This window comes from Panthera uncia (assembly GCF_023721935.1).
Source record: "Panthera uncia isolate 11264 chromosome B3 unlocalized genomic scaffold, Puncia_PCG_1.0 HiC_scaffold_1, whole genome shotgun sequence".
Classification (NCBI taxonomy): domain Eukaryota; kingdom Metazoa; phylum Chordata; class Mammalia; order Carnivora; family Felidae; genus Panthera; species Panthera uncia.
The window spans coordinates 113160088-113230621 of NW_026057582.1; the positions used below are offsets into that span (position 1 = coordinate 113160088).

Sequence of the window (70534 nt, forward strand, 5' to 3'; positions counted from 1 at the left end):
TATTCTCTTTGGCAGAAACTCAGGGAGTGGCCAAGGGTTTCCAGGAGAACAAGGGAAAAATACCGGTGGCATATAGTCATGTCTCCAGCACTTCACCTCTAAGGCAGAAAGCTGCACATGTGTGTCTGGGGCTGTCACTCATGAAACATGTCCAAAAGGCCAGCCCAGTAGTATCTTAGTCTGAGTTCCCATAGATGGAACAACTGAAGGAACAGAAGTTGTTTGGCCTGGAAGAAAGTAACCTTGGTGGAGGATGGCCAAGGGAGGGACAGGAATGCTGATCTCAGATAAAAGGCAATCAAAGGAAGGGAAACCAGAATTACTGGGTGACACTGGAAGGCAGGCCTAGGACCACTGAGTCCAGCGTGCAGGAGACATTTCAAGTTAATAATATTGCTTTATCTAAGAGCTACCTGAAAAAGGAACATGTGTGTATGTGTCTGTTTTAGAGGGAGGGCAGGCGGGAAAGCTTCCTGGAGATAGTGAGTACCCAGGCACAAGCAAGCAGAGGCTGGCGAACACTTAGGCAGGGTTTGTCAAGAGGATTCCTTTTCTCTCTTTTTTATTCTCCCCTACCTCCCAAAAGGATTTTTCTAAGTGGTGACCAGCACTAGAAGATTTGTGAGGTCCTTTTCAGCCCTATGACCTCCTGAATTTTCAACAGCCCTCCTTAGACACCTATACCTCTGCTGAGGGACTAAGACAGAGTAGAAGATTGGAGAACAGACCGTAAGTCTGGCACAGTGCCGTGCATACAGCAGGCACAAGACAAGCATTTGGCAGTGGTGGTGACGCTGCCTGCAGCCTGGCCCCGTGCAGAAAGGCGCTCTGGACTTGCCTCTGCAGAGGAATACCCGGAGGAGTATCTGGATTCCAGCTCCCCATCACTAGAAGAGGAAAACAGTCAGTTCAGGGGGATGCCTGCGGAGAGCATGCAAGGGGGTCTGGAGGACTTGTGAAACGAAGACCACACATCAGAGAACTGAAACCCAGAATCTGTCATGAGTACCAGTGGCTCTTTCCATGGGCTCAAGCAGGGATGGGGTCACTGTCACTAACACTGAAGACATAACAGGGGAGGATGATTCCCCCACACAAGGTTGGTACTCCAAATCCAAGAACAGCACGATCGCCTGAGTGCTCTAACCAAACTATCCTGGGAAGGGACAATGCTCTGAAGACAGCCCTGGAACATGCATGAAGGTTCTGGGAAGAGATCTGCTGTTTTACCCATATCACTCCCCCAAGGGATAGTTCCAAAGACAGCACTCACCTGTCAGAGTCGAGGGACACCAGGTTTTCATCTGGACTCTGACTAAGGGCAGTGTAGCCCTTGTTAAACTTCACTGACCTGAGGGGAGATGGGGAAGAGACCAGGCATAGATGAAGCACCAACATTTCCCAGGGAAAGTCAAGAGTCTTTGCCCTTATGGAAAAAAGAACTGGCTGTAGTCCGGTCTTGCCTTCTACCTGGTCACACAGCCACCACTGCCTGCTACAGCTCCTCAGAATATGCAGTTCCCCACACCACTCCCCCTACTGCTCCTGAGGAAAACCACAGCTACTCTTTCCAGAACTGGGAAAGCTCCCCCTCCTCACCAACCAACTGCAAGTCCTTGGGCAAATCTCTCTTCCCCTCTCTTGAGTTTTAGCTCTTAACTGTAAGAGGCACTGGATAAGGTCCCATCCAGCCCTCAGAGTTTACCGTTCTGTTCAAAAGAAATACAGGACTGACTATTCCCACACTGCTATCCTCACTCCTGGAGACCCCAGCCACTGTGTTCCTGCCTAGCTTGACACTCACAGTGAACAAGCCTAAGCACGGACAAAACTGTTATTCCAAAGCCATTTCCCTGACATCATCACATCCTTAAAGGAAAAGAAAAGGTCATTCCTCTTCCCATTTTAAAATAGTAAACTAAATGGGTTGGCGCCAGGTGAATCACTAGCTCGGTCTTAAAGCGTGAGAACTGTCTCCCAGCGTGAGGAGTAAGGCCTTCTCTGGAAACTGCTGGCACAGAGGAGATGGCGCCTGCTGAGACCTTTTCCCTGAAGAATCGGGGCGGTTCGGCGAGGCCCCCAGCATGCCTTTTCTCCGCAGAACGGCCTTGGCCAGGTCCCGGTGCTTCTCTGGAAGTCAAAGGGCCCGGGTCAGCGGGGTTTTCCCCACTCCGCCGTGTCTCCCAAACGCCAGGAGCCCGCTCTCTCCGAACACATTCTCGAGACGGGAGCTGGCTGCAGCTGCCCCTCCAGGGTATCCCCAGCAGGGCTCCGGAGCCCGCCCAGGGGACCAGGTAGCCCGCCCAGGCAGAACGCCCCCGCCCCAATCGGGCCGCACTCACGCAGCTTGGCCTGAATGGAAGGCGCGCGCGTCACCATGTACGGTCCCCTCTTCTCCACAACCGCCCGGGGCCGCTCCCCGAGTCGGGGGACTCCGCTGCCGCTTCGCCCGAAGGGCAGCCTCGTGGCGCCCGGTGCGCAGTCCGGGGTCCCGCCGGGCCGGGGTCCCGGGGTAGAAGCCCGCATCCCGGGCGTGCTGGGCTCCGCGCTCGCCATGGCCCGGCCACGGCCCGCCGCGACGCACAGCCCCGCCTCCTGGCTTTCGAGTCCTGGGCGGGCAGGGAGGCGGTCTCTTCCGAACAAGATGGCGGCGCGCAGGCGCAAGCCGCAGCCGCCCGAGACTTCCGGCCCCGCCTGCTGTGGGCTGGCACAATTGCACCGCACCCTGGGGACCTGGTTAGGGTCAGTTCCGGGTTTTGGGACACATTGCGGTACTTGTCGGCCACCTGAACCTGGGCATGTCGAGGCCAATTCTGTCTTCAGTGGAAGCAAAGTATTATATTTATGGAAAGCCCCGGCTGTACGGTCGCTGGGCGGGGCTCTTCACCCCTTAGCGCACCAGCACTTACCTCAGTGCCTCCTCGTGGGGTTCTCTCTGCGTCTCACCCGGTCATGGAGAGTCTGGGTTGAACTGAAAAGAGCTGTATGAGAAAGGGAGATATTAACGCCCTTCTCCAGAAGGTCGAGAGAGAGGTTCAAGGACCTTGAGGAGGTCACACACTAAGGGCAGTGCCTGGACTGATCCATCTAACTTCGAACCCATGTTATTTCTAATACTACTTGGTACTAAACCCTCTCTAGGCATCGCTTTCTGATGCGGTTTTGGAGTGGGGCGGGGAGGGAGGGGAGTGCGTAGCTGAAGGCCAAAAAAGAATTCTTAAGACCGATTTGGAGCAAAAAGGTGACTTTATTAAAGCACGAGGACAGGACTCGTGGGCAGAAAGAGCTGCACTGCAGTTCTGAGGAGTGACTGATGTTATACTATGGAGTTGGGGGAGATAAAGGCAAAAGGAAGGTTTCTAGGGGCGCCTGGGTGACTTAGTTGGTTGAGCCTCCAACTCTTAATCTTGGCTCAGGTCATGATCTCACTTTGTGAGTGCAAGGCTGTTTCTGAGTTCAAGACCCGTGTGGAACTCTGAGCTGACAGCACAGAGCCTCAAAAAACAAATAGACTGAAAAAAAATTTTTTTTTCAAAAAAAGGGAGGTTTTCAAAAGGATTTTCATATGCTAAAGAGAACTCAGATACTGGAGGCCTGGCTGTCTTCAATCTAAGGTTGTTTTTCCCACTAGCAAAGCATTAATATTAAAGCAGTAGGGAGTTCAGGGAGAAATAAATGTTACTCTGCTTACCTCAAGTATTTGCCAATGGGCTACTGGTTAACCATTTCCTTCTTGCCTTTGTTCCCCACATCACTGTGGAGGAAAGGGTGATGTTAGGGCTCCAGGAAACTGAGACTATGGGTTTCTGGAGGTTTGGCTATTGATAAGATTGTGTTTTTCTTGTAGTTTACTAAGACATTTGTAAACAGATGGAGACTTGTGTCCTGGCTGTGATCTCTATCAGTTAACCTTTTGTTTTCCCCCTTCCTTAGTTCTTGGGCAGCCAGGAGTGCCTGAGGAATATCACTCATATCTCACCTGCGGGGAGAGGAGGTTGTTAACTTGTGCTTTGCCCTCAGCTTGCCTGTGGCTCCCTTGTCAGTTTCCACATTTTACTTTATCATTTAAAAAAAATTTTTAATGTTTTTATTTTGAGAGAGAGAGAGAGAGAGAGAGAAAGCAGGGGAGAGGCAGACGGAGAGGGAGACAGAATCCCAAGCAGGCTCCTCACCCATCAATGCAGAGTCCAATGTGGGGTTTGAACCCATGAACTGTGAGATCATGACCTGAGCTGAAATCAAGAGTCAGACACTTAACTAACTGAGCCGCCCAGGCGCCCCAGTTTCCATATTTTAAAATGGAACCAAACGTCACTACCCGTCATACAGCAACAAATAATGCAAAATAGGCTGTGGAAAGAGGGGTGAAAGTGCACTGACTCTCTGTGTAGCAGGGCACGGAGCTGTCATCGCTCTTGGCTTCTCTGGCCCCCAAGGGATGTGCTTATGCCTTGCTGGAAATAAGCTCCAGATCCATGTAGGAATTGCCAGATCTCATGAGGCTGCCATGAGGCTAATTGATTGGCCTCCACAGGGTAGATCAACAATACGCAATTTTGAATCCCCAGGGCCACCCTAACAGTTGAGAGGAACTGTGCTTTAGGACAGGAATAAAGGAATTTAGGACTGGAGTTTTTGAAAAATCTGAAGCACGGAGGAATGTTAACTATTTTGGTAGGTTCCACCCGTTTTTGATGTCTAGAAACAACTTCATATGGCTCAACTTTGTATTTAATTCTCATGATGATGAAATGATGAAATTGGGTTCATGAGCAAATGACTAAGAAAGAATCCTTGAGATGTTTTCAGTGCAAAAAGGTGATTTTAGGGGTGCCTGGGTGGCTCGGTCAGTTGAGCATCCGACTTCAGCTCAGGTCATGATCTCGCGGTCCGCGAGTTCGAGCCCGCGTCGGGCTCTGTGCTGACAGCTCAGAGCCTGGAGCCTGCTTCAGATTCTGTACCTCCCTCTCTCTGCCCTTCCCCCACTCATGCTCTGTCTCTCTCTCTCTCTCTGTGTCAAAAATAAATAAACTTAAAAAAAAAAAGGTGATTTTATTATAGCATGAGGACAGGACCCATGGGCAGCAAGAGCTGCACTGGGATTATGAGGAGCAATTGATTATATACTTCCAAGTTGGAAAGGGGTTAGGAATAGCATAAGTTTCTAAGGAATTTGGAGGCAAGGTTTCCAGGACCTTGAGGGGACTAGCTTTGTTAGGAAAAGTTCATTTATTACTGTCTAATAAAACCTTAGGAGACCCTTCAGATGTATGTCAGAGGGCCATATGCTTGGAGGATGATTGCTAACATGTATCTTGGGATATAAAGTAAGTTTCCAAAGAAATTTTTATATGTTAAAGGAGACTTACAGGATCCTGGAGGTCGGATAATGTTAAGCTAAGATTGCCTTTTGCCCTTAGCAAAGTATTATTGATGGGTTTTTGGAGTGGTGGTGGGGGTTCAGAGGCAATGGCCAAGAAAGAATTCTCAAAGACATCTTTGGTGCAAAAAGGCGATTTTATTAGAGCACAGGGTAGGCAGAAAGAGCTGCACTTGGGTTGTTCAGAGTGACTGGAGTTGGGCAGGTAAAGTCAAGAGGAAGTTTCTATTTTTAAAAAAAATTTTTAACGTTTATTTATTTTTGAGAGAGAGAGAGAGAGAAAGAGTGCGAGTGGGGGAGGTGCAGACACAGAATCAGAAGCAGGATCCAGACTCTGAGTTTTCGGCACAGAGCCTGACACGGGGCTTGAACTCACGAACTGTGAGATCATGATCTGAGCTGAAGTCAGATGCTTAACCGACTGAGCCATGCAGGCACCCCAAGAGGAAGTTTCTTAAAAGGATTTCCATATGCTAAAGAAGAAACAGATTACTGGAGGCCTAGCTATTGTCAAAATTGTTTTGCCCTCTAGCAAAACATTATCATTAAGACAGTAGGGAGTTCCTAGAGATTAGGCTATTGATAAGATTGCCCTTTTCTTGTAATATTACTAAGATATTTGTAAACAGATGGAGACTCTAGCAGTTTAACCATTTGTTTCCTGTTCTTTCTCTTGTTCTTGGGCAGCCAGGAGTGCCTGAGGAATATCACACATATCCCACCTGGGTGGTGGGGGGTTGTGCTAGCTTGTGCTTGGCCCTCAGCTTGCCTTATGGTCCCTCATCATTAACATTGAGGCAGCTGAGTTCCTAGAGGAAGGTCACTCTGCCTGTCTCATGGGCTGTAAAGTGTAAGAAAATTTAAATTTTCTTTTGCCTTTGTTTCCCACATCAGCTGTGCTGCCTGTTAAACTGATGGGGACTTCACTAAGGGCCAAAGAAAATGTCAGAACCCACATGACGTCACAAAGTCTCCAGGGACTTGTAGCAAGAGTGGGAGTGCCCTCCCCCATACCCCTCCTGGATCTTCCATCATTAGTGCTCAGTTAACTGCTAAGTGATTGAACATGGACCTTGAATCTTGATTCTGTGTTCTACCACTTACTGGCAGGGTATTTAACTTCTTTACGTCTCAGTTTCTTTAGCAGAGAAATGGGGATAATACGAGTACGTATCTAAAAGAATTGTGAGGTTAAATTGTAAAGTGCTTGGAATGGCACCTCATAAGACTCAATTCATATTTGTTGAATATCATATCTTTCTCTTAAATTTTAGTTAGTTTAGAATCATAGAACTTTGGGGCTGGGAGGGATCTTAGAAATTATACAGTCCAAACTCATTTTATTAATGAAGAAGCTGTGATTGCCCAACTGTCCTTGCCTGGGTGTGAGCAATTCTCCTTTCCGCTTAAGATATCATGTTCACTAGGAACCTAAGAAAAAAATAAATGACTCCCCATTCCCCAAAAGAAACAACAAATAATAAAACCTAGGTTGTCAGAGGATGAGTCCTCAGGGCGAGAACTTCCACAGTGCACAGGACGCAAAGCCCCAGAGTGACTGTGCTGGCTCCCCTGCTGGGCCTGGGGATCCTTAGCTCCTGCAGTCAGCAAAGCTTCATTCATCTAATGTGGGGCAGTGCTATCCCAGGCCTTGCAGATCTAATGATGAACAGGGCAGGTAAGGTACCTCCTTGTCTCTGATTCTCAGACTTACTTTATTCTTCATTGTGGTCGGTGGTGGGTAAATTCTTGGCTGTTAGGAGCAAGGAGTTCCGCCCTGGCTTTCAGGCTCTCTTGACCTCACTGTGTAGTCACTTTATCCCTGACTCCAGGTAATGGGAATCTCACCCATTCCCTAACTTTTCATGGTCCTGGGACAGATGAATCTTCATCATCTGTTGAAAATTCTGGTTCTGCTCTCCACTGGAGCTGAATTCCTTTATCTAGGCAAGTATTTGGGATTAGACATAGGAAGGGAAAGGGGACAGTTGTGAAGGTTTTTTTTTTTTTTAATTGAGAGGTATAATTGACCTATAATACTATATTCATTTCAGGTTGTATACACTGCAAAATAATCACCACAGTTAAGTCTAGTTAATATCCATCACCATACATAGTTACAAGTAAATTTTTCTTTTTTTTAAATTATTTATTAAAATTTTTTTTAATGTTTATTTTTTAGAGAGAAAGAGAAACACAGAGGGGGTGGGGCATGAGAGGTGGAGGGGCAGAGAGAGGAGACACAGAATCCAAAGCAGGCTCCAGGCTCTGAGCTGTCAGCAGGGAGCTTGATGTGGGGCTCAAACTCACAGAGTGCAAGATCATGATCTGAGCCGAAGTCAGAGGCCCAACAGACTGAGCCACCCAGGTGCCCCGAAAATTTCTTTTCTTGTGATGAGGACTTTAAAGGTCTATTCTCTTAGTAACTTTCAACTATGCAATACAGTATAAACTACAGTCACCATGTAGTACATTACATCCCATGACTTAATTTTTCTTTTTTTAAAATTAATTAATTTACCTTTAATTTACATCCAAGTTAGTTAGCATACAGTGCAATAATGATTTCAGGAGTAGATTCCTTAATGCCCCTTGCCCATTTATCCCATCCCCCCTCCCACAACTCCTCTAGCAACCCTCTGTTTTCTATATTTAAGAATCTCTTATGTTTTATCCCTCTCTCCCTGTTTTTATATTATTTTTGCTTCCCTTTCCTTATGTTCATCTGTTTTGTATCTTAAATTTCTCATTTGAGTGTGCCCATGACTTACTTTATAGCTGAAAGTTTGTACCTTTTGATCCCTTTCACTCATTTGCCACCATCCACCACCCACCACCAGCAACCACCAATCTGTTGTCTCTATCTACAAGCTTGGAGCTTGGTGTTTTGTTTTTTATTTTTGTTTAATTTTAAAAATTTATTTGAGAGAGAGAGAGCACACGCACACAAGTGGAGGAGGGGCAGAGAGATTCCCAAGCAGGTTCTGTGCTGGGTTGGATCCCACGAACAGTGAGATCATGACCTGAGCCGAAATCAAGAACTGGATGCTTAATGAACTGAGCCACCCAGGCGTCCCATTTTTTGTTTTTATTTTTTAAGATTTTTTTTTAATATAATCTCTATATGCAATGTGGGGCTCAAACTTAGAACCCTGAGATCAAGAGTTGCATGCTCTACTGACTGAGCCAGACAGGTGCCCCTGTTTTGTTTTGTTTTTTTAATTTTTTTAATGTTTTATTTATTTATTTATTTATTTATTTATTTTTAATGTTTATTTATTTTTGAGAGAGAGACAGAATGTGAGTGGGTTAGGGGCAGAGAGAGAGGGAGACACAGAAGCAGAAGCAGGCTTCAGGCTCTGAGCTGTCAGCACAGAGCCCGATGCGGGGCTCGAACTCACGAGCTGTGAGATCATGACCTGAGCCAAAGTTGGACGCTCAACTGACTGAGCCACCCAGGCACCCCATGTTTTATTTAGTTTTGAGACAGAGAGAGACAGAGCATGAGCAGGGGAGGGGCAGAGAGAGAAGGAGACACAGAATCCGAAGCAGGCTCCAGGCTCCGAGCTGTCGCACAGAGCCCGATGCAGGGCTCAAACTCACGGACTGTGAGATCATGACCTGAGCTGAAGTCGGATGCTTAACCGACTGAGCCACCCAGGCGCCCCTGCCCCTGTTTGTTTTTTATAGATTCCACATATATGTGAGATCATATGGCATTTGTCTTTCTCTGTCTGACTTATTTCACTTAGCATAATGCCTTCAGGGTCTATCCCTGTTGTTGCATATGGCAAAATTTTGTTCTTTTTCTGGCTAATAGTATTTCATTGTATATGGATTCCATATTTTATTTATCCATTCATCGATGGACATTCAGGTTGTTTACATATCTTGGCTGTTGTAAATAATGCTGCAGTGAACATGGGAGGTGCACATATCTTTTCAGATTAGTGTTTCCATTGTCTTTGGATAAATACCCAAAAGTGGAATTCCTGGATCATAAAGTAATTCTATTTTTAATTTTTTGAGGAAAACTCCATACTGTTTTTCATAGTGGCTGCACCAGTTTGTATTCCCATCAGTAGTATCTGAGGGTTCCCTTTTCTCCACATCCTTGCCAACACTTGTTGTTTCTTGTCTCTTTGATAATAATCATTCTAATAGGTATGAGGTGGTATCTCATTATGGTTTTGATTTTCATTTACCTTATGAGTGACTTTGAACACTTTTTCATATGCCTATTGGCCATCTGTGTGTATTCTTTGGAAAAATGTATATTCGGGTCCTCTGCCCATTAAAAAAATATTTTTTAATGTTTTTATTTTATTTTATTTTTTGAGAGAGAGGCAGAGTGTGAGCACGGAAGGGGCAGAGAGAGAGGGAGACAGATTTGGAAGCAGGCTCCAGGCTCTGAGCTGTCAGCAAAGACCCCGATACGGGGCTTGAACTCATGAACCATGAGACCATGACTTGAGCTGAAGTTAAGAATTGGACACTTAACCAACTGAGTGACCGAGGCTCCTTTTTTTTTTTCCCCCTTCTTTTTTTGCTATTAAATTGTAGGAGTTCTTTATATATTTTGGATATTCACCCCTTGTCAGATAAATGATTTGCAAAGGTTTTTTCCCATTCCATAGTTTGCCTTCCATTTTGTTTTCTCAACACCATGTATTGAAGAGACTGTCCTTTCCCCACTGTATATTCTTGCCTCCTTTGTTGTAAATTCATTGACCATATATGTGTGGGTTTATTTCTGGACTCTCTGTTTTGTCCTATTGATCTGTATGTTTTTATGCCAATACCATACTGTTTTGATTCTACAGCACTGAAATATAGTTTAAAATCAGGAAGCATGATGCCTCCAATTTTGTTCTTTCTCAAAGATTGCTTTACCTATTCAGGGTCTTTTGTGGTTTCATACACATTTTTGGATTCTTGTTTCCATTTCTGTGAAAAATGCCACTGGAATTTTGGTAGGGATTGCACTGAATCTATAGATTGCTTTGGGTAGTATGGACATTTTAACAATATTAATTTTCCAATCCATGAGCATGGTATATCTTCCCCTTCCTATCTTATTCAATTTCTTTAATCAATGTCTTAGAGTTTTCAGAGGGCTTTCACCTCCTTGGTTAAATTTATTCCCAGGTATTTTGTTTTTGAAGTAATAGTAAATGGGATTGTTTTCTTAATTTCTTTCTGATAGTTCATTGTTAGTATATAGAAACAACAGATTTTTATATATTGGCTTTGTATCCTGCAGCTTTACCAAATTAGTTCTAACCGTTTTTGTTGGAGTTTTTAGGGTTTTCTTTATCTAACATGTCATCTGCAAATAGTTTTACTTCTTCCTTTTCTTTTTTTTTAATTTTTTTTAACGTTTTATTTATTTTTGAGACAGAGAGAGAGACAGAGCATGAACGGGGGAGGGGCAGAGAGAGAGGGAGACACAGAATCGGAAGCAGGCTCCAGGCTCTGAGCCATCAGCCCAGAGCCCGACGCGGGTCTCAAACTCACGGACCGCGAGATCGTGACCTGAGCTGAAGTCGGCCGCTTAACCAACTGAGCCACCCAGGCGCCCCTACTTCTTCCTTTTCAATATGGATGCCTTTTATTGTTACTCTAAGACTTCCGATACTATGTTAAATAAAAGTGGTGAGAGTGGGCATGCTTGTCTTGCTCCTAATCTTACTTTCAGCTTTTCACTTTTGAGTATGATGTTAGCTGTGGGCTTGTCATACATGGCCTCTATTATGTTGAGGTATGTTCACTCTATACTCCCTTTGTTGAGGTTTTATCATAAATGGATCTTAAATTTTGTCAGATGCTTTTACTGCATCTAGTGAGATGATCACATAGTTTTTATCCTTAATTTTGTTAATGTTGTGTACAACACATTGATTGATTTGCAGACGTTGAACCTCTTTGCATCCCTAGAATAAATCTCACTTGATTATGGAGTATGATCCTTTTAATGTATTGTTGAATTCAGTTTGCTAATATTTTGTTGAGTATTTTTGCATCATGTTCATCAAGAGTGAATTTGTTATTCTATTTCCCTCTGAAATTCTTTTCCCATCTCACAGGTTTCAGACTCTAGCCTTTGACTTCCATTATTGGTAGAGCAGATAATTGACAGATGGATACCATGAATCTACAGGTCTTTCGGGGGTCCCAGGTCACCAGCTCTACTTTCATCCCCACATTAACTCATTGGGAAGATATATTTCCCAATCCTCACATCCTTATGTGTCACTGTCATACCCACTTCACATATGTATAAGGAAAGTGAAGTGATAGTCACAGGGATTAACTGATCTGCGAAAGACCACGAAGTTGTAGAGGTGAGGACTGAATCCTTATCTGCTTCAAAAGCCTCTCCTCTTTTGTACCAGTCAGGTAGAACTAGACTCCTTTTTCTTTTTCTTTTTTTTTTTTTTTTTTTTTAAGATTTTTATTTTAGGGGCACCTGGGTGGCTCAGTTGATTGAGCATCTGACTTTAGCTCAGGTCATGATCTCACAGCTCGTGAGTTCGAGCCCTGCGTCGGGCTCTGTGCGACAGCTCAGAGCCTGGAGCCTGCTTCGGATTCTGTATCCCTCTCTCTCTGCCCCTAACCCACTTGCATTCTGTCTCTGTCTCTTTCAAAAAAAAAAAAAAAAAGTTAAAAAAAATTTTTAAAAAAAGATTTTATTTTTTTAAATGTTTATTTTTGAGAGTGCGAGACAGAAACAGAGAGAAAGCAAGAGCACGCATGCACATGTACCTATATTCTCAAGCACAGCGAAGGAGTCAAATTTGACTTATAGACAATGTGGAGATTGACATGACAAAACAGGCATTTGATGGGAATAAGAAATTTATCAGTAAATTTATCTAGTCACTTTTGCCTTTTAGTAATAGGCCTATGACTTAAAAGCTTGCTTGCTTTGAAAATAATTTCTATTATTTTAGACTAGGGGTTGGCAAATTTTTCCCATAAATGGTCAGAAAGAAAATATTTTTGACTTTGGGGACCATGTAATATCCATCCCAACTACTCAGCTCTGCCACAGTATTGCAAAAGCAGCCATAGATACTTCACAACAATGTCAATGTACTTAATGCCTCGGAACTGTACATTCCGTGGGGCACCCTGGTGGCTCAGTCGATTAAGCATCTGACTCTTGATTTTGGCTCAGGTCACGATCTCAGGATTCGTGAGATGGAGCCCTGCATTGGGCTCTACATGGATACCTCAGAGCCTGCTTGGGATTCTCTCTCTGCCCCTCTTGTAAGGGCTCTTTCTCTCTCAGAGTAAATAAAATGTGTGGCAGTGTTCCAATAAAATCTTGTTTATGGACAATGAATTTTGAATTTCATATACTTTTCTCATATCACAAAAATCTTATTTTTATTGATTTTCAACCATTTAAGAATGTAAAAAACAATTCTTATCTTATAGGCAGTAGAAAGACAGTTGATGGCCTGGATTTGGTCCAGGGCCATAGTTTGCCACCCTCATCTTGGAGATAAAGGTGATACAAAATGAGAGCGATTTAAAAGGCAGTGCTTATTTCTGCAAAGGTACTATTGTAGCAAACTTCAAAGGCCTTAAAAGTTAGCATTTACAATAAAGTTATCAGAATACCCATCTGTTTCTAATAGCACAAATGACTTACTTAGGCAAAAACTAAATTTTGCAATAGCAACAGAACTTAAGATGCAAAGGAAACAGTAACTTCCAGTCAATTCTTTCCAGCTCCATACGAAATCTCTAGAATGTCAGAGAAGTCCTAACACTTTAACTATCACCATCTTTCCAATCACCTTCTTGGGACTTAATCATTCTTCAGGACTCCTCCCTACTACCTCATTGCCTAGAATCACTTCTTCTTCACCTATAATTCAGCCTCAAGGTCATTAGAAAAGTCATCTCTCAAGGTCAAACACCTAAACCATGGAATATTAGGTCCCACTAAAAAGCAGAAGACAGAGGTACATTAATCAATATAGAAAATGGTCTACAATAGTCTTGACCTAGCAAGGAGGAGATAAACAGGTTTGTATTACAGCATGCCAAAGCATATACACATGCACATCTGGAAAGATGGTCACCAAAATACCAGTCATGGTTGTAACTGGATAGGGGAATTTCAGGTGTGTTTTATTCTTGTACTTTCCTGTATTGTTTCATGAACATGTATCGTGCTTAAAATGAGAAAATCCAGTAAAGATCTATTTTTTTCTTAATGTTCATTTATTTGAGAGAGAGTGCATGTGTTCTCAAGGGAGGAGCAGAGAGAGAGGGAGAGAGAGAATCCCAAGCGGGCTCTGTGCTGTCAGCACACAGCCCAACGAGGCAGGGCTCAAACCCATGAACCATGGGATCATGACCCGAGCTGTAATCTAGAGTTGGATGCTCAACTGACTAAGCCACTCAGGTGCCCCCAGTAATAGATATTTTTATTTGAAATAAAAAAGATCACCAAAAATTCCTTTTTATAAAGGGGGGCTGGCACCTGGTGGCTCAGTCAGTTGAGCATTTGACTTGGGCTCAGGTCATCTCATGGTTCGGGAGTTCAAGCTCTACATACTGCTGTCAGCAAAGAGCCTGCTTCAGATCTGTCTGCCGCTCTCTCCCCCTCCCCCACTTGCAGTCTCTCAAAAATAAACATTAAAAAAAAGTTTAAGTCTTTATTGTAGTTGTGGTTAAATACACACACACACACACACACACACACAATGGAGATATTCCAAAATACTTATTTACAGATGAAATGATAGGATATTTGAGATTTGACTGAAAATATTTGGAGTGGGGGTAAATGAGAGGATATAAAGTGTGGCCATAAATTATTAATTGCTAAAGTAGAGTGATGAGTACATGGAAACTTAAGAAATAATAGTCTATCTTTGTAATGTTTGAAATTTTTGAAAAAATTCCCCTTTCCCTCTAAATGGACCTGCTCCTGCAATTTCAGCCATTAGCCTACATTACAGCTGTCTCCAAATGGCCTTAGAAAACTCCCTTTTTGCTGTTTCAAACCTTAAATTCTTCTCTAGTCTCAAGCTCTTTTCAAAGCTCTAGGCCTAACCCTCACTGATGCCTGAAATTTGACAGGTCCAGGATCAAATGCAGTACTTACTATTAAGATTTTATTTTTAAGTAATCTTGACACCCAGTGTGGGGCCTGAACTCCCAACCCTGAGGTCAAGAGTAGCATGCGCTACCAACTAAACCAGGCAGGTGCCCCAAATGCAGTACTTTCTTGACCTTGCACCACGCTCCTGGTTTTGCTGACTCCGATTTTCCCACGAATGGTAAGTACCATCACTCAAATCTGTAAAATGGCCCTTCTCAGAGTTCTCATTCCCCCTCACCAAATTAGTAACTACACCTAAATCACGTGACTCTCAAAATTAGTCTCTTCCAGGGGTGCCTGGGTGGCTCAGTTGGTTGAGCATCAGACTCTTGATTTCATCTTGGGTTATGATCTCCCAGATCGTGGATTCGAGCCCCATGTCAGGCTCTGTGCTGAGAGCATGCAGCATGCTTGGGATTCTCTCTGCCCCTCAGTGGCTCATGCTCATGTGCACTCGCTCTCTTTCAAAGATAAATGAATAAACTTAAAAAAAAATATTCATCTTTTCCCATTTCTACTGCTACCATCCTAATTCAAAATCCTTAAGTTATAACTACACTGTATAATTTTCTGAACTGGGGACCCTAACTCCAGTTTCTCCAAACTCCCAATCTCCAATCTCCTATGCATGGCTCTATTATCAATAATTGGCACAACGCTTGGTATATGGTAGGTATTCAAAAAATGTTTGTGGTGTGAAAACCCACATAGCACTGTTTCTTATCCTTGTAAATAGTTATAAACCTATGTTCCCTCCTCAGGCCCCTCCCATGACCTTAACAGAAACCATTTCCATCATTTTGCATTCCTCCTATATGTTAAGAGCCCATGATACTGAAACGGTCCTTTTTCATCTAGTTATAGTAAATCCTTTAGATCTGGGGAACTGAAAAAGCAGACTTAAATGTGATTATGTATGCACATATGGGAGCTGTCAAAAAAAAAAAAAATCCCTCCTCCCCATTCCAATGGTGCAAAGGCCAAACATGTCATATAATAAATAAAATTAACTTTTAGATAAAGCTGCGGATAAACACTCCCAATTCTTTAGGCTTCAACTTAAATGTCATTTCCTCTCTCACAGGTCCCATATATAAGTTCACAAAACTTAGGTGTTTTAACTTTTTTTTTAAATGTTCCTGTCCAGTATTTTAATTTTTATTTATTTTTGACAGAGAGAGACAGAGAGCATGAGTGTTGGAGGGGCAGAGAGAGAGGGAGAAACAGAATCTGAAGTAGGCTCCAGGCTATGAGTTGTCAGCATAGAGCCCAATGTGGGGCTCGAATTCACAGACTGCAAGATCATGACCTAAGCCGAAGTCAGATGCTCAACCAACTGAGCCACCCAGGCGCCCCTATTTTTTTAATTAAAAAAAAAAAAAAAAGAAAAAAAAGTTTACTTTTGACAGAGAGAGAGAGCACGCGCGAGAGCACATGGGCGGGGGAGGGGCAGAGAGAGGTGCAGAATGAGGATCTCAAGTGGGCTCTGTGATGACAGCAGAGTGCCTGATGCGGGGCTTGAACCCACAAACTGTGAGATCATGACTTGAGCTGAAGTCAGACACTTCCAGGTGCCCCTATGTTCACAGAACTTTTAAAACCTGTCGTGAGGTCTTTATATATGTGATTGCTCCACCCCCTCTCCACCTCTAGGATTTGAGAGGGCAGACCTACGTTGATGGTTCATGTCATTTCTAGAGGGAAGCAACATGAAGAGAATTTGGAGGAAAAACAGAGCAGTGTGACTGGGACATTATACTACATGGAACGAGGGGGAAAGAGCTAGCCCACAGAGGGGTCAAAGCTAAGAACCACATCTACCAACCATGCAATTAAATAAACATATGTGGCTGTTTTTGTTTATTTACCTTTCTCCTTTTTTAAAAAGGGGAGGGGAGCTTTTTGGTGGGGAATCAGTCGTTTTCATAAAAGGTTATTTGTGTTGATCACTTACCAAAATGAATTTTACTAACATTTCCTTAGCTTTAACCTCAACCTAGTATTAATCCCATTCCTCTGAAACTGTAGTCTGAATGGCTATCCTAGAAATTCCTCAGACCTATAAGTCTGGTTCTCCAACAGCTGGGTCTCCAATATTATGTGGCTTTCGAAGTAAGATGGGATTTGTGTATTTTATTAATTCTCTCAAGAGGTAAACCTATTTATTAGCTCTTTAGGCACTGAAAGCCTCCAAATCTAACATAGCCAGTTAAGAAGTTTTCTCAGCATACAGTGGCAAAAAACCCATGAAATCAATGGCTCTATGATAGTTCATTTTCTGCTTTTCAAAGCAAACACATGGAACAATACCTAATTTCAGTTCAAACTCATTTCCCTTTTATTAAAGTCCAAGGTATCATTACATGGTTTGGTACTCAATAAAGGAAAACTTGTTCAAATAAGGTAATATGTTATCATCAGTATTTCCAGGTGATTGTTTACAATCAAGTAGCATTATGAATAAATCCTTGAGAAGCCCATCTGTAAGAGAAAACAGGAAGAATTAGCTAGAAAAATAAAGGAAGCATAGAAATCTTACTAAAAATAACCTTTTTTAAAAAAGTTTTTTATTTAAGTAACCTCTACACCCAACACAGGGCTGAAACTTATGACTGAGATCAAGAGTTGCGGGGCACCTGGGTGGCTCAGTCGGTTAAGCATCCAACTTCGGCTCAGGTCATGATCTCATGGTTCATGGGTTCGAGCTCCACATCGGGCCCTGTGCTGACAGCTCAGAGTCTGGAGCCTGCTTTGGATTCTGTCTTCCTCTCTCTCTGCCCCTCCCCCACTCATGCTTGGTTTCTCTCTCTCAAAAATAAATAAAACATAAAAAAAAAAAAGTTGTATGCTCTTCCAACTGAGCCAGTCAGGTGCCCTAAAATTAACCTTCTTTAGAGCAACGGTCCAGGGAAATCACTGTCTCTGTGTAGCCTTTTCTGTTCTTACTTACTCCTGCCTATACCCAACTCACAAGGGACTGGCTCTGCGCCTTTTTGTTGTTTACACACCTAGTACTTACTGGGGTAGTCCTCTTTTCCAGTCAGAAAAATGCTAGGGAATTGCCTTTCAAAAAAATTTTTAGGGGCACCTGGGTGGCTCAGTCATTTAACCCCTGACTTTGGCTCAGGTCATAATCTCACAGTTCCTGAGCTTAAGCCCTGCATCGGTCTCTCTGCTGTCAGCACAGAACCCGCTTTGGATCCTCTGTCCCCCTCGCTCTCTGCCCCTCCCCCGCAGGAGTGTGTGTGCTCTCTCTCACTCTTTCAAAAATACATAAAACATTAAAAAATAATAATAAAAATACTAAACAAATTTTTTTAAAAATATATTAAAAAAGAAAGAATATCATCACAACTGGAATATATCCTATATAATAACAAAGATCTTCTAAACTCCTTGCAATACTACTTGATAAAATAAAAATTAAGCTAAAGTGTTTAGACAACCTTATAAGAGTCCATTACGTAATATGAACAACAGACAAGAGCTTCAAAAATTTAAGTAGGAAATATTCTATTCCGAATGCCTCATTTTCTCATAGAAATCATTAGTACACACATTAAAAACATTTCCATTTATTACAAAGATGAGCTATCTGAGTTTAGGAGGGAGGGGGAAGGAGGAGGAGGAGGAGGAAAAAGAGGAGGAGGAGGAGGAAAAAGAGGAGGAGGAGGAAGTGTTGGTGGTGGTGGTAGTGGTGGTGGTGGTAGTAGTAGTTAGTAGTGGCAGTAGTAGTAGTATGGGAGTGGACAAAGATAAAATTAAGACTCCTGCTCTAAAACGTTTAACCGGACTCAAAGGATCTTTATCTTTTGAGGGATCTGACATTAGCTCCTTCAATAATTCTGGGTGCACTTTTTGCTTTCTCTTCTTAAAGTAGGCTCCATGCCCAACATGGGGCTTGAACTCATGACTGTGAGATTAAGAACTGTATGCTCCATCGACTGAGCCAGGTGGGGATCCCTTGGGTGCACTTTTATAAGACACTTTAGTTCCACTATTTTAAAAATAAATGTCTTAGGAAGCAAATTCTCTATTTAAGCCTCATTGTTTACCTCTGAGGAATGAATATGGCCTTAGTAAATGCCTAAACAGGATGTGCAGCATAGTAAGAGCAATGGACTCTGGAGCTGGACTGCCTAGGTTTAAGTGTGAGTTCTAGTACTAGCTGTATGACTTTGGAGAAGGTGTCTCAGTTTCCTCATCAGTAAAATAGGAAAAGGAGAATAATTCTAATGATAGTTCTACCTCGGGGCGCCTGGGTGGTTCAGTTGGTTAAGCGTCAGACTTCGGCTCAGGTCATGATCTCACGGTTTGTGAGTTCAAGCCCCGTGTCAGGCTCTGTGCTGACAGCTCAGAGCCTGGAGCCTGCTTCGGATTCTGTGTCTCCTTCTCTCTCTGCCCCTCCCCCGCTTGTGCTCTATCTCTCTCTCTCTCAAAAAATAAAAATAAATAAATGATAGTACTGTCTCATGGGACAGTTTATGAAGATTAAATGAGTTAATATTGGGGCACCTCCATGACTTATCAGTAAAGTGTCTGACTCTTGATCTTAGCTCAGGACTTGATCTGAGTCATGAGAGCCCTGCATTGGGCTTCACTACTTAAAAAAAGAAAAGAAGAAAAAGAATTAATATTTATAGAGCACTTAAAACAGCACCTGACATAGTAAGAGTTATATACACTATGTATGTTTATTAAATAAAATAAAATTGAGTTCCTGCTTTACAAAATCCTTTGTAAAACAAAAGATTTTCTGCACACTCCTCACTACCTAGACAATCTTGTGGCTGTTTTTATTACCTGCCTTCCCACAGAGAACAAGGTATCAAATAAGTTTTTTTTTTAATGTTTATTTTTGAGAGAGAGAGAAAGAGAGAGAGCGTGAGTGGGGGAGGGGCAGAGAGAAAGGGAGACACAGAATCTGAAGCAGGTTCCAGGCTCTGAGCTGTCAGCACAGAGCTTGATGCGGGGCTCAAACCCAGAGTGTGAGATCATGACCTGAGCCGAAGTTGGATGCTTACCGACTGAGCCACCCACACGCCCCATCAAATAAGGTTTTTTATCAGTGAATATTTACTTGACTATTAAATTCTAACTTAACAAAAACAAATGCATCAAATTAATAAAACTCTGTTGTTAAAAATAAACAGATGTACAAAAACATGTGTAACAAATACCTTATATGCAGTGGATTACCTTTAGTTTGGGGGAGGTAAAAGGGCTGGAATTAGGGAAGGGTGCACAGAGGGTTTCAACTCTGTGAAACCAGTCATTTCTTAGAGGGAAAATGAAGCAACTATGGCAAAATATTAATATCTGAAAGATCTGGGTGTGATTACATTTATTGTATATGCTATTCTTTTTTTTTTAATGTTGATTTATTTTGTGAGAGAGAGAGTGCGCACGCATGAGTGGGAGAGAGAGGAAGAGAGAGAATTCCAAGCAGGCTCTGTGCTGTCAGCAAATAGCCTGAGGCAGGGCTTGATCCCACGAACCATGAGATCGTGACCTGAGCCAAAATCAAGAGTCAGCCACTTAAATGACTGAGCCACCAGGCACCCCATATGCTATTCTTTACGTTTGAAATATTTTATATGGATTTTTAATTAGAGGCGTCTTCTTGCCATTACAACAGTAAAAGAACAATTATAACAACTAAAAATGACAATTCTAGCTCCTTAAACCTATCATTAGTACTCTCTAAATCTCTATGTTCATGGCCTCTAAGGAGGCCATTAAAAAGGTCTTACTCTGAGAACACTGAAATGTCATTGACTCCCCCTTCCTGGATTCATTTCCTGCCTTTATTCAGCGGTGTGTTGCTTACCCATGGGGTTTACACTTTGTCAAGGCCCAGTTCCTCTGGAGTGGAGATTCCCAGTTCATTTAAAGTTGGTCTAAGTTCCTGGATGACATAGGGGTAGATTTCCTTATGAGGTCCTGCTTTGTCCTGATGGCAAAGAAAATATTCACATTTAGCTCTCTGAAAAGCTATTTCTATTAAAAAAATGAACTTGAGAATGCTTTTAATCACGTATGCAGAGGCTAATAGCAGAGAATACAAGTCACATACTTTTAACTTATTAGTCCAACAAGCTATGTAGGCGCTATTCAAGGTAGGCTTTAAAGCACCTTGAGAAAAACTAAGACCATTAGACTAAATCCAGAAACAAAACAAAATAAAACATAACATTTTAAAGCCTGGATAAAGCCTTGAGTTACAAGAAAAGGTGGTGATGACAGAATTTTGTAAAGGTAATTAAACATGCCCAGCAGGCTACAGGAATAATTAAGTTAACACAAGAAAAAGTTTTTAAATTTGCCTCCAATTTGAGACCTTAACTAAATTAAGTACTGGTGCTGAATGGATTGATAGCCTACAGAACCCTTAATTATTTTACCCATTGTAGATAAAGTAATGTCACACTTTCCTTCTTACAGACTTGAAAAGACTACCGATTTCCAGGGCAAAAGAGTTTTGACAAATACTCACCATAATATATAATTATACCTGTATTTTCACAAAGTTCCTCAAGGACAAATATTAAAAAGTCAAATGAACTAAGACAATAACAAGCTGTTATTCTTCTGCCTTTAACAGATTCTAGGTCTCCTTAATTGTATTTTTTTAAATTATAAAATTCTTGTTTAAAATGTAATCATTTGATCATAAGTATCAAATGAACTATGTATGAGATCACACCACAAAAATTGAAGTTTCTTCAATTAATATACTATGAATGTTTAATGTTAAATACATTTCCACACTATTAATAGATAACCTCTTGAAAAGTCTCATCTTAAGAAACCACTAATATTTAACTTCATATCACAAATAGAACAAAGATAAACTATAGTTAAACTTTTGTACATCCTTAATTATTTCCTTAAGATAAATTCTCAAATGCTGAACAAATGGGTATCAAGCACAATTTCTAAAACCTTGCATAAATTTTGCCAAACTGCCCCCCAGAAAGACTTAGTTGCAACCTACATTTCCTCTAGCTATATCAGAACTAATTTTAGGTTATTTCAACAAATTCAAAAACACATAATATGCTGATACTTAACAACAGCCCACCCACTTCCAGAAAAACTTTATTTAGCATTGTTACTTCACTGACCTTAACAACCTCTAGGATGCGAACTGCACTAGCAAAATCATTTAACCGTCTGCATGCCCGCAAAGCAGCATCAATGATTTTAGGTTCTGGAACCAGATCATAGCCAACAAGCGTGTTCATTCCTGTCAAATTAAAAACAAGAGCCATATCAACCTGAGATATCCTCATAGAAATTACAATATACTTACTTATATTTTTACTGAGTCAAAGACACATGATCTTGTCTGTTTGGCCTCTATTCTTTTATCTATAAAAATAACAGAATCTAGGGGTGCCTGGGTGGCTCATTGGGTTGAGCATCCAACTCTTGATTTTGGCTCAGGTCATGATCTCACGGTTTGTGAGTTTGAGCTCCGCTTCAGGCTCTGTGCTAACAGCTCAGAGTCTACTTGTGGTTCTGTCCCCTCCTCTCTCTCTCTCAAAAAAAAAAAAAAAAAAAAAAAAAAAAAAAAAAAAAAAAGAAAGAAAAAAAGAGAACCTACCTTTAACAAATTCTAGATAGTAAGACCACAGTGGATCTTCCACAGTGAAAGAACTATGCAATAGCATGCAGATTAAAGAAAAAAACAAAAAACAACCAAAAACCAAGAGTCTTCTTACATGCAAATATAATTTTCATAATTAGCTGGTTTCTTTTCAAACAAGAGGGTCATTTTTTCTTTATTTATTTTGAGAGAGAGCTAGGGAAAGAGAGAATCCCAAGCAGGCTCTGCAGTGTCAGCACAGAGCCCAACGGCAGCTCAATCTCACGAACAGACGCCCCAAGAGTCATTTTCAACTCATATCCTTAACTCTTACACAGTGTATGTACTTTTGTTGCTTTAAGATAGATTTGGTTGGAAAATAATCTAAAAACAACCAGAGAAATGCTTAGGGAGAGTTAATGAAGCTCAAATGAGGACATTAAGTAGATACAGAGAAGCATTAGTGCACATTCAACCAGAAAATGGGCATAATTACTTTCAGCTTTGCACAAAATGACACATAATAAAATTTAAGATTCTCTTAATGGGAGTGCAGAATTGCTGTTCTTTTCATTACTGCTACTCAAGATTATTCAGTAAGGATTTTCCTGGTTGCAGCAAAATAAGGATTATTATTCCTGTGGATAAATGTGAATCACTTAGGTTTCTCGCTTTTAATTATTTTGAAATACGTAAACAAAAGACACAGTGACTACAATGGTAGAATATAGTCACGGAGGGGCACCTGGGTGGCTCAGTCAATTAAGCATGTGATTTCAGCTCAGGTCATGATTTCATGGTTCCTGAGTTCAAGTCCTGTATTGGGTGAGCCCTGCTTCAGGTGAGCATGAGCCCCATTTCGGATGAGCCCTGTAAAGGATGAGCCCCACTTCTCTCTCTCCCCTCTCTGCTCTTCTCTCACTTAAGCGTGCTCTCTATCTCTCTCTTAAAAACAAAAAAGAGGGGCACCTGGGTGGCTCAGTCGGTTAAGCGTCCGACTTCGGCTCAGGTCATGATCTCACGGTCCGTGAGTTCAAGGCCCGCGTCGGGCTCTGTGCTGACGGCTCAGAGCCTGGAGCTTGTTTCAGATTCTGTGTCTCCCTCTCTCTCTCTGCCCCTCCCCCATTCATGCTCTGTCTCTCTCTGTCTCAAAAATAAATAAACATTAAAAAAACAAAAAACAAAAAAGAAAAAAAAGAATATGGTCACAGAGACTGAACTAAATTACCTACTCTTAAAATTACTTAGCTACCTATTAGACTAGTTATCATTAATGTTACCTACTCGTGTTCAGTACACATCTACAATTAGGAAAAACAAGTTCTAGCTTACTTAGACTGAACACAAGAGACAAATCATAACTTAGAATGAAAATAACAAAAAACCCAAACTATTACCGAGATGGGAGGAGAATCAAATAACTACTTCCTTAAATTATTTATAAAGGACAAAAGTGTTAACTCTTGTTCACATTGACCTATCATTTAACAGTGACTTTCAATCAGGGGTGATTTTGTCTCCCAGCAGACAGTTGCCAAGGATGCTGCTAAACATCCTATAATGCGAAGGATAGCCCTTGCAGCAAAGAATTATCTGGCCCCAAAAGTCATAAACTTTCCCAACTGAAAGCTGCATGATAATACCTATGCTTACATGATGCATATTTTCCAAATAGTTGTTTTCAACAGAGTAGTCAAACACTACAAACTATTTCCCAATTCTATGCCAAAGTAGACAAATATGCCTATGTTCCAATTACCTTTACGCAATTCCCAGGCATCAATATCTGGCTTGTTGAAGTATGTCACCCAGCGAGCATCAAACTCCTCATCTGTTTCATGTGACCCATGGGAGTAGCAGCGAACTGACTGGACAGCTGCAATGAAAAAAGAGCAATGAGTTCAATGTTCAGAAAGAAACACTACTTGATGTATCCTGTTAATACACTGGGGTTTTTTTTTGTTGTTGTTGGTTTTCTTTTTTAAATTGTGTTGAAATATATACAACAAATTTACCATTTTAACCACTTTTAAGTGCACAATTCAGTGGTGTTAAATATATTCAATGCATTAAATTCTGAATCAAGTATATACATTATGGTAGGAAAATTACTCAGCAGGTCAAATGAAACAAATCTTCTATACTGATACGATGGGGCATTTGGGTGGCTCAGTCAGTTAAGCATCTGACTTTGGCTCAGGTCATGATCTCTAGGTTCTCAAGTTCAAGCCCCATATCAGGCTCTGTTGTCAGTACAGAACCTGCTTTAGATCCTGTCTCCCCCTTTCTCTACCCCTCCCCTGCTTGCGTGCTTGCTCTCTCTCTCAAAAATAAACATTTGGAAAAAATTTTATATATTGATATGAAAAAAATCTTTTCCCTGGGGCGCCTGGGTGGCTCAGTCGGTTGAGCGTCCGACTTCGGCTCAGGTCATGATCTCGCGGTCCGTGGGTTCGGGCCCCGCGTCGGGCTCTGTGCTGACAGCTCAGAGCCTGGAGCCTGTTTCAGATTCTGTGTCCCTCTCTCTGACCCTCCCCCACTCATGCTCTGTCTCTGTCTCAAAAAAAAATAAACGTTAAAAAATTTTTAAAAAAAAAAAAAAAAAAAAAGAAAGAAAAAATCTTTTCCCTCTAATGTGTAATGCTGGCTTCAAATTGCTAAAAGTGGTTCTTTGGAAGAAAAAACTATTTTGTGTTTATTTATTTATGGGGGGGGGGAGGGAGGGAGAGGGAGGGGGAGGGAGGGAGGGAGAGAGAGAGAGAGAGAGTAAGATCAGGAGAGGGGACAGAGAGAGAATCCCAAGTGAGCTCTGCACTGTCAGCAATGCAGGGCTCGAACTTACAAACTGTGAGATCACACACGACCTGAACTGAGATCAAGAGTCAGATGCTTAACCACCCAGGCACCCTAGGAAAAACTATTTCTTTATACACTTCCACAATGTCTGAATTTTTATGATAAGCACAGTATTAATTCCTAATTTTAAAAAATGCCCATTCCAATTCTCTCTTTTTTTTTTATTTATTTATATATATAGAGAAAGTACGAGTGCAACCAGGAGAGGGGCAGAGAAAGAATCCAAGCAGGCTCCATGCTGTCAATGCAGAGCACGATGCAGGGCTCGACCATAACCTGGGCCGAAATCAAGAGTCCGATGTTTATTAACTGAAGTGGGGCTTGATCTCACAAACCGTGAGATCATGACCTGAGCTCAAAGAGTTGGATGCTTAACAGACTAAGCCACCCAGGCACCCCAAATGTAAGGAATATCTTGAACATTTTTTTTTTAAAGTAAACTCTATGCCCAATATGTTGTTTGAACTCACAACCCCAAGTCACATGCTCTATGGACTGTACCAGCCAGGGGCCCCTATTCCTATACATCCTTAATGCAATAAATGGCAGGAGAAAGCAGAGAAAAATAAAAGAAAACAGAAAAAGATGAAGATATGAACGACTAGCTAGTTCTGGAGATGGGACTGTCACTGCTATATCAAGTGAAAAGATTCTCACTTAAATTACCATTTGAGCCATAGCAAAATACTTGCCATTAGTCACAGGGGACCACAGCACAAGTTCCAATCTTCCCAGAGACCTAAATATCTCCATTATCCAAGCCCAGAATGAAGTAGGACATGTATGTAAATGGGCTGGAATTGGCCATGCTTTAACTTCTATGACAAGAAAAAATAATGTATCTCTAGACCTAAATATATTTGATAAGTGCAAACATTTCATCATCAAAAGTATGTGGATACTTAATAACTCTTACAGTACTAATATTCACATTTAATATATCAGAATGTATAGGTCACAACAATCCTCTAACCCACTGTTATCAAAAATTTAGAAGCTATCTTTTTCAAAAACTAAAATTATCCTTAGCTGAATACTTAAAGCACAAGTATAAAATGTTACAACCACTTTGGAAGACAAGTTAAATACACTCACCATACCACCTAGTAAGTCTATTCCTAAGTACTTACTCAAGACAAATGAAATATATCTATTCCTTCCCCAGAGGTAATTATTACAAGTACCTTTCCAACCACCCAGAAGTGTTTCATGATAATCAATTCCTTTTGCTCACTGCTGGGCATGATTTCACTAGATGGCTGGCAGCTTTGTTTTGTTTTCTAACAAAAGAAAAAGATGATCAGCAACTACACATCCTAGTCAAGGAGAACAATGGATCACCTTCAATAATTTGTTCACCATCCTTCTGGAAGTCCCAAATTACAGACTGGTTGTATTCCCAAAAAACTTTATGGGTAACAACTATTCAAAATACCAAACACACACTGCGAACATACATCCCCCTTCTAGTATGGCAAAATCAGGTTCTCCCACATGGTTTAAATTGTATTCCTCTAGAAGTAAAAATAAATAAATAAATAAATAATAAACTGTATTCCTAATTTCAGTAATGGGTAGGAGTAGGATCTATTCTCCTCACTGTGGACATGCCTATCATATGTTTAACATTTTGATTTTTAAGTAAACTATATAGGCATTCTTTCCTTCCCCTACTAACCCAACTTTCATACAGCATTTCCACTTAGGTTTGAGGTTTGCAAGGCAAAGTATTTTGGAAAACAACTGTGCAGTGCTTTCATACAACCTGAAGGTTCCAGAGTAGGAAAAGAGAAGCATGTACCTGAAAACGGAGACATTTCTACAAACTCAGTCTAAAAAGGTATTTCTAACACTACTTTTTGGCATTCAGTTAAGCACACTATTTAAAAGAAAAAAAAAGTTAACATATTCAGAAAAATTAATCCCTTTAGTTTAAATTTAGTTAAATCAGACAGTTTTCCACTAATTACTAGTCAGCTTGGATAAAGCCCCCCAAATGGACATTTTGGTGGTGGTAATTCTAGGAGAAATGGAAAGAAACGAATAATGGCAAAGGGCACTAGAACAAGCTCAAAGGTGGCGTTGTTGAGGTGCAAGGCTGAAGAACAGCATGGACTTTGGGACTCAAAGGCTGGAAATCTAGAAGTGTGGGAACAGTGCTGAAAAGAAGGTTGGAAAGTGATTAAAAATGCTACCTAGGGGCGCCTGGGTGGCTCAGTTGGTGAACCAATTGGACTTCGGCTCAGATCATGATCTCATGGTTGTGGGATGGAGCCCTGAATTGGGCTCTGCACGGACAATGCAGAGCCTGCTTGGGATTCTCTCTCTGCCCCTCCCCTGCTAGTGCAGGTGCACACGTTCTCTCTCCCTCTCTCTCTCTCTCTCTCTCAAAATAAATAAACTTAAAAAATAAGTGCTACCTCAATTCAGCCCTATGCCAAGAAACTCACTTTCCTAAGTTATCAGGGTAGGGTTATAGGAGCTAGGGTTGTGTTAAGTTTTAAGGGTTGACTAAAAGAATCTAACCACTATTTAAAACATTTTAATTCAGCAGTTACTGGAAAACGATTGTTTCAAGTTGGAGGCTTCTGGAATTCAGGGTGCCATTTAACTAGAGCAAACTTGAAGCCCCTCAGGTTAACCCTTCCAGAGCTCTTTGAAGTATGCTCTCATTTGACCTTGAATAGTCCCATCCAAAATGTTAATCCTTTTGACTTTCATTTTATACAACCTGTTTGGTTTCATACTAATAACAAACCCTGATGTATAATTTGCAAAAATGAAATCCCCTATAATAAAGCAAAGACATATTAAGCATTTGTGCCAGGCAAGGTGCTAAGAGTTACATTATTTCATTTAAACCTCACAACTGCCAAATATCCTGATTTTAGAGATGAGGCAATTGAGTCTTTTTCCTTTAAAGTAGGATTCACGCCCAACGTGGAGCCAAAACTCACCACCTCGAGATCAAGAGTCAGAGATCAATAGTCAGTCATTCCCTGAGATCAAGAGTCTGAGTGCTCTACCCATTGAGCCAGCCAGGTGTGCCATGGCCAACTTGAGTCTTTATGTTAATTAACATGACCAAGGTCATGCAACTAGAAAGTAGCTAACATAAAAGTAACCAATACCACCTCCTTGTGGCAAATATTTAGGTTGTCTATGGGAAACACACCTAAAATAAAGATTTTTGTTTATAAATTATACTCAAGAGTGGGAATAGAATGCCTAGGAGAGAAACCAACATATCCAAACTTACTAAGATGAATCCCCTTAACCTAGTCTGCCAAAAATCTCTGCCTTTTCCCCAGCTTGCCACAAAATGCAGCAATTCTTGGGGCACCTGGGTGGCTGAGTTCCTTTAACTTCTGACCAGCTCAGGTTATGATCTCATGGTTTGTGGGTTTGAGCCCTACATCGGGCTCTCTGCTGTCAGTGCAGAGCCCGTTTTCAGATCCTCTGTCTCCCCACTGTCTGTCCCTTCCCCCTCTCAAAAATAAAAAATAAACGTTAAAAAAAAAGGTAGCAATCCTTTTCAAGAGGCCACAAGAAAACTCCCTAAAAGGTATCTATATGAAAAAATTCTAGTACTTTAACATTTAGGTAAGGAAAAAATTAAAAAAACATAAAATCTGACAAACATCAGGATGGGCCAAAAATAACTATGGCTAAGAAACAGAAAACAGTTCCACCACTAATAAAAGAATCTGTTTTTCAAGTTGGGCCTCAATTTCCTCCTCTATAAGATAGTCTTCATAAAGTGCATGCCAGCCTTTCTGTCCTATTGTAAATGAGAGAAGATAAAGTCTAAATTGAATGAACAGAAATACATTTCCTAGGTTCTGAAGAGTCTAGTTAGAACACTCAAGAGTCAAGAGAACAACCTTATTAGTTTTGAGTTTGAGTTCATGTTAAATATGCATGCTTAGGGGCTAAATTTCATAATGCAGCATATACTATCATCATGGACCAAGATTAAAGTGCAGTCACACTAAGTAAAAGTACAGTGCTGGACACAAAATCTCCCCAAACACATAAGGGGAAGGCAAAATAAGAGACAGGAATTAGCAGCACATCTCATACTCCTGCAATCAGACTTCCAATTGGAAGCACGGAATAAAGGTTCCCTTATGTTTGCAGAACACAGTATTCCTGAGTCTGTGGTACTCAATTTTCGAAAGAGTAATATTTTTTATTTTTTTATCTTCTTTAATTAAAAAATTGTTTAATATTTATTCATTTTTGAGAGAGAAAGAGAGCACAAGCAGGGGAGGGGCAGAGAGAGGGAGACACAGAATCCAAAGCAGGCTCCAGGCTCTGAGCTGTCAGCATTAGGGCCTGGCTCAAACCCACGGACCCTGAGATCATGACCTGAGCTGAAGTCGGACGTTTAACCCACTGAGCCACCAAGGCGCCCAGAAAGAGTAATATTCTTATCATAAGACCTATCAATATTCAGGCTCTCTTCCACAGCTCAAGAAGCAGCCATACATAACGATCCATCGTAAAACGGAAGAATTAAAACGTAGCATAGCAGTCTCTAAAATGACAGAACGGTCAGTGAAGGTGACATACAAAGCTCTAACCGAGAAAGGTCTGATAAAAAAAAAGTATATTGTGTCCTACAAGTAAGCATATAGTGCTCGCAGAAAACACTGTGAGTGTCCATGCTGGGGTCTCCGGAAGGGCCACTCCTGCTCCTACACTGAGACGCGCCTAGCGGCTCAATGTCACCTTCGCCGAAGCGCTGTAGGCCAGCGGCGGACACTCCCAGTCAGATGGCTGCAGGGGTCAGCGCCAGGGAACGGTCACAGCCCAGGGACCGAAGGGGTCCAGTGGGCATGAGAGGTGCGCTGCGCCCCCTCACTGGGGCCCGCAGCAGGTCTACACCAGACTGGTCCGCGGTGCCCGCACCAGGAAGTCGCGCTGGGGGCGGGGGTAGGGGGCCTGGGGACCGCGTCTTCCAGTCCCCCACAACTGGAGGCCGCACAGAGAGCTGCCAACGGTCACCAGGTTCCGCCGCACGCCCGCAGAGCAGGGGCTAGGCCGCTGGGCGAGCCTGCCCTCGAGTGGCGGCGGGGACCCAGGTCACCGCAAGGACACGCGGGCGCGAACATTGGCGGCGGGGGCCTTACCGGCGGCGGAGCCGGGACCCGGAGCTGGGTACAGGAGGCCTCGGGGGCTGGCACGGGGGGCTGCGGCTGCTGCTACAGCGCAACGGCGGAGAGCGGCGCCGAGCATGACGGCTATGGCGGCGCGCAGTCTAAGGCTGAAGGGAAGCCGGGTGTTAACTCAAGGGCCGCTCGGGAGCTCGTGGGGGCCGGACTCACGCACCGACGCACGGAGGGCGGAGCGTGAGGTCCCGCCCACTGCGCCGCTCGCGCCTTGGCGGGAGGGCGGGGTATCACGAGGATGTTGGGAGGCTACGGCGGCGCGCTAAGGACAAACCATTTCCAACGCTGTGCCCTGTCCCGCGCTGCCGCGTTTCTGTTTGCAGCGGCCTTCCAGGAGCCAGGATGTAAGGAAGGTGAGCGGTGGGCAGTAGATGGTATCCTGATTCAAGTCCGCTCAGGAAGCGATTTCATCACGTCAAGATGGGAACAATAAGGGGCTCCTGGCCTTCTTAGTCGAGCGTGAGCTTCAGGGTCGTGAGTTTGAGCCCCACTTTGGTCTTAGGGATTACTTAAGGAAAAAAAAAAAAAAGGAACCGATAACGATAATAACATTGTCAAGTTGTAATAAAAAGACCTTCTTTGTTTAATGTCCCCGTTTGAGCCTAAAATAAGAGAATGGGAACAAACACAACTGCTTACATATAAGGGATCTTATTAGTAACTATTCTTATATCACAAACCCGCAAGCATTAAAAAATGAGTTCAGCCACTTCACTACGGATTAAGAAATAAGCTCAGAAAGTAGGTTGTTTGCTGGCAATCAAGGCTCTCAAATCCCCAGTTCTGAGGACTTAACCTGGGTGTTTGTTGCGTACCGACTTAGGATTTCAAATCCATGTTTTGAAAGTTTGTTTTAGACAAAGTTGTTTGCGGTTTCAATCTGTTTAGAATAATTTATTTTGTTGAAATTTCTTTGAAGTTGGATATTAAGACTTTTTTTTAATGTTTATTTTGAGAGAGATGGGGCGGGGGCAGAGAGAGAGATACAAGATCCTAGGTGGGCTCTGCACTTAGAGCAGAAAGCTGGATATGGGGCTTGAGCTCATGAACCATGAGATCATGACCTGAGCTGAAGGCAGATGCTTAACTGACTGAGCCACCCAGGCGCCCCAGATATTAAGACTTTGGAATGAGCAATGGCACCTGGAGCGGAGGGGACCCTTAGGTCATTGGCAGCACGGTGAGGGCATGATGGACTTTTAAACTCTGAATATAAAGAATTTGTGAGGGGGCGCCTGGGTGGCTTAGTTGGTTAAGCGTCCAACTTCGGGCTCAGGTCATGATCTCACGGTTTCTGAGTTCAAGGCCTGCATCGGGGTTCCACGCTGACAGTGCATAATCTGCTTGGGATTCTCTCTCTGCCTCTTTCTTGCTGCCCCTCCTCCACTTGAGTGCTCTCCCTCTCTCTCCCTCTCAAAATAATAAACTTAAAAAAAAAAAAAAAAGAATCTGTGAGGACTTACCAGAGTGTCTGAACAACACTACCCTTTGTTGTTCTCGGAAGAACTTGAGACACTTGCTTCTGCCGTGGCCAGGCTGGCTGCTCTTGGCTGGCAGTGGTATTAAAGCACACAGCAGTTTTAGGTAGATAAGGGACATCTGTTCCTGCCTTGGCAAGGCCACTCCTTGTAGGCAGTGTCACAAGCCATGTAATTGTCCCTGGAGTAGTAACCTTTAGAGCAGCCTACCTTGCAGTGCCTCGGCCTGCTTACTATGTGCTCCAATAGTGAGGGATCTAGGCAGGCAGCTGATACCCAGCTTTTAGTTGGAAGGACAGACTCTACCAAGAAAGGTACACCTCAACTAAATATGGACTTTGTTTCTTTCATCTCCAGTTTGTCTGGAATAATAGTGTAATTAATCTGTCACTGGTTTGGAGTGTGTTATTTCTTATTGACTCTTTGGAAGACATTATCCTGTATGCTACTGGCTCATGAAATATTATTATTATATATTATAACTAACACTGAACCTGTGCTAAGTAAATTGTTGGCGAAGACTGTCCCAGTCTCTGAGCATGCCTCAAACAAAACAATATCTTTGGCCAGACGCCTGCCCCCAATCCCTACAAGTAGGGTTTCGACAGCAGACTGCTCTGAAAATGGGGTTGATTAAATTCCAAGGCTCTTAACATCTAATCTGGACTTATTAACTACATCCTGACATAGGATGTGGTCTGGGCCACTTCCCCAGGCCTGAATTACCGTGCCTCCACCCAGAGTCAATAAGACAGTCTCTTGGTATCCTTCACTCTCTATCCCTGGACTCACTGAGGAAAGAAAAGATGGACACTGAGGCTCCTCTTGCTCACTCTGGCCTTTTCTCCAGGGCAGAAGCATCTACCATTCTCTTTTCCCTCCCTAGCAGTGTGGTTTTAGGGGGTATGAACCTGGCTGGCAAAAGGATAAAAAAGCTTTTCTTTTCAAAACATCTGCCCTCACCTTCTCCCACCAGCCTAACCAAAGGATACTTGGAAAAGCTTTGACCTCTTTGCGTTTTAATTCGTATTCTTCAAATCTCCAAGGGCTGGAAGCGCAGGATGAGGTCGGGACTCTCATAGTTAAGAAAGTCTTGGGCCCAACTGGTCTCTGCTGTCGGTCTCTCCACATATGGAGCATTGTTGTTTAATACAATTATGGTTATGATTTATTATGTGTCACTGCATCCTGCAAACTTTTTTTTATTTGTGTTTTAAAGTAAGCTGTACCCCCAATGTGGGGCGCAAACTCACGTTTTTGTTTTTTTTGGTTTTTTTTTGTTTTTTTTTTACATAGAGTCATTTTCTGGCTTCAGAACAATGTGTGATTAATTAACATCTTTATTTTTTGTTTTTTAAAATTTTATTTATTTATTTATTCATTTATTTAAATTTACATCCAAGTTAGTTAGCATGTAGTGCAATAGTGATTTCAGGAGTAGATTCCAGTGATTTATCCCCTATGTATAACACCCAGTGCTCACCCCAGCAAGTGTCTTCCTTAACGCCCCTTACCCATTTTAGCCCATCCCCCTCCCCACAACCCCTTAGCAACCCTTAGTTTGTTCTCTATATTTAAGAGTCTCTTATGTTTTGTCCCCCTCCTTGTTTTTATATTATTTTTGCTTCCCTTCCCTTATGTTCATCTATTTTGTATCTTAGATTCCTCATATGAGTGAAGTCATATGATATTTGTCTTTCTCTGACTAATTTCGCTTAACCTAATACCTGCTAGTTCTATCCACATAGTTGCAAATGGCAAGATTTAATTCTTTTTGATTGCTGAGTAATATTCCATTGTATATATATACACCACATCTTCTTTATCCATTCATCTGTTGATGGACATTTGGGCTCTTTCCATACTTTGGCTATTGTCGATAGCTCTGCTATAAACATTGGGGTGCATGTGCCCGTTTGAAACAGCACACCTGTATCCCTTGGATAAATACCTAATAGTGCAATTGCTGGGTGGTAGGGTAGTTCTATTTTTAATTTTTTGAGGAACCTCCATACTGTTTTCCAGAGTGGCTGCACCAGTTTGCATTCCCATCGAACTCAAGGTTCTGAGATCAAGAGTCCCACACTCTACTGACAGAGCCAGCCAGGCACTCCTGCAAACTATTATCCCATCTAAGTCTCCTAACAACCTTGTGAGACAAGTACTTGTCCCTATTTTATGGATAAAGGAATAGACTCAAAGGGCGCTTGGCCAAGAATCACACAGCTAATAAATAGTACTGCTTAGATTTGAGCCCAGGTTTGTCTGATTCTAGAAGTTGTGGATTTTTTTCACCCACCACCCCCGAAGGGAGGCTTTGATGGCTTCTCAGTGAATTCTGAAGCCCCTGCTACCTTGAGGACTGTTCTCAGCCCTCATCACCTATACTAGTTTTTTATTGATGCATAGCAATTTACCACAAACTAAGCAGCTTAAAACAATACCCATTTATTATTCCCCAGTTTCTGTAGGTCAGGAGTCCAGGCATGGCATGACTGGTGCTCTGCTCAGGGTCTCAGAAGACTGAAATCAAGATGTTAGTTAGGTCTGTGGTCTCATCTGGAGCTCAGAATCCTCTTCTGAGCTTGTTCAGGTGGTTAGCAGAATTCAATTCCTCACAGTTGTAGGACTGAGTGCCCCTGTTTTTTCTTGTTAACTGTTAGCATAGAACCACTCTCAGCTATGAGAGGCCACCCTCAGGGCCTTACTATGTGGCCTCTCCATAGGCCCTCTCACAGTACCACTGCTTATATCTTCAAGCCAGCAGGAGAGGGTCTCTAACACTTTACTCTCTTTTAAAGACCTCCTCTGATTAGGTCAGGCACATCCAGAGTAACCTCTTCTTTTAAGTCAAAGTAAATGGATTAGTAGCCTCATCTTGGAAATGATACCCCATCAACATTCACAGATTCCGCCCCAATTATACAAGGCATATACATCGGGGGGAGGGGGGAAGATTCTATTCAGCCTACCACATCACTTGACGGGGGCTGCTTGTTCCCAAGTTTGCCTCCAGCTATGTTCCCAGGCCCCCAGTCCATTCTGCTGCTACTGGTGGGTGCTCCTTCCCAGAGAGGTTGAGGCCAGACATCCTGGCTCTTGCTCAAGCCATCAGAGTCTTTTGTCTCTTACTACCATCATCTGCCCTGAATCCTTTTCTGCCCCTCTGGAGAAGCAGCTGCTGGACTTCTGTTGCCTCAAGGGTGTCAGTCACCAGCCTGTCAGCTTCCTGCTGCAGCCCAGAGCCTTCATCCTGGAAGAGCTGTGATAAGGCACTTCCGATGTGTGCAGAGAAGGGGGGATGAGGCGATTGAGGAGTTTGTGAGGATAGAGGCAGTGTTCCACCATGTGAATGTCTAGAAAAGGGAAGATCACAGTCCAGAAGAGCTCTTATTTTCTCTGATGGGAATGAAGCATGTACTGGAAAAAGAAATGAATGCTGCCTTTCAAGGCTGGAAATCACCCTTGTGGCCATTAGTCTCACCGATTGCACATTGTTTCCATTTCCTTGGGTCCTTCTTGAGCACCTCCAGTGATGAGGATCTCACTACTAGGGGGCTGGGGATGAACAAGGGAAGGTACCTGAGACCGTGACATTCTTGCTGCTATTGAATTATAGCTCTGCCACATGCCCTTAGACAAGTTACTTCAACTTCTTGAACCATAGCTTCCTCATCTATAAAATGGGAATAATAATGGAACCTACCTAATAGATTGGGAAGATTACATAAGATAATGCATGTGAAACACTGTCCTGGCTGGCACCCAATAAGGGCTCAATAAATGGCAACTAGAAAAAGTATTTTCCTATTGTAAAATTATAGTTCTTTTCCCAGGGCAGGGCACGTTGTGATACGGGTAACAAGACATGGAGGTGATATGGACAAATACACCACCGTGGTCACCTGAGAATCAGGGAGAAGTAGCAGAAGGAAATAGCCTTCAAAGGTAATCCTGTGGGGCTGCCATTAGGAGGTTTTAATGGCAACTTTTCACAATGTAGTTACTTATTTCTATTATGTAATTTCCTAAAATATTACTTTAAAAATTTTTAATGGTTATTTATTTATTTTTGAGAGAGAGGGAGAGCACAAATCGGGGAGGGACAGAGAGAGAAAGGGAGACACAGGATCCAAAGCAGGCTCCAGGCTCTGAGCTGTCAGCCCAGAGCCCAACGTGGGGCTCGAACCCACAAACCACGAGATTATGACCTGAACCAAAGTCCAACGCTTAACTGACTGAGCCATCCAGGTGCCCCCTAAAACATTACTTTTATAATCAGATGTAATTTTTATTGAGATATAACTTATATACCATAAGAACCACCCCCCCTTTATTTATTTATTTATTTATTTATTTATTTATTTTGAGAGAGACAGAGAAAACATGAGTGGGGAAGGGGCAGAGAGAGAGGGAGGGAGGGAGAATCCCAAACAGGCTCTGTGAAGTCAGTGCACAGAACCTGATGCAGGGCTTGAACTCACAAAAGTGTGAGTTCATGACCTGAGCTGAAATCAAGAGTTGGATGCTTACCCAACTGAGCCACCCAGGCTCCCCAAGATCCACCCTTTTGAAGTGTACAGTTCAGTTGTAGTTTATTCACTATGTTGTGTTATCACTGTCACTAATTCCAGAACATTTTCATTACCCCCAAAAGAATCTCTCTACCCAGTGGCACCCACCAACCCCATCCTAAGCAACTACTAATCTACCTTCTGTCTCTGTGGATTTGCCTATTCTGGACATGTCATATAAATAGAATCAGACGCTATGTGGGTTTTTTGTGTCTGGGGTCTTTCACTTAGCATGATGTTTTCAAGGTTCATCCATGTTGTAACATGAATCAGTACCTCATTCCTCAGTATCGCAGAATTATACTCCATTAGGTGGACATACCACATTTTGTTTACCCATTCATCAGTTTATGGACATTTGAGTTGTTTCTACCTTTTGGCGATTATAAATAAGACTGCTGTGGATATTGTGTACAAACATTGTGATGTTTTTGTATGGACATATATTTTCAATTCTTTTGGGTATACATCTAGTAGTATGATATGGGTCATGTGGTAACTCTGTGTTTAACTTTTTGAAGAATTACCAAATTGTTCCAAAGTAGCCTGTACTACTTTGCATTCCCGCCAGCAACGTATGCAGGTTTCCAGTTTTTCTACATCCTTATAATTTATTTGTTTACAAAGAAAGATAAGTCTTTGTAGCTGTTTTAAATTTTTTTTTAATGTTTATTTTTGAGAGAGACAGAGACAGAATGCAAGTGGGTTGGGGCAGAGAGAGGGAGGCACAAAATCCACAGCAGGCTCCAGGCTCCAAGCTGTCAGCACAGAGCCCGACGTGGGGCTCGAACTCACGAGCTGTGAGATCAGGACCTGAGCTGAAGTTGGACGCTCAACCGACTGAGCCACCCAGGCGCCCCAGTCTTTGTAGCTGTTTGAGCTGGGCCCCACACCCTCAGTTTCCTTTTGGGAAACAGGGCCTAGGGCAGGGGAGCCCTGTGCTCTGAGTCCATTCATTACCTGCTCTTCAACAGGGATCTCCCTCCACTTCCCGGCTCCCTGAGCCTGGTCTCTCTTTTCCAGAACCACCTCTAGGGGGCAGCTCACAACAGTTCTTCAACAGTTAAGTTTCTCTCCCCAGAAAAGGGTTCAAACTGTGGCTGAATGTGAAGGGAAAGAAACAGGATTTAATTTCGTGTCTCTCCTACCAGTGAGTGCTGTTCTCTACATTTTAGCTCAGGGAATAGTCAACCCTGATTAACCATCAAAAATCATATGAAGATCTTATTACAATGCCTATTTCCAGGTCCTTTGTAGGAGATTCTGACCCTGTTGGTTTGGAGTTCAGCCCAGGCATTCTGTATTTTTTCAACAATTTCCTTAGGTGATTCTGATGATGAACCATGGTTGGGAAGCAAGGTATTATTATATCCTTTACCCCACAGCAATCTGGCCCATTTTGCAGAGGAGAAAGCTGAGGCTCAGTGAAGAATTAAGTTGCCCAAAATCACAGTCAACTTGACTTTCTCCAAAGCCTATGGTATGTTCTATATGACACTAGGCATTACATTTGCTAGCACAGGCCTGCAGAATAGAGAGCCTCTCTCCACGCAGGACTGGGAATTCTGATAGCAAGGACCTTGGCAAACACCCTGCATTCCTCTTCCCTGTTTCCACTGGATATGGTGAGAATACCTATTGTGTTTGATTCCTAAGTCTGCTGTAACAAACTACCACAGACAGGGTGACTTGAAACAACAGAAATTTATTCTCTCATAGTTCTGGAAGCTAGAAGTCCAAAATCAAGTTGTCGGCAGGACCATGCTCTCTCTGAAGGATCCAGGGAAGAATCTTCCATGCATTTTTCTTAGCTTCTATTGTTTGCGGGCAATCCTCAGCATTCCTTGGCTTGCAGCTGTGTAACTCCAATCTTTGACTACGTCTTCAGATGTTGTTTTTCTCTCTGCATGTCTGTCTCTTTTTATAAGGACACCAGTCATATTGGATTAAGGACCCATCCTACTTCAGTATGACCCCTTCTTACATATTAATTACATCTGTAAGGACCCATTTCCAAATAGTCACATTCGCAGGTACCAGGATTAGGGCTTCAAAATATCTTTTGGGGGTGGCGGGGGAGACACACTTCAACCCACAATATCTATGATAATCAGCAGATGTCAAACAAAACCAGATATCCTTCAGATACTTGTATCCTTCAGATCCTTGTGGCTGCCTCAACACGAGACAGAGCATCACCTCTCTGTGCTCTGCCTGGAATTGCCAGACCAGTCCTACTCAGCTGGCTAACTCCTCTGGTTCTTGGGGAACCAGCTGCATCAGCACCTGTGGGTGCATTAAGCGCCCCTTCTCAGAGCTCCCACCTTCTCCCACTACCATTGCATTGTGTTATAACTTTCTTTTCTTTCTTTCCACTAACTGGGACGTCCTCGAGGCAGGAATAATGTCTGATTTTACTGTGATTCTTTCCCCTAGCCCCCTGCCCTAGCCCCACCCTGTGCCTAGACTGGGATCTGGTACAACAATAATGAAGTCCCTTAATGCCCAGCTGGAGGTCCACTGCCCATTGACCACATGCTCCGTCCTTGTATTATATACATTTATGTTCCCAAATGGATTTTGACTGTGTGACCTGACGATGTTGTGGATGTGAGACTTCACTGCCACCCCTAGCTCCAACTGCCCCAAGCCAGGGCCCAGGAAGCTCCTGGATAGAGGTCACTGTTGGAAAGATGGGGTCTTTCAGAGGAGCTTCTGCTCCCTCCGGTTCTGCCACAAGTCAGGGAGCCATCTCTGAAGTGCTCCTGTAGCCACTCCCCCCTTATTCCAGCACTTCTCAGGTTCCCACCTCAGTCTTGGGGGGGGGGCGGTGTATATGCATATCTGTCACCTTCCTTTGGAGCCTGCTCCTGGGTCAGCAGGGCCAGAGGATCAGTAAGGCGGGGATGGGGTGCTCATGGGTGCTGGGTTCCACTGGCACCCATAAGCACCTATCAAAAGCTTGGGAACTGAATGTGCTGGGGTGGAGTGGGGGTGCAGAAAAGAAAGTGTTTCATTACTTGCTTTCTGGTATGGGGGGCAGCTCAGCCCACCATCAGGGCAGGTTAATGCCCTAAAGGTGGGGAAACAAGCCCCTCTCCCCATGCCACAGGATGAGTTTCTAGGCAGGAAAGGGACTTCGCTGATCCTTGCCATCAAAAAAAGAAGGCCTCTGCAGCCTCCCCTCCCGGACAAGCCTCTGCTTGCATAGTCTTGGTGACCTGGCAATCAGGACTTCAGATACTGGTTTTGGGAAGTCGGCCCTTTTCCAGAACCAAGACCAGTCTTCTGTAAGCTTCTACCATGCAGGGCCTCTTCCAAGTTTTATCATTTCCTTTAGAGGCACAAAGCCCAGGACCAGCCCAGGGCACCTTAGCTGGCAGGATAGTGCATTTTTTCCAGCTTTCTTGGACCACCTGTGAGAGGGTCAGACAAGTACACATAAACCCCTTGGCCTTTGCCAGGGACTCATCAAGAACAAGAAATTGGGGAGGGTAAACCGTGCCAGAGTCTAGATGACAGGGCTCACTGATCCAAAGCTCAAGGAGAAATATAGGTGGGGGACAACTCCCTGAAGAGCCCCTCCTCTCAGCTGCAGAAACTCACCTCTTGTCACCGGAAGAATTTATTCAGGATTCTGCCAGCGAAGTGACTTACATTCTCCCCATCTCTTTTCCAGAGGTGGTGTTGAGTTGCATGTGGTAGGGTCTGTTTCTGAGATCCTGGAGCTCTGTGCCGCCCCCACCCTCACCTGCTAGAGTCCTTCTGTACACAGCACCCCACCCCCCACCCAACTATGAGTTGGGCAGAATGGCTTATGAGGCTGTTATCTCTCAACAGACAGCTGTGCAGGGCTGGAGGCAGCAGCTTATCAGGGAGCCTGCAGTGATTCACAGCCCAAGTTCCAGCTTCTCTGCTGAATAGTAATTTCCAGCAGTGGATTTGTGCTCATTCTTTCTCCTCACCCTCACTCCTCCCCCTCTCCCAAGGGTGTGCTGTCCTTTCTGAGAGAGAGAGCAGTGAAGGGGAGATCCTACCGATGGCGATGAGGGGTTTTGTGCCAGCTTTCTGGATAAGGCTGTCAATTGGCAGGAGGCTGCGGGTTTAGGGAACCCAGTGGGGTATGCTTCCCTTGGCAGTGACCCTCAGGAGAGTTCATTGGTGCTTGCCTTCCTCCCCTTCTCAGAAAAGCAATGTGGTAATGCATCAACCCTCAGAGGTAATGCATCAAGGGACAAAGGCCCCCTTCTGGCCACAGGCCCCTGAGGCTAGAGCCAGCCAGGGAAGGCTGGGAGAGGGAGAAGCCAGAAACTGGACAATGTACCTCTTGCTCCATTTTGAGGCGATCCAGTCTCTGTGCCTGAGCCTGAAGACTCCAAAGGCCAAGGACTCCAGGCTGGTGGGGACTGAGACACAGGGGGGCAGGCCAAAACAGCCTCCACCTAGGTTAAGTGATAAGGAAAAAACCTGGGGCCAGAGCCATTTTTTGTTTTTGTTTTATTGGAAGCAGGACTCCAGCTGTGAGATTCAGGGAGTAGGCATAGACTCCTGTGCTGGGTCTCTCCCTCTGGGCCAGTGGGGAAGGGCGGGGGGGGGGGGGGGGTGTTAAAAGAGCTAGAGTCCATCCATGGAGGCACTCCTGCAGTATGATCTCAGGATGCTCCTTAAGAGCAGGGTAAGGAAAACTAGAAGGGAGTGGTGTCCCAGGGGACAGTGCAGAATACACTCCTCCCCCCCCCCCCCAACTCAGACTCCCCTGCCCTCCAGCAGTTGCCTTCTCACCCTTGGCCCTTAGCCACCAATGAAGATGATTCCAAGAGCTTTCCCGGGCTTCCACACTCCAGCCCCCCGCATGAATACTGGATGCCTTTAACCCTTGGGGGTCTTGAGCAAGGCTCAAGAGTCCCACTGCCCACCACTACCCACCTTCGCCCCCCCCCTCCAAGAAGGTCCTAGTATGGCTCAGAAAAGCTGAAGGTGGGAGTTCTGCGTCTTCAGGCAACACAAGTAGAGAAGCAACCACCCACGAATCTTCCCTAGGGTCCCTCTCTTGTTGCCTTGTGCTCCACGCTGACAGTCTGAGGAGCTGTGTCCAGAGCACCGAGGCGTAAAAGGCTGGAGATATGTCTCAAGGTCGAGGCGCTGCGGGTGAGACCCAGCCGGTGTAGGTGGCCCAGACCCACGAGTTCTCAGGCCGTCTGGTCCTCTTCCGTAGCACTTGGCTCAGGTTGTGAGCGCTTCGCAGAGCCTTCTCCAGCTGCGGGTTCCCCTAGGCTCCTCTTGGACGTCGGTGCAGTTGGCTGGGACGAGGGTGCAGGATGGGAGTTCGGGGGCTGATAGCCGGGTTGGCAGGGATCCAGTGCATCCTTGGAAAGTAGGATGGCGAGGCTGGGCACGTTCTTAAGTACACTGAGACTGGCGGCCGGCTCACCAGGCTCCTGACCCGGTGTGGGCCCCGGCGGGAGGCTCTGCCACACCTCGCGCACGCTCCGGTAGCGCAGCCGCGTGACCTGATGCAGGCCCGCCAGGCGGCGCTTGAGGATCTCTGCGCACGTGACGGTCTTGGTGGTGGCCCGACCGCAGCCGCTGAAGACGATGGCGCGCGTGGCTGGCTGCGCCATGCTGGCGGTGGCGAAAGCCAGCAGGTTCCGGATCTTGCTGCCCTCTTTGACCCGCATGTGCACGGCTCCAGGCGCCAGGTCCGCGAAAGGGCCGGGGGCCGCGCCGCCCCCCTCGGCCCCGCCCCCCACCGGCGCCTCCTCCGAGCGCACCTTACGGAAGTTCTCCATGCGCCGTCGTTGCCCGGACCGCGGGGACGCGGGCTTCGCCATGGGGCCGCCTCAGCCCCGGGGCTGCATGGCCGCCGGTCGCGCCCGGCAAGGGCCGGCAGGGGTAAGGGTGCGGGAACGGCGTGGACGCTGTTGGGCGGGGTGGGACGGCGCGATCCTCGCCTCCGACTTCTCTCCAGTGGGCGCTGCTCTACGCCGCGCTCTAGGCGCGCGGTGCTCCGCGCCTTTAGCTGAGGCCCCGCCTGGGAGCCTGGAAGCCCCCGCCCCTGCCGCCAGGCCCCGCCTCTAACTCGGCTCGGCCCGCCCGCGTCCTAGCCTCTCCCGCCTCCAGGATCCAGTCGAGTCCAGACACTGGGGCGTGGGAGCGGTGCGCACCGGTAGGTGTAATGGCAGCGCCAGGGGGTGACTTGCCAGAGGAAGTTCCCGCATAATCGCCAGTGCCCTCCCTAAGCCAACCCTCATAAACGGACAACCTAAATAAAAACTGCGTTTGCGATGCAAAAGCCGCTTCAAGCCGGTCCCCGAGCCCTTGCGCGTTCCAACTGAAGGCCGCCCCTTGTCCCCTCTCAAGGAGGGATTTCCGAGAGGCCTGCTGGGGCCTCTCCCCCCCACCCCCCAGCTCCTTCCCTCCCGCGCCGGAGCCGCTCTTTTCGCCTCAAGGACAGCCTGTGCACGGTCAGCAGAGTGCGGAGACGCTGGCTGCCGCTGCGCCCCGTGCCGCCCTCGGACGACTACGTCGCGGCGTGGTACTCTCAGTGCGGCCAGAGAATGGGGTCTGAGCTCGCCGCGCCTGACCGGAGCTGGAGGCTCCCGGACCCCAGTACACTCCTGGGCCGAGGGGGTGAGGCTCCAGGCCAGGCTGACCCTGAGGCGAATGGGAAGAGAACAAGGAGAGACCTTATCAAGAGGAGTTAAGCTCCCTCCACCCACGCAACGTCTACTATTAAAGCTGCAGGTTTTAGGGTAAAACAGGCACTGTTCCCTGGTAATGTGGAACCCCCTTCTTCCCAGGTGGTACTCGTTGTTAGTCAGCCTGAGACCCAGTGGGGTCCTTTTTCAAAAAGGAGGCTGGATGAAGGCAGGTTTTGAGAGGGAGAAGAAAGGTGGGAAGTTGAAGCCTCGGGGGCGTTATGAAACTACTGGGTGCCCTTCTCCGGGAACTCCACAGGACCGGGAGGGTGGCCCGACCTCCTACCTGGAGAGGTGGACAGTGAGAGGTGAGGCTGGGATTGAAGGACTGGTGATGGGAGGGGAGTTAAAAGGAGCTGGACCCTCCCTAGAAGTGCCCTAGGGCCTTGCCCTTCACCCTTACACCCCCTCGCTCACGCGCACAGTCAGATAAAGCGGTGCAGACCTGATCCGGGTAGGGGGTACTACCGCCGGGCGTGGCGGGGAGGTTCCCGGAGAGCTGCGGCGGGCGGGAAACCTCAAAGCGAGGGCGGCTTGACGGTGCCTGGGGGGAGCTGGGTCCCAGTCTTGAGACGGAGCTGCCAGGGTCTCCTTCTCCCTTCTCACAGCTGTTCTCATCTCCTCGTCATCTTGTATGTCCTAGCTCTCGGCCCTGCTGTTCAGAACCCGGCTGACCCCATTTTCGCCCCTTAGGGGAGTGGCTGGAGCTAGTGGACCTTTGCGCCCCAACGTATGAGTGACCGACTCCGGCCTGGATCTCCTGATTGCACGCTGGGCTCAGGAGCTCTCGGGGTCGCCTTCCACTTGGAACCGGGACTTCAGCTGTGCCCCAGCTCCCGCGAGCCCCACGGAGAACGGGCACGGCAGCCTCGATAGAACACAAAGACTGCAGCGCGTGGCGGGGCGCAGGGAACCTCAGGCAGCAATTTCGGCTAGGCCTGGAAGAAAGTCCTGGAACGGGTGAAATCTACGTTAGAACGGACTGGTTAGGGAAGAAGCGAGCACTCCTTGCGCAGGAGTATGCAAGCCTAGGCTGAACTTTCACTTGGAGGAGATACAGGCAGGGTCTGCAATTTAGAGGAAGGGGCCTGGGAGTTCCGGGTTTGCGTCGGGTTAGCCCGAGGCTGTTCTGCGTCCGCTTGGGTTGGCCCTCGAAAGCACCCTTCTCCCCCTTCTACTACTGCCAGCTGTAAAAGACTCGGATTCACTTCGCTCCCCAGCGAAGGGAGAGCGCCAAACAGGCCCGCATTCCCTCCGGGGCCCCTCCCCTTCCCCGCTTCCTCTGCAGCACTTAAAATGTAAATGTACATCGTGATTAGCCGCCGGGTCGCTAATTACCGCTGAAGCCATTCATTACCCTGTCAGCGCGCGTCCTAGCCTGCCGGCTGTGCGTTCCTGCTGGGCGACAGGGTGGCTGGGCTGGAGGGGTGGAAGTGGGAGGGGTCAGGCGTGGGGGAACTGTGAGTAAGGGTGAGGGAGATTGGCCGGGAAGAAGCGGGGGCGAGAGAGGGGTCAATGGGGGTGTAAAAAACGGGCGGTGATGTACCCGCGCGAGGCTGGAAGAGGGGAGAAATGCTCGGGCAGCTAGGGAGGGGGACGGAGGGGAGGTGGCGAGGATACGAGGGAGGGGGCGATGTGAGAGAGCAAACGGGGACGAGGAGCCGGACGAAGGCAGAACACGCGGGGAGGCGGCCAGGAACCCCGGAGAAGGGGCGAACGCGGTTGGTAGAGGAGTAGAGGGCTGAACTCTGGCAAGGTGAGCAAGTATCTGTGCTTTTCTGTGGCGCATGCCCCGCGAGGGTTAGAAACGGAAAGACGGTCAAGGCTTTCAGTTAAAAGAGCTGGGTAGGACCATAAGTATTTTTTTTTTTTTTTTAAGCGGGCGGCGGAGGGGTGGGGGGATCTATTTCCATATGTGTTTGTAGATGTAAATGTATTTTTAAAATATCTTTAAGAAAAGAGCATACTGCATCTGTTGCCTCTGAGGCAGCATCCAGATTTTGTGAGCCTCTTTAAGAAAAGCACTGCTAAATATGAATACAGAATTAAGCAGAGCCTTGGAACAGCCTGTGTAAACGAGGTACTGACCTTGGAGTCTGAGCTTCGTTTAGCTTCTTTTTGCCTCTATGTGACCTTGGGCAATTTACTTAACTCCTATGCCTTGGTTTTCTCAACTGTGAAATGGGGCTAACATAGGAACCTGCCTCATAAACTGGTTGGGAGACACATAGCATCTTAGAAACTTAGCTGGTAAATTCTTGGGAAATGTTGGCTAATATTTTTCATATATTATTTGAGATTAAGATAAATTAAAATTTTTAAAGGTGGGGAGAAAGCTGCTGAAAGGAAGGGAAAATGGGCAAAGCCTTGGTAAGAGCAGTTTTCCTAATATGTTAGGGCCTAGTTAGTGGCACCGTAGACTCCTTTCATCCTTAGAGGACCTGATGGGGTGGTTAGGCTGGAGCCCAGCTCTGCAAAAGGGCCTTTCCAGCTGTACATCCTGCCTCTGGACAAGTCTCTTCTCACCCCAAGACTGGGAGAAACCCCCAGGCTCAGGACAGGTCTCCTCCTCTTCTGTCTCCAAAGGCAGGAAGAGAATGGGGAGCTCCTAAAGCTGCTGGTCCTAGTCCCAGCCTCTGTGGGCAAGGACTTGGGAACATGCAAAGGGGTCAGGAACTGGAAGAGTAGAAGGGGGCCAGAGGGAGCTCAGATTTATCAGGTGCCTACCAAACATCCAGCATTGGGCCAGGTATTCTCACAGATCTATTCCCTGATTCAGTCTTTATAATCTTCCTTTTCATCATTGTTGGACAGATATGGAAACTGAGGCACAGAGAGGTTAAGTAACTTTGCCCAATGCACCGCAGCTAAAAAGCAGCAGTCACAGGTATTTGAATTCAGGGTTTGCTGACTCACTTTACTACCTCACCTGAGTGTAAGAGGAAAGGAAACTTAAATGATTTGAGCCGCTTGGGAAAGGTATGAGTTGGTTTTGGGGAAAGTGGGGGTTCCTACAGTGAGGAAGATATATTGGTTATCTATTGCTGCATAAAAAATTACCCCCCAAACTCAGCAGGTTGAAACAAAAACATTCACATCTTACACAGTTATTGAGAGCTAGAGATCCAAGGGCAGCTTGGGGGGGGGGGGTGGTTCTAGCTCAGGACCTTTCCTGAGATTGCAACCAAGATGTTGGCCAGGTCTGGCAGATCTCCCCTGCTTACTCACATGTTGGTTAGAGGTCTCAGTTCCTTATCACATTGGATGTCTCCATAGATGTGCTCATTACATATCAGTGGGCTTCCCCCAGAGCAAGTGATCAGAGAGAGAGTGAATGAGCAGGAAGCCACAGTGCCTTTTGTAGCCCAGCTTCCTCTGAAGAGAAATTAGGTTTTACTTCTTGAAGGGAGCAGTGTCAAAAAATTTGTAGATACTTCAAAGCCACAGCAGAAAGGGGGTGTTTGGGAGGCAAATTTAGGAGGAGGGGCAATCAGGAATCAATATATTGAAGCAAATATGTGGCAAGACCTTAAATCAGGAAAGCCGGATTTATTTCCTGGCATACAGAGAGCACTTAATAAATTTTGCCAAATGGGTGCATGCGTGACAACTTTTCTAAGATCGTTTTCAAGACTTTGGTCATGAGCACAAGAGCAGCCGCCACTTTAGAGGGCTCTCCTGAAGGATGCATAGGATTATAGCTATCAGAGCTCTTTGCAAATTTAACGTGGCTAGGCAAAGAAGCCTGGAGGGGAACTTGGCCTGAGAGAGAGCTCGAGGGCTCCGCCTTGGAGGAGTCCCTGCCCAGGCTGGGTTCCTCTTCTCTAAAATGAGTCTCAAGCCCTAGGGCAATGCTCTAATTCCAGTTTCCCATCTCTGTCTCCCCAAGCCCAGCCCAGCCCAGCCCAGCCCAGCTTCCTTAAGATGTCTCATCTCTAGTTATTGCTTTTGCCCTTGGGCCAGCCAAGACAGCCTAGGAGTTCCAACAACAGCCAAGCCTCTGCCTTCAGGCTGCTCCTTCTGTGCTGGCTCTGGCCCTACAGACGGAGAATAGGAGTGATTCAGACCCAGTGAACCATCAACCTTGCATGAAATTCAGTTGCTTTCCTAGCATCAGGCCAAGACACCTGAGTCCCAAGAGGAAGACGAGGAGAGGGGATATGTGGGGCCTAGAATAAGTGAGGAGATGGGAGTGTAGGAGGGGGAAGGAGAAGCAAAAAACCAACAGAGCTGTTTCCCCATCTTCCCAAAAGTTGGGTGCTGCCACTACCCCCCGCTCCCCATCTTCCTTCCAGACTCCAGAGGCAAGTGTATAAAGCCACTCACCTGGGCAAAGTTAAGAGTTCCCAGGAGAGTGAGTGCTGGTCCCTAAAAGACTTCCCAAGAGCCTGCAGTGATCCCTGAAATCCCCATTATTGCTTACACCTTTGGAGCAGCTTTACCCTCAGAAGAGATTATACTTCTAAGGGGGGAATTGACCCCAAACCAAAGAAACAGGATGCTTGAGAACCTTGGGGGTAGAGGAAGGTAGAGAGCTGATAAGGTGAGGGAACAGTTACCAATAATAGCCGACATTTACTTAGCACTTACGGCGTGCCCCACACCGTACTCTGCACTTACCACGTACTAACTCGTTTCATACAAGCAGCACTATGCAGTAGCCGCTACCCATGTCATAAGTAAGGTAGAACCAGATCCAGAGTCAGACAGCCTGGCTCCAGAATCTGTCCTTGACCATGGCACTTGACCCCCTGCAGGAGGAAGGGCAGCAGGGCTGAAAGCCATCAGCTTTAGGCATCCCAGTTATCCATAACGAAGTTCCTGGAAGCCCCGGGCACGGTTCTGCTCTGCCAGCGCTTGCCTGGGATGGGGGCACCAAGGCTGCTCTTCCTCCTCCAACCTGGAGGTTCTTAGTTTATGCCTTACTAGAATTAAAACTGTCCTTCAGGGATACACTTCAGGGGTGTGAATTTTTCTACAAATTGCAAAATGCTTGCTCATCTGACATGCAGATGCAGCTAGTGCAGCGGTTCAGGGCATAGACTCTGGAGCCCATTCCCTGGGTTTGAATCCCCAGCTCTGCCACTTGCTAGCTGTGCCCTTGGTCAAGTTTGGAACCTCCCTGTGCCTCAGTTTCCTTCCCTGTTAAATGGAAATGGCGATGTTGGTGGTAGTAGTACTTACCTCCTGGAATTGTCGGGTTATCCTCCCAATACTACCATGAGATCATCACTCCTGCTTTTCAGAGACAGGCTAAATCCCTTGCCCAAACACTCAGGTACTGAGCAATAAAGCTTGTAGGCAAACAGAAGGTGTGATAAAAAAAAAAGAGAGAGAGAGAGAGGCAGAACAAAATGGTAGCCTCCAGGGGCAGCCAGGACTGTTGGGCCCCAGCTGTTGACAGGCAGGAATGCAGGCCCAGTGGTTTTATTTGGCTTGTGTGTGATTTAACGCTTTGGCTTCATTTCAGTGGGGAGTGACTGCATCAGCTTTTTTGCATGCTACATATAGAGAGCCCTTCTCCCATCATATCCTGTTGGAGTCAGGCTTATGAAAAACGATGTCATTTTGTTGCTGTAGAGACATCTAGGGTCTGGAGCACTGGGAAGGAGCCAGGAAACAGTTCTCTCTTCCCTGGGTCACCTCTCTTCCTGGCAATTGCCCCCTTCCTCTCCGTGGTGGTGAGAATAGAAACAGCTCTTTCTACATGACACCCTGTCACCCCATCCCCCTGTCCTACCAGCCTAGAACAGAGCCCCCAAATCAAGCTGGATGAATTGGGGCTCCTTCCAGTTCAGGGAGCTACCTGGTCAAGTCCCTTGATGGCCATGAGGGTTCCCTGTTCTCACCAGGTAATTAATTTTGTCTTTCCTTCTCTTGAGCAGAAGATGAAGTTAACCAAGTGTGCCTGCTGTCTATTGTTCTGAAGTAAGTCACAAGGTGCCCTGTACATACTGTCCCGGAAGATTAATTGTATATATTTCAACAAGGGAAAGAGCATATTTTGTTTGCAGAATTTCTGGAAGAACTCTCTCTGCCTAGAAATAATGTGTATTTGCTGATTAATGACCTTCCTGGTGAACCTGCCTCAGGAAAGGTAATAGAGTTAGGAGTGGATGTCACTAGCCCCTGTCATTTCTGCCCTCCAGGAGAAGTCATGAGGACAGACAGATCTCTGAAGTACTTGTCTTTTTTTTTTTTAATTTTTAAATGTTTATTTATTTTTGAGAGAGAGACAGAGCACATGCTGGGGGAGGATAGAGAGAGGGAGACACAGAATCTGAAGTAGGCTTCAGACTCTGAGCTGTCAGCACAGAGCCTGACGTGGGGCTCAAACTCATGGACCGTGAGATCATGACCTGAACCAAAGTCTTGGATGCTTAAGTGACTGAGCCACACAGGTGCCCCTGAATTACTTGTCTTTTGTGCCCACATATCTTCACTGTGGGTTGGGGGTGCACACTTTCTGCCCTGAAGTCCAAGTGTTTTCAAAAAAACAAGTTAAGGGGCACCTGGGTGGCTCACGCGGTTAAGCGTTTGACTTTGGCTTAGGTCTGATTTCACCAGTTCGTGAGTTCAAGCTGCGTGTCTGACCCTCCCCCACTCCCACTCTGTGTCTCTCTCTCTCAAAAATAAACATTAAAAAATTAAAAAAATAAAAAAACACGGTAAAAAATTTCATGTTTTTGTGTTACAGTTTCATGTCCCAAAATGTTATCAACCTGTTTCAGCTCCCTATTTCTGGGTAGCAAATCACCTTAAAACTTCATGGCTAAAAATAATAATTTATTATTTCTTTTAATTTAATTTAATAATTATTATTTTTTTTTTTAGAGAGGGAGAGAGAAAATCTTTTTTTTTAATTTATTTTAATGTTTATTTATTTTTGAGAGAGACAGACAGAGTGCGAGTGGGAGAGGGGCAGAGAGAGAGACACAGAATCCGAAGCAGGCTCCAGGCTTCAGGCTCCAAGCTGCCAGCACAGAGCCCGATGTAGGGCTCAAACTCACGGACCTGAGCCAAAGTCAGACATCCAACCAACTGAGCCACCCAGGCACCCCTAGAGAGAACAAATCTTAAGCAGGCTCCATGCTCAGGGCAGAGTCCAACACAGGAGGGTCCGTCCTTGGGATCATGACCCTAGCTGAAACCAAGAGTCCCATGCTTGGGGCTCCCGAGTGGCTCAGTCAGTTGAGTGACCGACTCTCTATCTCTTTTTTTTCATTTGAGGTAATTTATTTTTTAACAGTTTAAATGGTTTTATTGTGCCCTTTTGATGCTAAGGATACATAAGATGAAAAAGATATAGTTTTTCATCTTATGTATGAATGGTTTAAACTGCAGTGAGAGATGATTTTTTTTAATTTTATAATTTGTTTTTTTTTAAATTTACATCCAAGTTAGTTAGCATGTAGTGCAACAGTGATTTCAGGAGTAGATTCCTTAATGCCCCTTCCCCATTTAACCCATTCCCTCTCCCACAACCCCTCCAGTAACCCTCTGTTTGTTCTCCATATTTAAGAGTCTCTTATGTTTTTGTCCCCCTCCCTGTTTTTATATTATTTTTGCTTCCCTTCTCTTATGTTCATCTGTTCTGTGTCTTAAAGTGCTCGTATGAGTGAAGTCATATGACATTTGTCTTTCTCTGACTAATTTTGCTTAGCATAATACCCTCCAGTTCCATCCATGTAGTTGCAAATGGCAAGATTTCATTCTTTTTGATTGCCGAGTAATACTCCATTGTATCTATATGCCACATCTTCTTTAGCCATTCATCTATCGATGGACATTTGAGCCCTTTCATACTTTGGCCATTGTTGATAGTGCTGCTATAAACATTGCCTCTTCGAAACAGCACACCTGTATCCCTTGGATAAATACCTAGTAGTGCAATTGCTGGGTTGTAGGGTAGTTCTTGTTTTAATTTTTTGAGGAACCTCCATACTGTTTTCCAGAGTGGCTGCACCAGTTTGTGTTCCCACCAGCAGTGCAAAAGAGATCCTCTTTCTCTGCATCCTCACCAACATCTGTTGTTGCCTGAGTATTTAATGTTGAGTGTCCGACTCTTGATCTCATGGTTCTTACGGTTCATGAGATCGAGCCCCACATCGAGCTCTATGCTAAAATCATGGAGCCTGCTTGAGATTGTCTCTCTCCCTCTCTCTCTCTCCCCCTCCTCCGCTCATGCACACACTTTCCTGCTCTCTTTCACTCTCTCTCTCTCAAAATAAATAAATATACATAAAAAAAAAAGAGAAGCTCAACCAACTGAGCCACCCAGGTGCTCCATTATTTTTAATGCTTATGTAGTTTGGACTCTGCTGAGCATTTCTTCTGTACCACATCCTGGGGTCATTCACTCCTTTGTATTCAACAGGGAACTTGACTGGGGCTAAAATACTCAGTGTGGCTTCCCTCACATGTCTGGTGCCTAAGGTGGACTGGTTGGAATGGCTGGGGTGCTGGCTGAACTTCTCTCCATATTGTCCCAGGTGTATTTCTTAAGTGGCTTGACCCCCAAAAGATGAAAATGGGGGCTGCAATGCCTCCCTGGCCTCGGCCTCAAAGTCACACAGTATTACTTTCCCTGCATTCTGTTAGTCAAACCAAGATAAATGTCCAGCCTGGATTCTAGCAGTAAAGAAATAAACTGCACCTCTCAGTGGAAGGCCTGACCTGTAGTACAGGCAGGGGAGATAGCAGCCATTCTATGGACAGTCTACCACATCAACTAACTCATGCTTTAAAACAAGACCTCATGCAGGTCTGTGTGGCCCACAGTTGCAATTTCTACTTGAAACTTTTAAGGAATTCACCTGGAAGTTCTTCATGACCAAGAACTTTTTTTTTTTTTTTAATTTTTAAACAAATTTTTTAATGTTTATTTATTTTTTTTTTTTAATTTTTTTTTTCAACGTTTTTTATTTATTTTTGGGATAGAGAGAGACAGAGCATGAACGGGGGAGGGGCAGAGAGAGAGGGAGACACAGAATCGGAAACAGGCTCCAGGCTCCGAGCCATCAGCCCAGAGCCCGACGCGGGGCTCGAACTCACGGACCGCAAGATCGTGACCTGGCTGAAGTCGGACGCTTAACCGACTGCGCCACCCAGGCGCCCCATGTTTATTTATTTTTGAGACAGAGAGAGAGACAGAGTGTGAGTGGGGGAGGGGCAGAGAGAGAGAGAGAGAGAGAGAGAGACAGAATCCAAAGCAGGCTCCAGGCTCTGAGCTGTCAGCACAGAGCCCAAGGCGGGGCTCAAACTGCGAGATCATGACCTGAGTCGAAGTTGGACACTGAACCGACTGAGCCACCCAGGCTCCCCATGACCAAGAGCTTTTTTTTTTTTTTTAATTTTTTTTTTAAATGTTTATTTATTTTTGACAGAGACAGAGACAGAATGTGAGTGGGCTAGGGGCAGAGAGAGAGGGAGACACAGAAGCAGAAGCAGGCTCCAGACTCTGAGCTGTCAGCACAGAGCCCAACGCGGGGCTCGAACTCACGAGCTGTGAGATCATGACCTGAGCCGAAGTCAGATGCTCAACTGAGTGAGCCACCCAGGCGCCCCAACCAAGAGCTTTTTAATGGCTAGAAGAAGGGGTGAGAATAGCCTGGGAAGGAGACCCTTAGTTTTCTTTCGTGTTTATGTGGCCTGTGTTCATTGGAGGAGAAGAATGTCAGGAACTAGGCACTGCCCATGCCAGGCAATTACTACTTCTTATTACCCTGCTTTGGGACTGCTTCCATTTGTTAGCCTGAATCCCAGAGCTGCCCAGTCATAACCTGGTGGGAAGAAGGCCAAGTGATCGCTGACATCTTTTCTAATACCTTAGTGGGCTCACCACCTTTGACTTTAGCCTGCTAAATCATTGCAGGATTAAAAAAAAATTTTTTTTAATGTTTATTTATTTTTGTGCGTGCACGACAGAGAATGTGAATAGGGGAGGGTCAGAGAGAGAGGGAGACAGAATCTGAAGCAGGCTCCAGGCTCTGTGCTGTCAGCACAGAGACCAATGTGGGGCTCAGACTCGTGAACCGTGAGGTCATGACCTCAGCTGAATTGAGACACTCAACCGACTGAGCCATCCAGGCGACCCAATCTTTGCAGGATTTTAATCAGGCCTATATTGATTATATTAGTAATTTGGAAAGGTCACACAGAATGCCAAGAGCCCTCTGTTCTAGTTATCAGTTGCTGAATAACAATTATCCAAAATTCAGTTGTGTAAAACAATCATTTGTTATGCTTAGGAATTTAGACAGGGCATCGTGAGGATGCCCTGTCTTTTCCATGATGTCTGGAGCTTCAGCTGGAGGACTTGAAGGCTGGGGACTGAAATAATCTGAAAGTTTGTTCACTGGCTTGTCTATTGGTTCTTGCTGGCTGTCAGCTGAAAGCCTCAGATCTCCATGGGTCTCTCCATGTGGTCTTTCTGCTTGGATTAGTTTGGGCTTCCTCACAGCATGGTGATCAGGTTCCAGGGTGAGCATGCAATGACAGAGAGACAACCAGGCATAAATCATACTGTGTTTTACGACCTAGCCCTGGGTGTCACACAGTGTCATTTCTGCCACATTCTGTTTATCAAGGAGGTCACTAAGGCCTGCCTAAGTTCAAGGGGAAAGGAAGTAGACTTTATTTCCTGATTGGGAATGACAATGTTCTGGGAGAGTATGCGGGGCTAGAAATATTTCTGTGGGCGTTTTTGGAGAATGTAAACTGCTGTGGCCTCAAAAAGGAACACGAATGATAGTGAAACTCTCATTACCCTTTTGAAATATACCCAGAATCTGAACACTCATCCCTCCTCTGACCTCCTCTCCTACTCCCCTGTCACTCATTCCACTCAAACATCACCAGCTTCCTTGCTTTTCCTCAAACACGATGAACATACTTCTGCATCAGGGCTGTTGCAGTTGTTGCCCCTTCTGCCTGGAAGGTTCACTCCCTGACTCTCTCCCTCATATCCTTCAGGCTCTGCTCAAATATCACCTTCTCCAAGAGGCCTCCCTGACCACCCTAAAATAACATTCCTCCTCCTTCAATCTCTGTTCTCTTCTCTGGTTTTATTTATTTATTTTTGTCATGGCATTTGTAATCACCTGACATAACTATATTTGTTTATTGCCTTCTTTTCCCACTAGAATGTAGGCTCCACGAGGGCAGGGACTTTCTTCGGTCCCCAGCTGCGTCTCTGGCACTCAAGAACAGTGTCTGATACTCAGTGCACAGTAGTTGTTGAATGAATGAGTGATGGGCTTCTCTGGATCTGAAGAGTCAGCATTCCACCCCCAGGACATGGTCTAGAGCAATGAGTGGTTCTTAAAGTATGATCCAGGGGAAGCCCCGAGGACTTTTTCTTGGTGGGGGGAGACCATGAAGTCAAAACTATTTTTATAACAATGCTAAGACATTATTTGCCTTTTTCATTCTTATTATTTCATGAGTGTACAGTGGAATTTTCCAAAGGTTGCATGATGTGTGATACTGCAACAGATTTTTTTTTAGCTGTTCTTTTTTTTAAAATAGCATTTTTTAATGTGTATTAATTTTTGAGAGAGAGAGAGAGAATGAGCGAGGTAGGGGCAGGGAGAGAGGAGGACAGAGGATCTAAAGTGAGCTCCGTGCCAACAGCAGAGAGCCTGACGTGGGGCTCAAACTCAACAAGCTGAGATCATGATCTGAGCCAAAGTTGGATGCTTAACCGAATGAGCCACTCAGGCGCCTCTTTTTTATTAAGTTTATTTGTTTATTTTGAGAGAGCATGCACACATGTATGCGTAAGTGGGGGAGGGACAGAGAGAGAGTCAGAGAGAGAATCCCAAGTAGGCTCTGCTGTCTCACAGAGGCTGAGTCAGAACTCACCTCACAAACTGTGAGATCATAGCCTGAGCTGAGACCAAGAGTTGGTCGCTTAACCAACCGAGGCACCCAAATGCCCCTATTGTAACAGATTAAATGCAGAAGCAGATATGGGACTTCAGCTGTTTCGTATTCATGCAGACATTAAAGAGATCTGCAAAATTGTAAAACAGTGCCACACTTCTCACTACTTTTTTTGTGTGTTTGTTTTGGAAAATAGTATTCTTTTAAATAAATATATTTTTTTATGTTACCATGTGATGAGTTTATTGTTATTTTAAATGACTTTATGAAGAAACATTTTTTAGATTCCCAATTTTAATTTATAATACAGCAAATCTCGGTAAATCATGCTTACAAAGTGCTATGGTGTTAGGAATAATTTTTAAAAATGTAAAACGGGGGCATCTGGGTGGCTCAGTTGGTTAAGCGTCCGACTTTGACTTAGGTCATGATCTCACAGCTGGTGAGTTCCAGCCCCATGCAGAGCTCTGCGCTGACAGCTCAGAGCCTGCTTTGAATTCTGTGTCTCCCTCTATCTCTACCCCTCCCCCACTCACACTGTGTGTGTGTGTGTGTGTGTGTGTCTCAAAAATAAATATTTAAAAAATAATAATAAAATAAAAATGTGAAATAGCTGTCAGACTAAAATGTTTGAGAGAATAGAAAGTAGAGGCTAAACTATTCTTCATGCTACAGAATTGGGGATTTGGGAGCTGATCACCAGCAGTTCCAAAAATAGATGAGGGTTGGGAAGAGGCTAGGGGCCAGAACCCAGGGAAGAGTTGAGGAGCCCAGCATCAAGTGCCCAAGCACCATTGGAGGAACAAGGCCAGAGCAACAAGTCTCTGAATTTGATGATAACCAAAATTGTTATCTAGGGACAGTCATGTATGATATTAACTGTTTTGATTGGTCCAAAAAGATGGGATGCCTGAGTGGCCCGGTTGGTTAAGCATCTGACTCTTGATTTCGGTTCAGGTGATGATCTCACGGTTCATAGGTTCGAGCCCCGCTTTGGGCTCTGCACTGACTGTGCAGAGCCTGCGTGGGTTCTCTCATCCCCACTTGTGCCTGCACATGTGCATTCTCTCTCTCTCTCTCTCAAAATAAATAAATAAAAACTTTAATTGCTTCAAAAAGATTTAATTTTTCTGGAGGAATATGCATAACCATGTTGTTCTTTTCATAGTAAGTTGCATATAAAAACAAAAGAATGAAGCAGCCAGATCCTTGAAATCAAAAGTGAAAAGCATAACACTAGTGCTAGAAGCAGTTCATACTGGCTCATAATAGCCAATTGTTAAAGTTTTGATTTTCAATTTTCAATACAGCCATTATTAAAATTTTAATTATATTGGGGGCTCCTGGGTGGCTCAGTTGGTTAAGCGTCTGACATCAGCTCAGGTCATGATCTCGCAGTCTGTGAGTTCGAGCCCTGTGTTGGGCTGTCAGCACAAAGCCCACTTCAGATCCTGTGTCTCCCTCGCTCTGTCCCACCCCCACTTGTATTCTCCCTCTCTGTCTCTCAGAAATAAATTAAAAATATATATTAACAAATTTAATTGTATTAGCTTACAATTAAGTGTAATGGATTAAAAGAAAAGTAATATTCAACTCATTCAGAACTCATCACTTTTTTTTTTAATTTTTTAACGTTTTTTAATTTATTTTTGAGACAGAGAGAGACAGAGCATGAACGGGGGAGGGGCAGAGAGAGAGGGAGACACAGAATCGGAAGCAGGCTCCAGGCTCTGAGCCATCAGCCCAGAGCCCGACGCGGGGCTCTAGCTCACGGACCTCGAGATCGTGACCTGAGCTGAATTCAGACGCTTAACTGACTGAGCCACCCAGGCGCCCCAGAACTCATCACTTTCTAATAACTTTATGACATTTTACTATTCGTGCTCTTGAATTAATTTATGCTTCTCATATTTGTGTGATGGAAATACTATAGGAGAGTGCATTATGGTGTATCTTTGCCCAACACAGCATTTAGTAACATCATATTGGTACCTTGAAATCAGCCATGGGAGAAGTACATCACAGAAATCGACAAACACTATAAATACAGAGCTTGGGGGACCCTGGGTGGCTCAGTTAATTGTCTGACTCTTGATTTTGGCTCAGGTCATGATCTCAGGGTCGTGAGATCGAGCCCCATGTCGAGCCCTGTGTCAGGCTCCTTGGTGAACGTGGAGCCTCCTTGGGATTCTCTCTCTCCCTTTTTCTCTGTCCCTCCCCCCTTCTCTCTCTTAAATAAATAAACATGGAAAAAAATACAGAGCTTGATGTATTGTTTTTTGTTGTTGTTGTTAATTATCTCTGCTCATTCATCAGTTATAACTGTAGGCTGCTATGGATAAAGGACAAACCAATGAAAGTATTCTGTGAGACTCAATTGGCTATATGGAATTTACAATAAGATTTTATTGTATATTTTATTATGCTTGTTATGTTATACATCCTTTATATCAGTAAAACTTACAGTAAATATATATGTACATTTTTTCCCTGAAGAGCTGGTTGTTAAACATTTACCAAACACACGCTCAGCTGAGGTCCCCAGTCCCTGAGACTGGCAGTGGGTCGTGGTGTGCAACACAGATGTGGGCCTGCTCCTTCAGCCCTGGCCCTGAACTCAGTCTGATGGGGAGTCAGAAACCTAGGTAACAACACAGCACTGGGTGGCGGGGAAGGAAGATGCTGAGGTATTTAGTCCAGGGAAGTGTTCAGAGAATCTGAGACTCGTGGGCACTCAAGGGATGAGTAGGAATCAGCTAGCCAAAGGACCAACATGAGCAATGCCCAGCTGTTGACAAACAATAGGGACAGAGGATGGGAAGTTGAGGGACCCAAGGTGTGGTATGCCTTCAGGTAGGATAGAAACCTTCAGGCCATGCGAAGGTGGGTAAAGACCAGCTTTTACTTGACAGTGTCTTCTGGAAGAGTAAGAATTTCTGAGCAAAGGAACAAGGATGGGAGTCGGATGAGGGGAAGAGAGGACAGTGTGCGTGTGCTTAGAACTGTAAGCAGTACTGGGTGACTGGAGTGTCTGTAGGGGAGGGTGTGCAAGAGGTGAGGCTGAAGAAGTGGCCAAGGGTGAGGTAAGGAGGGCTGTGAGCCAAGCCTGGGGAGAGGGTATGTATCCACAAGAGCAGTGGGAAACCTCAGGAGGGTCCTACATAGGAGAGTGGCACGATTAAGATCTCTGTGGCTGCTTGCAGGAGAATGGCTTGAGAGGGTATCAGGTGGAGAAAGACTGGAGGAGGTGATAATTTTGGGGACACTAACACAGAGATGATGGAATTGGGGAGTGGGTATGAGGATGTAAAAAAGAGAATTGATTCTGAAGGTATGGGGAAGCAGAACTGATAGGACTTAACTTCCAGGGGTCTGGCTTAGAGGACAGAAGATTGGCAGAATCATTTTTTTTTAAGTTTATTTATTTTTCAGAGAGAGAGAGAGAGAGAGAGAGAGAGAGCGAGCACATATGAGTAGGGAGGGGCAGAAAGCGAGGAAGAGAGCGAGAATCCCGTGCAGGCTCTGCACTGTCAGAGCAGAGCCCGAAGTGGGGCTTGATCTCATGAACTGGGGGCTGAAATCAAGAGACACTTAAATGACTGAGACACCCAGGCAGGTGCCCCGTAATCATTTTTGAACACTACTGGTCAGTTATTTTGTAGAATGTCCCTCAGTTTGTTTTTTCTGATTTTCCTGTGGTTAGACTAAAGTGCATTTTTTGGCAAGAATATCACAGAAGTCAATCATATCAGGTTGATGCCAATATGTCTCATTACTAATGATAGGACCATTCTTGGGGGCAGGATCACTGGAGGAAGAATATAGGGAAAGATCTGGGGTTCCAGTTTGGGATAGAGCTGGAGTGCAGAGAAGAATTCAGACCAGAGACAAAACTCTAGGAGTATCAGGCACCACAGATGTGGCTGAGGACTTGGGAAGGGGTGAGATTGCCAGAGCAGAAGGGTCAGGGGAGGGTAGACCATGGGGGTAAAAGCAAGACTGGCTTTGCAATATATCTAAGTGGTCAAGCAGGTGAGGACTGGAACAGGTCCTATGGATTTGGCATCTAGGGGCTCAGCCAGAGCCCAAGGTCACTACCGCCGAGGCCAGGATCAGGCTGGGACTTGTGAAAGGCATTTTTTTTTTTTCTTTTGGCAGTTGGTAGGAGCAATTTTGGATGGGTAATTCTGTTTTGTTTTGTTTTGTTTTTTGTTTTTATAAACGACAAGATCATGACCAGGGCCAAAACCAAGAGCCAGCTGCTTAACCAACCTAGCCACCCAGGTGTCCCAAAGTGTTTATTTATTTTGGGAAAGAGAGCACACATAAGCTGGGAAAGGGGCAGAGAAAGAGGGAGTGAAAGGATCCCAAGCAGGCTCTACACTGTCAGCTTAGAGCCCGATGCTCGAACTCAGCATTCTTAGGGCTCGAACTCAGGAACTGTGAAATGATGACCTAAGCCCAAATCAGATGCTTAACTGAGACACCCAGGCGCCCCTGAAAGGGCACTTCTGTTCTAAATTGACAAGTAAGCAGTGCGTGTTGCATGTTCAGAGCTGCTGGCTAGGTTATCAGAGGTGGCGGTGAGAAGATGAACTGTGTGTAGGCCAAGGGGGTACTCAGCGCCCAGTACTTACAGCTGCCAGCAGAGCAACCTAGCGGTGGAAAATTAGCTCTTGCAAGTTTTAGTCACTGCAGGCGTGGGTGCCCCCAAGTGGTCTATTGGAGGCACTGATTGTAGAAGGGAAGCACTGAGGAGTGGCTGTTGACTAGGGCTTGTTACACAGCCAGAGGTTGGGGGCTGGGAATCATCCTTGTTTCTTAGGTGCAAGCTGCTCCCAGGATCCCCATCTTTTTAAGCTAACAATACTTTACTGAGTTATAATTTACATACAATAGAGTACACAGATGTTAAGTTTTCAGTGTAATAATTTTTGACAAGTTTATATAACTTGTATCTACCACCCAAAACAAGATCAGGAATATTTCCATCACCCTAGAAAGTTTTCTTCTGTCACTTTCTAGTCAGTCTATCTCCCAATCAGCAACCACTATTCTATTTGTATCACATTAATTTTCCTGTTGTTAAACTTCAGATAAGTGGAATCATAGAGTGCGGTTTTTTTGAGGGGGGGCACTTATTTTGCTTCGTATAATGTATTTTAGATTCATCCATATTGTTTGCACGTATCAGTTACTTATTCATTTTTATCCTTGAGTCATATTACGTTGTATGAATATACAAAAATTTGTTTATCCATTCTCTTATTGATGGTTATTTCCAGTTTTTAGCTACTATGAATAAAGTTGCAATAAATTTCCAAGTCTTTTGTGAACCTATGTTTTTATTTCTCTTGGGTTTATACTTTGCTAGGTCAAAACGTAACTCTATGTTTAACTTTTTGCAGAACTGCCAGACTATTTTCCAAATTGGCTAAACTATTATACAATCCTACCCACAGTGTATGAGGGTTCTGATTTCTCCACATCTCCATTAATACTTATTATCTGTCTTTTTGATTATAACCATTCCAGTGGATATGAAATGGTGTTCATTGTGGTTTTGGTTTGCATTTCTCTGATGACTAATGATGGTGAGCATGTTTTCATGTGCTTATTGACCATGTGTATATCTTCTTTGGAGATCTTTCTTTCTTTCTTTCTTTCTTTCTTTCATGTTTATTTCTTTTTCAAAAATTTTTAATGCTTATTTACTTTTCAGAGAAATACAGAGACAGAGACAGAGTATGAATGGGCGAGGGGTAGAGAGAGGGAGACACAGAATCCAAAGCAGGCTCCAGGCTCTGAGCTGACAGCACAGAGCCCAATGCAGGGCTCAAACTCACTAACTGTGAGATCATGACCTGAGCTGAAGTCAGATGCCTAACCTACTCAGACACCCAGGTGCCCCTAAAATGTTTATTTCTTTATTTTGAGAGAGAGAGAAAGAGAGAGAGAGAGAGAGAGAGAGAGAGAGAGAGAGAGAGAGAGAGAGTTTGAGTAGGGAGGAGGCAGAGAGGGAGAGAGAGAGAGAGAGTGGATCCCAATCCCTGACTCGGGGTTCAATCCCACAAACTATGAGATCATGACCTGAGCTGAAATCACAAGTTGGACACTTAACTGGCTGAGCCATTCAGGTGCCCCTGTAAATCCTTCATATATTCTACATGCAAGTGTTCTATCAGATATGTGATTTGTCAGTATTTTTTCCTATTCTGTGGGTGTCCTTGGGGAGTTTCTAGTCTGGTTGGGGAGAGAAGACAAACACAAGGAGCAGGGTGGTAAGGAGGAGGTGTGGAGGGGAGAGGCACTGTATGGGGAGACCTAAGGTGAATTCTCTGAGTTTCAGGGTTGCCCACCTTTGTAGTAAGTGAGCTTGATGAGCTACTCGGACATTTCCATGGTTCTGGAGGCAAGAATATGTATCATTGTAAATGCAGTGCTGTGCGATTAGAAACATATGCTAAGTATAGGGATTTGGCATCTCACAAGACCAGGAGTATGGAGTGGGATGCGGGGAGCAGGGAGTTCTTTCTTAACTAAGGAGACTCCACATTGCAAACTTCCACAGGACTAATGGCCTACCTTGGAGGAAGCACGATGTGGCTTGAGAGCCAGGCGGACTTGGGTTTACATCTTGGTTGTAGTAGATGCTACTACATAGTGCTGTCTTCATACTTCCTTAACCATCTGATGGCTTCTTACTGAAGGTCCCTGGAATTTTCTGCATGAGGGCTTTCTTTACTCAGAAGGCACACAGGAAAATCTAGAAATGCCAGAAGCCCTCAACCTTTAGCTCAAACAAACCTCATTTGTCTGGTGGGACAACTGTGTTGTACTCTGCACTGTGTCCCAGAGGTCCCCAGTAGGATGGACCCCTGCCCCCCATTGCCCATAGTGGTAACCTGCTCATTATTGCACTTTGCTTTTATTATTATTGTTGTTGTTGTTGTTATTATTATTATTATTATTATTTTATTCATTTCTTTGTTTCAACTTCTTCCACTCCTCTACTAGTGCTTCCCAGGATCAGCTCTCAAATAGACTATTTGTACTCACATCCTTATCACGGTGTCCGCTTCTGGGGAAACTCAACCTTAGGTATTTTTAAACCAGGTATTTTTTAAATACCGGTTCTTTCATTTCTTAGATACATCCATTTTGTTTCCTTGGGCATATCACTTTACCTTTCTGAACCTCACTTTCCTCATATACAGATTGGGGATAATAGCACAACTTTATGGAATAGTCATGAGGCTTAGCATCTCATTTGGACACATTAAATGCTATTTATTTAGTAAAATGCATTTATTTAGTAAATTCTAGAGAAGTCCTCTTGTATTTTCAGTTGTTTACTGACCTGTAACGTATATATTATCCTATATTATCCCAGAGACCCTTTGTTGGACATGCCTCAGCAGCCATAGCTGGGCAAGAAAAGAGAAGCAGCCTGGAGCTGACCCTATGAGTGATTGGATTATTGCTCCCAGTTACTTTCTCCCTCCCTGCAATAGAATTAGACATCCTCACTGTTTTTCATGCCTTGCATCCTCTAGAGAGAGCATGTCTTTCTGTCTATCATGAATTAGCCATATGACAAGGTTTGGTGAGTGGCATGTGGCATTCACCATATTTGAGAAGAAGCCTTATATATATTATTGCATGGTTTGGCCCAGGCTTTCTCATTCCTGCCCTCAACCATCAGAAAGACATATTCCCAGTGTACACAGTATAAACAAATACTGTAACAGGCACTGTCCATGTGTTACATGTGTCTACAGGTGTTAATTCATTTCATCATCACAGGAAACCTAAGATACAGGTCCTATTATCACCTGATAATATCACTGAACTAAGTTTCAGTAAGAATGAGTACCTTGATCAAACTAACACAGCTGGGAAAAGCCAGGTAGTCTGCTTTCTACGTCCATATTCTGAACCACTGCACTATGCTGTTTCTCATAGTAGGTGATCAACAAATAATTGTTGAATAAAAGTTTGTTTAAATGATTGTCATTACTGACAGATTATTCCCTTCCATTTACCCACATTCTAAAGGTGCAATCTATTGGGACAAAGATGCGCTTATGACTTTAGACATGGATACTTTTCTTTCCTTAGTTGTTGGAGAAATTAAATGCCCTTCTGATTCTCCTGACTGGGAAAAAGTCATCTGTGGTCATCAGATGGGAACCCAAACATTTCTCCTGTAGGACCCACATGAACCACAAATATCTCCTGTAAATTCCATGTGGGTCCCAGACATGTACTCTGTAAGCTCCAATGTGGACCTCAGACCTCTCTCCGAAAGGCTCATGGGAATCCCTATATCTTCCCTGAGGCTCACGTGGACTCCCAGAATCTCTCCTGTAGGAGGTTTGACAACCTCCTCAGGTTTCCATTCATCATCTTATTGGGTCCTCCCCACAGCTCTGTAAGTCAGTTAAAGCTTGCATTATAGCAGGGACAGCAGTGACCATGTGAGTGAACCAGGCACAGGACTAACAGCAGAACCCAGTGTCCTGCCCTGTAGCACATGACTTTTTCCTCCTTATTGGCCTGGTGGCTAGATTATGGTTCCTGCTCAACCCTGCATAGCCCCTGAGTCTCCCTCCCTTCTCTTCCCTCTCCCTCACTATTTCTTGTGTGCTTTTCTTCACTCCTACCCCCTTTCCATCCCAGCTGTGGGAGTGAGGCCCCACTCCCAGCAGGCTAGAGCCAGACAATGGGCCCTTATTCTGGGCAAAGAATCCCCGCAGTGTCTCCCACCCACTGAGGCCCCCTTCCAGGCCTAGGATAGTGTTAGTGGAGGGCACTGTGGAGGGCAGGAGCCATTTTCTGGCAGGACAGAGGGTGGCTCTGGCAGTAGAGATCCCACAGGAGGTTTACAATGTAAACACCATTTACAATAAAAGCTTATCTTTCACTCCCAGCCCCACCCCGTCTCTCCAAGTGGGTCTCTCAACTGTCACTAGTTCTGGGTTGTTAAATATTAACTCTGGTCTCTACTCTCTTTAGGTGTTCTCTTTCATTTCACAGTCTCTTTCATTCTTTATTCTGTGTCTCTCTTTCTAAAGTTCTGTCTTTCTATTCCCTTGTGTAGCTTGCCTGTCCTTATTTCTTTCTCATCTCTTTCTCACTTCGTGTTTCTCTTTCTCCTCTCTATCTTTCCATGTCTCTGTCTCTCCGTGTTTCTATGTCTTTATACTCGTGACTCTCCTCGTCTATGTCCATCTTTCCATGGATTTATATGTTCATTCTCCTTATGTCTTGTCTCTGTCTCTTCATGTCTCATCTAAGATTTTCCATCCTCTGTCTTCTCTCTGTCACTTTCGGCCTGCGGATCTGAAGGACCTTCATCAGTTATCCTGCTCGCAAAGCTCTTTCTCTCTCCTCTTTTCTGGTACGTCCCAGCAGCCCCTGGGGTCAGCATGGGAGGTTATTCTTCCCAATTTACAGACTTGTAAGCTGAGGCTCTGGCTGCTGGTACCAGGCTCCCACCTTTGGTTCTTTTTCTCTACGTTCTAGTTCTCCATGTATTCTTGTTCTCTTTGTACCCACCAACCACCTGATCGGCCGTGCCTGGGAACTTAGCACCTCGGACAGTTCCTGTAAGGTGCGGGGGTGGCCAGGCCTTCCTTCTCGCGAGCGCGGGAGGAGCGGCCCTAGAGGTGCCGCGGGAGTCTCGCGAGAGCGGCTGCTGCTTCGGGCGAGGGTGGCGCGGGCGCGTGAGGAGCCGGCAGGAGGAGCGCGCGCGCGCTCCCCGCCCCCAGCCCCGGAGCGGCTCGCGGCAGGCTCCGCGCCGCATCGCTGGGTGAAGCGCAGAGCAGGGCGACGGCCTTTCGGCAGCCGAACGGCAGCGGCGGGTGAGTCCTGGGCCTGAAGGCCGGGAGAAGGGATTTCCAGGGAAGCTGGGCGCAGGGCGAGATGCGGTCACCCACTATCCAGCTTTGTACCCCCTACGCTTCACCTTTGCATGCAGGGGCAGGCAGGCCGAGCTGCTAGAGAGGTGGGGAGTCGAGGTGACCTTCCCTGATTGGGGCAGGAGAAGAGCGTCCCAGGTGCTTCCAGGTCCCTCTAACCCCCACCATCCCCATTCCCAGCTCCCGCAGAGGGAACCTGGGTCTTGGGTGACGTCAGACCCCTGGATTCTGGAGCCTGGGCCTTGGGCCCTACTTTCCCCCAGCCCCACCTGGTGTTCCCTGGAAACCGGCCTCTTCCCCCTGTCGGGGGGTGGGGGAGATGTTGCACATGGCCGAGGATGGGGGCGACTGGAGACGGGGGTGACAGTGGCCTCCTTTGGGTCTTTTCTCACAAGAGGTCCCTGCAGATGGACCCAGGCTGTGTCCCCTGTCCCTCTCCCGACCTTTAGTCGGCGGGTCCGAACCGCCTAAGGGTTATGGGGGATGGGTACACTGGCTTGATTGAGCCTGGGCTCCACCAGGGTTTTGGGGTAGTGAGTTGGGGACGCAGGACGTAGCTCATTCCAATATTGGCAGGAGTTGGCTATGAGGGTGGGGGTGAGGCGTTTGGGAACCCATCCCAGCCCCTACCTCAGGGAGCTCCTGCTCTGGGGGTTGGGGAAACCAAGTAGAGATTTCTACTGAGAATTCATCACAATCTCTGGCGGTTCAAACCGGTAATGCCCCAGCTCCGGGATGGGGAAATCAGCTAGGGCCTGGCAGACTTTCCCAGGGACATAAGGAGAAAGGGAGGCGAGAGCCAGTGAATAGACTTCTGGGGGGAGGGGAGATTTGGATGGGGGAGAGTGAAGAAAGAGCATTCTCTGGGAGTGGTATGGGCAAAGCGGTAGGAACTAAGCACAGCTGTTGGGGAGGCCCCCCTGGGACCCCAGCCATGTGAAGGTGCCCACGGGGTGGCGGAAGTCTGGAGAATTTTGCGACCTGTGCCCTACCTGTTCTATCTGCACAGGCGCAGGGCTCTGAAAGAGAAATGGTTCTTGTAGGAGCATGACTGACAGATTTTGTTTGGGGCTATACAAATCTTGTTAGTTTAAATTTAACCTGGGCTCACTTGGTGAGCCTGAAGGCAAAGTCCCTAGAGCTGAGAAAGGATGTCTCTGGTAATAGGTCACAGAAAGAGTTTTCGGTGTAGCAAACCTGTGGAGAGTTAGTGGGATCCTGGGAGGAGAGCTCTGGATAGGGGCCTTGGGCTCTGTAGCTGTTTCTTTCACTTTTTCCCTGGCTAATTGGCTACCTCTGAACAAGTTGGTTCCCCTCTTGGGTAGCTCTTTGCCAGCACTTTTCTCTGGGGAAGAAGTAACAGGACTAAGTACTGTCCTCCCTTGAGGAAGGGACTTGTTCTAGTTTAGAGTGTCCCTCCCAGTTCTTCTAACTTTTCCTTTCCTGCTCCCTCCCCCCCACCTCTTCCCCCTCCCCACAGCATTTCCTCTACTGACTCCACTTTGTTCCCTGCTGACAGCCTGGATCTCTGAAAGTTTCCAGGAGGAAGTGTGGTAGAGCAGGGTTGACAGAGGTTGTGGGCTTAGCCTGACTGGGGAGAGGGCAGCAGGCACTCCACTCTCACCCCTTGGGAGGGTACTCAAAACTTAAGCAAGAACAGGGATTGACTGTGCTCTGTGCCCTGCCCTGTGCTGCATCCCTGTGCTGTGCTGTGCTGCATCCCTCCTGGAATACTCATCCATGAGGGAGTGAGGAAGAGATTGGATGAGAATGAGTGAGCACTTGCTGCCCAATAACAGATTCAGAATTGAAGCAGTGGGATGTGCAGCAGGGATGTCTGGAAAGTCTTCCCAGAAGAGGTGGGATGTGAAAAAATAGTAGGACTTAGAGGAGGTGACAGGTTATGGGGCACTGGAGGCCAAGGAGGTGGCTGGACATGATCTTCTGCGTGAAACTTGGTTGTGTCAGAGGCAGGTCAGCCTATGGTGGAGAAGCAGAGGTGGTGGTTTGGGAAGTTTGTAGCTGATTGACACGAGGCTTTGAATGTCAGGCTCGGGATCAGCACGGGCACTGAAGAGTAATCACACGACAGTGATAGCAATGCCAGATGAGTGCTGTTTTCTGAGGATGATTCATAGTTCTGGGACTTCAGGGCTGGGGATGTGGGGTCTGGGGTGGGATAAGGGGACCAGAGGTAGAGCAAGAGGGGGGAACTTCCATCTTAGCAGATAGGCTCTGGACAGGCGGGAAGAAAATGACCATTACTAAGCCAAGGATGAGAGACTCATGCTAGAGAGGAGGGAAGGCTGGTAAGCAGGAAGCCCTTGAACTAGCCCCAGGTCTCTAGCCTGATCTGAGGCCAGGCTTGACTCCCTTCTCTCTGCCATGGACCTCACTCTCTCCACTTCAAGATTTTCTGTCCTCCCAGCTTCATAGTAAGAAATGGAATAAATGACAGTCTGGGTTCTTTGGAACAAAATTCAGGTAGTGTTTGCTATCTTATTAATAACTAAGGAGGTGCTTCCTTAGACCTACATTTTTAGGAGGTATGTAGCACCCCTCTAGCTCTCTATCCAATATTATGAAAGCCTCAGTGGAACAACAGATTGTTCCTTCTCCCATTTTGCAGTCTAAGAATTTTGGTTTGCAGAGACCAGTGACTGCAGGCTTTCTCTCTCTCTCTCTCTCTCTCTCTCTCTCTCTCTCACACACACACACACACACACACACACACACAGGCTAGCCCTGAAATAAGGGCAGAGTAGCTTAGAGCCCTCCATTACTGTGACCCTAACCTTCCACAGCCCTCCCAATCCTAAATTCTCTGGATTAACAAAAGAAACAGTCTTGCTCTGTCCTCTGGCTTCTCCTGCACTGAGTCATCCATAGTCTGCTACACTGACTTCTCTGTAACCATGGGCACACCTTTGGGTGACAGCCTGGGAGCAGGATGGGAGTCAGGCTGGAGCAGGGTTAGAGTCTCCTCCTTTGAGTCTCCCACAATCTGAGTTATTACCTGCCCCCTATGCACACACACCTCTCTTCTTTGTTTTCGTGGAGGACTTTAGTGCTGGACCGCTGTCATTCACTCCATTGCCTCCTTCTACCACCCTTTCTACCAGCCACATTTGAGTCTGGTCATCATTGGCATGTGACTACCTCTGAAATCTTAAGCTTCAGTCTTCTTGAAGCACAGTTTAACTTCTATTTTATCTGCTTTGTGACCTTGAGGAGACCTCTAGTTTTCTGACATCTCCATTTTCTCTGTCCCACACCTTCCATGTCCTTCCAAGACCCCATGGCCCACTGGCCCGCGCTCTCAACAGCCATACAACTTTGCTAGTATGTCCCACTCTAACAGCAGACCCCTCAAATCTGGATTCTACACTCAGAATGTGGAAGTTTCTGGGGGCTGTCACATACCAGAGCAGTCTGGTTCTACTTCAGAGCATGGTCTACAGCCTCAGCTGTCCCTCCGTTACTTGTAGAAACCCTTCCCCTCTTCCCATCAGCTCCCCATTCCATTTCATGGGAGGAGTTTTCCAAACTGGACTACTCTCCTAAAACTCTACTCACAGAGAGGGTGGTTGGTTAGGTATGTGGGAGGTGAAGCCGCAACCATGTTTCCCCATTTCTTGAATTGGATTTCTCAAATCCTAGGGGAAGGAGGGCTCCTAGTCTAATGCTCCTACTCTGTGCTATGGATGCTGGCCCTTTCTGTCTTCTGAGGTCCCACTGGCCATCAGCTATTTTCCCTTCTCTTGTATCTTCAGCCTCTCCACTGTTTTCCATAATGCCTTCCTCCCGCTTCTAAATATATATGCTCAAGTATTCTATCTGGATAAATCTTTCTAACCCTATGTCCTCCTCTAGCTGCTGCTGTTGTAAACCTGTTGCTTTGTCCTCCACAAAAGTGATATGAGACCATTGTGGAAATTTTAGAAAATAAAGAAAAAAGGAAGAAAATCAACAACTTTAATTTCACTACCCAGAGGTGACGGCTGTTCGTTCTTTGCTTTATGGTGTTTCAGTGTTGTCACTGATATTCTGTGTGTGTGTGTGTGTGTGTGTGTGTGTGTGTGTATTTAAAATTTCAGCCAAGGGTGCCTGGGTGGCTCAGTTGGTTAAGTGTCTGACTTCGGCTCAGGTCATGATCTCACAGTTTGTGAGTTCAAGCCCTGCGTCGGGCTCTCTGCTGACCACTCAGAACCTGGAGTCTGCTTTGGATTCTGTGTCTCCCTCTCTCTCTGCCCCTCCCAGCACTCACTCACTCTCTCTCTCTCTCTCTCAAAAATAAATAAAAAACATAATTTTTTTTTTTTTTAAATTTCAGCTAAAAGTTTGGAAAAACTAGTCTGCTAGACTTGTTCCTTTCTCTTCCTCCTGTTTTCATTTCTTGGCAGCTGGCCTCTACCCCACCCACCACTTCCTGAAACTGTGGCCTCTGAATTGCCAAATCAGCCCATGTCACACCTGCTTCATGGCCGTGATAGCGTCAACCCAGTTGATCAGTCATTAAAAATATTGAGATAACCTGTATTCATTGATATGAAACATTTTCAAGAGATATTGTTGAGTGGAAAAAAACAGGTTATAAACAGCATGTATAAAATGATCTCGTTTTGGTCATGTATGCTGATATATACATTAAAAACAAAACCCTAAAGGTCAAACTGTTAAAGGGGTGGCCTCTGAGAAGGTGGGTTTAGAAGAACTTTTATTTTCAACTTTATGCACTTTGTTTTTTTAAGATTAAAAACATTTCTTTTAGAGAGAGAGAGAGAGAGAGAGTGAGAGAGCACGAGCAGGGGAGAGGGGTAGAGGGAAAGAGAGAGAATCTTGAGCAGGCTCCATGCTCAGTGCGGAGCCCAGCATGGGGCTCAATCCCACATCATGACCTGAGCCAGAGTCAAGAGCCAGATGCTCAACTGATTGAGCCGCCCTGGCGCCGTGTGCACTTTGTTTTTTATAACTTGCAAATATTTTTATACATAGGTAAAAAGCAACATATTTTCATTTTATATATAAAAAAAAAACCAAAACGGTGAGGCTATACAGATATATTTTTACTTTTTATTTAAATTACAATTAGTTAACAATGAGACTTTCTCTCTCTGTCTGTCTCTAGTTCTCTGACACTAAGATTTTGTTTTTAAGTAATCACTGCACCCAACATGGGGCTGGAACTGACAACCGTGAGATCAAGAGTTGCATGCTCTGCTGACTGAGCCAGCCAGGTGACCCCCCGCCCCTATTTTTCTTTCTTTCTTTCTTTCTTTCTTTCTTTCTTTCTTTCTTTCTTTCTTTCTTTCGTGAGTTTTATGCCCAATGTGGGGCTTGAACTCACAACCCTGAGATCAGGAGTCACATGCTGTACTGACTGAACCAGCCAGGTGCCCCATCAGGCTATATACATATATATATATATATATATATATATATATATATATTTATTTATTATTATTATTTTTTTTTACTATATATTTTTTAAGTTAATTTATTTTTGAGAGAGAGAGAGCTCCAGTGAGTGAGAGGCAGAGAGACAGGGAGAGAGAGAGAATTCCATGTAGGCTCCACACTGTCCATGTAGAGCCTGAAGTGGGACCTGAGCTCACCTGAAGCGGGGCTCAAACTCATGAGCCATGAGATTGCAACCTGAGCCGAATTCGGACACTCAACTGACTGAACCTATTTATTTATTTTTGAGAGAGAGAGAGAGAGAACATGAGTGGGGGAGGGCAGAGAGAGAGGGGGACAGAGGATCTGAAGTGGACTCAGTGCTGAGAGCCCCCAGTGTGGGATTCAAATTCATGAATCATGACCTGAGATCATGACCTGAGCCAAAGTTGG

At 45.2% G+C, this 70534-nt stretch overlaps 4 protein-coding genes across 6 annotated transcripts in view; 1 reads left to right on the forward strand and 3 right to left on the reverse strand.

The window, feature by feature from the left end:
- The window catches only part of FAM219B (family with sequence similarity 219 member B), a 5630-nt gene extending 2671 nt beyond the window's left edge, over positions 1–2959 (reverse strand). For 2 of the 3 annotated variants that reach the window (XM_049613898.1, XM_049613897.1), the window contains exons 1-4: positions 2343–2959; positions 2043–2130; positions 1274–1351; positions 839–887 (exon numbers count right to left, since the gene is read on the reverse strand). In XM_049613898.1, coding sequence (XP_049469855.1) covers positions 839–887; positions 1274–1351; positions 2043–2130; positions 2343–2556 — 429 coding nt within the window. In that variant the 5' untranslated portion in view covers positions 2557–2959. Of the gene's footprint in view, positions 1–728; positions 888–1273; positions 1352–2042; positions 2131–2342 lie in introns of all 3 variants that reach the window. The other variant, XM_049613899.1, reaches the window with a different exon arrangement.
- A 13859-nt stretch (positions 2960–16818) lies between these two features.
- On the reverse strand, positions 16819–30268 carry LOC125910170 (cytochrome c oxidase subunit 5A, mitochondrial). The gene is made up of 5 exons (XM_049613900.1): positions 30087–30268; positions 23855–23971; positions 21632–21753; positions 20335–20457; positions 16819–16985 (listed from the first exon to the last, which is right to left on the reverse strand). Exons 1-4 carry the CDS (start codon positions 30190–30192, stop codon positions 20344–20346), a joined length of 459 nt encoding a protein of 152 aa, XP_049469857.1. The 5' UTR covers positions 30193–30268; the 3' UTR covers positions 16819–16985; positions 20335–20343.
- A 7345-nt stretch (positions 30269–37613) lies between these two features.
- Positions 37614–42212, reverse strand: RPP25 (ribonuclease P and MRP subunit p25). The gene has a single exon (XM_049613893.1). It carries the CDS (start codon positions 42006–42008, stop codon positions 41367–41369), a length of 642 nt encoding a protein of 213 aa, XP_049469850.1. The 5' UTR covers positions 42009–42212; the 3' UTR covers positions 37614–41366.
- A 22290-nt stretch (positions 42213–64502) lies between these two features.
- SCAMP5 (secretory carrier membrane protein 5) overlaps positions 64503–70534 on the forward strand; it is a 20929-nt gene continuing 14897 nt past the window's right edge. Inside the window, exon 1 of the mRNA XM_049613891.1 lies at positions 64503–64627. The gene's annotated coding sequence lies outside the window, so the exon portion shown is untranslated. The remainder of the gene's footprint in view (positions 64628–70534) is intronic.

Excerpts from the sequence above, each read along its gene's own strand:
- RPP25 (XM_049613893.1), bottom strand. The coding sequence starts at position 42,008 with ATGGCGAAGCCCGCGTCCCCGCGGTCCGGGCAACGACGGCGCATGGAG.
- LOC125910170 (XM_049613900.1), bottom strand. The coding sequence starts at position 30,192 with ATGCTCGGCGCCGCTCTCCGCCGTTGCGCTGTAGCAGCAGCCGCAGCC. Across the intron at positions 23,972-30,086 it reads GGGTCCCGGCTCCGCCGCCG|CTGTCCAGTCAGTTCGCTGC; the intron begins GTAAGGCCCCCG and ends TTTTCATTGCAG. Across the intron at positions 20,458-21,631 it reads GCATCCTAGAGGTTGTTAAG|GACAAAGCAGGACCTCATAA; the intron begins GTCAGTGAAGTA and ends CTTTGCCATCAG.